We start from the raw sequence: 72,089 nt of genomic DNA, 5'->3' as shown, positions 1-72,089 counted from the left end.
GATGGGTGGCTAAGCTTAGCCGTTTGGAATGCCTGGAGCTGTGTGTGTGTGTGTATACATATATATTCAGATTTATTATATATATGGGATTGATTGGAACTTATAGGCTGCAGTCCAGCTAATCAACAATGGCTATCTGTGTATAGAAAGCCCAAGAATCTAGTAGTAGCTCAATCCCACAAAGCTGGATGTCTCAGCTGGTCTTCTGTATCGGCCAGAATCAGAAAGAAATAGGCTCCAATGCCAATGAAGGAATGGATCTGCTCATAAGGTAAGGGTAAGCAGGCAAAGAGCAAAACCTTCCTTCTATCTATCTATACAAACGAATTCTTAACAAAAATACAACAGAAGTACTCATGTCAACTACAACGCTTGTTTCTGCAACTGGTCGCATGGTCTTTGCTGGTATTTATAGCTACCTTCCTCAACTACCCATTCTGTATTTCCTCCGCCCTCTGCAGGCACCTCAGCAGGTCTTGGCACTTTTTATGTGAGTGACCCATACCTTCATTCCTGATAGGCCTATGTCCTTTGCCACCCTGCCTGGATTAGGATGTTGGAGCTTCCCATTGACTTTCATCACAGGACATGGTAGCATTCCTACACCCTAAAGGATCTCCTGCACTCCAGACATAATCTCTCTTATGTCCATTGTGGAAAGGCAATACAATTTCCTCAAGTTAATCTGGATCAATCACCACTCCTAACATTGTTATCCCTTTTATTCCTTTCTTGACCTGTTGGTTGGTTGGTTGGTTGTTTTCCTCTGTGTAACAGCCCTGGCTGTCCTGGAACTCACACTGTTGACCAGGCTGGCCTTGAACTCACAAAGATCCACCTGCCTCTGCCTCCTAGGCACTTCGATTGCAGGTGTACACCATGATAACTGGCTTAGCCTGTTGGTTTAAGGGGGATCAGAAGCCCAAAGCAGCCAGGGGGAAGTCTGAGTTTCCAGCTCAATGGAATGTTCGTTGTGGCTCCTGGAAGGAGTACTCCACCCTCTGGAACCAAAACTTCTAGGCCAGCAGAACTTAAGGGTCATGGGAATAATAAGCAAAAATTTTCCTAGTGGGTCATTAGTGATAATAGTATATGGAACTATTACCTTTTCCGCCTCTTGACTTCTGTACCCATGGACCCTGGCTATGGGAGAAAACATACCATATATTGATGATTCAAAGAATATACTGTCTTCTGGAGAACTCTACCCCAGCCCTACATGCTGCTGCCATCTAATTGGTGCTGTAACTGTGTCTTCAAAAGGTCATTTCACCTTTCCAAATCATGAGGAACGTGGTAAGACCAGTGGATTCCACAATTGTGGGCCCACTGTCACACTTCTCTGGATGTGAAGGGAGTTCCTTTTTCAGAAGCAAGACTGTGTAGAATGCCGTGAAAGTGGGTAAGGCATTCTGTAGGCCCATGGATGGTGGTTTTGGCAGAATATTACATCAAGGAAAGACAAAATCTTAACAAGAGTAAGTATACTCCAGTAAGAACAAAGTGTTGTCTTTTCCCTGGAGGAAATGGTCCAACATGGTCAACCTACCACCAGGTAGCTGTCTGGTCACCTCAAGAAATGGTGCCATATCTGGGACTCAGCGTTGGTCTCTGCTGTTGGCAGATCTGGCGCTCAAGAAACAGATATAGCCAGGTCAGCCTTGGTAAGTGGAACTCCTTGTCGTCAAGCCCATACATAATTCCCATCTCTGTCACCATGACCACTTTGTTCATGGGTCCATTGGGCAATGATAGAAATGTCTGGGAAAGAGGCTGACTGTCCACAGAACAGGTTGTCCTATCTACTTGATTACTGAACTCCTCCTCAGCTGAAGTCACCTTTGGGTGAGCATTTACACTGGACACAAACAGTCTTCACATCCTTAGCCCATTTGGAGAGGTTTAGTCACATACTCCTGACCCAGAGGTCTTTCTCCCAGTTTTTCCAATCATGCACCTTCCAAGTCCCTGACCATCCAGCCAATCCATTGGTTACAGTCCATGAATCAGTGAACAATTGCTTATCTCGACATTCCTCCTTCTAAGTAAACTGTAATACCATGTAAACTGTCCAGAGTTCTTCCCACTGTGAAGATTTCCCTTCGCCAGTGCTATTCAGGGTTGTCCCAGAAAGGGGTTGAAACGCTGCACTGCTGCAGCTGTCCACTTCTGGGTGGTACCTGCATAATATGCAGAACCATCAATAAACCAGATCCTAGGCTTCTCTTCCTCAGTCAACTGATCATAGGGACCATCCCATAAGGCTATCTAAAGGTGCACGTTTGTCAGCAGACAGCTTTGTAACAGGAGTAGGAACTGTAGGCATTTGAGCAACGTTATGTAATTTGCTTGGGCCTTCAGGGCCTGCTCAGGCCCAATCACATGCATACCACCTCCATTTGATAATAGATTGCTGCTGCTTTATAACTTGGCAGGCACACAACTCTGATGGGCAGCTTAGGTCAAATGGTAACTTGCCTAGAATCAAATGTTCAGTTTCCACTAAGACCCAATAGCAGGCCAAGAGCTATCTTTCTTTTTTTTTTAAGATGTATTTATTTATTATATATAAGTACATTGTAGCTGTCTTCAGACACACCAAAAGAGGGCATCAGTTCCCATTAGAGATGGTTGTGAGCCACCATGTGGTTGCTGAGAATTGAATTCAGGACCTCTGGAAGAGCAGTCAGTGCTCTTAACCACTGAGCCATCTCTCCAGCCCTTTCTCTTTCAAAAGGTGAATAGCTATCTCTGAGGCCTACCAAAGGCTCTAACTAGCATTCTTATCTGCCACTGGCACCTCAAGTACCGTCAGGACTGCTGGATCATATGGTCCGAGTGGTTGAGCCACCTTCACAGGAGCCTGGACCTGTAGAAGAACCTCCTCCTGATGCACACAAAGCTAACAGCTTTCAAGTCACTCGGTAGAAGAGCCGGAGTAATACAGAGTGAAGTAATACATCCAAGTGAAGAAGGTGCTGTCTCCAAAATCCAAACAGGCCCACTCCACGTTCTGCTTCCTTCTTGGTATGGGAGGTCAGGCGCAACAACTTCCCCTTTGTCTTAGAAGGAATATCTGCATGGCCTATACCACTGAGCTCCTAAGAATTTCACTGAAGTCGAAGGTCCATGAATTTTGATTCGATTTATTTCCCACCTTCTGATATGCATGAGTTACCAGTGAGTTCAAGGTGGTTGCTACCTCCTGCTCACTTGGTCCAATAAGCATAATATCATCAACATAATACACTAAAGTGGTATTTTGTGGAAAAGGTCAAGATCTCTTCTAAGTTATGACACAAGGCAGGAGAGTTAATATATCCATGAGATAAAGCTGTAAAGGTATACATACTCCTGGCCTTGCCAACTGAAAGAAAATTGCTTCTGCTGGTCCTTGTACTGAAGAAGGCATTTGCTAGACCAGTAACTGCATATCATGTACCAATAGATGTGTTAATTTGCTCAAGTAAGGACACTACATTACAGCAGATACAAACAAAGTTACTGCCTGGTTGAGTTTTCAATAGTAGACTGTCTTCTGCACTGACCAGATCGGAGAGTTAAAGGGAGATGTGGAGTTGTGGTGGAAACCACCACCCCTGCATCTTTCAAGTCCTTGATGGTGGCACTAATTTCTGCAATATTGGTTTATATTCACTGTTTTCCTTGGCAGAGGCAACCCCAAAGGCTTCCATTTAGTCTTTCCAACCATAATAGTCCTCACTCCACAGGTCATGGAACCAATGAAAGAGTTCTGCCAGTTTCTAAGAATATCTATCCCAACTATACAGTCTGGAACTAGGGAAATAACAGCAGGATGAGTGTGAGGACCAACTGAACCTCCTGAACTGCAAGTAGGACGTCAGCCAAAATTCCGTTAGTCACCTGGCTTCCATCAACCCCTACTTTAACTGCTTCTTGGGATCTCTCAGAATCAATGTCAATTCAGAACCAGTATCCAATAGACTCCAGAAAGTCTGATTGTCTCCTTTCCCCTAGTGTACTGTTATCTATGAACTATAGGCCATAGAGGCCATAGAGGCCATAGAGGCCATAGGTACCTCTGGAGAAGAACTGAAGAAAGGCAATTGAGTGTTGCCACCTGGCCCTTGTTACCTTGGGACCCAATAAAACTCATTGTATTTAATTCATCCAATTGAGAAGCAGCATCTCGAACCCTAAGGTCTGACACAATGAAACAGCAACAACAAAACTCTTCAAATGTGCTGGTGCCCCTCATAAAATGGTGATTTTTGTGCCTTACAGGATTAGTGAAGGGCATTGTCTTCTGGGCCTTCCCATCCTGGAGAATTTGGTTTTACACAGTGTACTAGCACGGCAATTTCCCTGATTCTTAAAAACCCTTCATCAACACTAAGACAAGGGACATCAGGCATCTCCAACTCCTTTTCTGTAGGCCACCTTCTGATGAATACTTCAGCCAACCACTCAAACTTTTGACTGTGACCTTTTTGAACTGTGAGAGCATCACATAGTAAACCTAAAATCTCCACTCAGAGGCCCATGTCAATAAACTCAGCCTGATCTAGTTTTATGTGTATTCACATACATAAAATAAATCTTGAAAGGAAGGAAGGAAGGAAGGAAGGAAGGAAGGAAGGAAGGAAGGAAGGAAGAAAGCCTTTCTTCCCCAAGTTACCTTTGGTCATGGTGTTTATTACAACAATAGAAACAGTAAGTAAGACTACTATTGTCTTAATTCAAAATGTTGAGTCCCTTTAATAATCTAAAGAACAACGTAGAAATTTCCCAGAGGCAGGTGGATCTATGGGGGGAAAAAAGGTCAGGAAGTGGTGACACAAGCCTTTGATCCCAGCAGAGGAAGGTGAACCTTTGAGTCTGGTCTAAATAGTGAATTCCAGGACAGCCAGAGTAACACGGGAAACCCTATCTCCAGGAGGAGGAGGAAGAAGAGGAAGAGGAGTAGGAAGAAGAAAAGGAGGAGGAGGAAGAGGAGAAAGAAGAAGAAAAAAAGGACGAGGAGGAGGAAGAAGAAGAGGAGAAGGAGGAGCAGGAAGTAGTAGTAGTAGTAGTAGTAGTAGTAGTAGTAGTAGCAGTGGTGGTGGTGGTAGTAGTGGTGGTACTAGTAGTAGTGGTGGTGGTAGTAGTAATAGAGGTAGTAGTTGTAGTGGTAGTACTGGTAGTGGTAGTAGTAGTAATGGTAGTAGTAGTAGTGATGGTAGTAGTAGTAATAGTGGTAGTAGTTGTAGTGGTAGTAGTTGTAGTGGTAGTCGTTGTAGTGGTAGTAGTTGTAGTGGTAGTAGTTGTAGTGGTAGTAGTGGTAGTGGTAGTAGTTGTAGTGGTAGTAGTGGTAGTGGTAGTAGTAGTGGTGGTAGTAGTTGTAGTGGTAGTAGTGGTAGTGGTAGTAGTAGTGGTGGTGGTAGTAGTTAGAGAAATGGCTCAGTGGTTACAAGTCCATAACGCACTTGCAGAAGACCTGAGTTCAATTCCCAGAACCCAAATGAGGCCGCTCACAACAGCCTGTAACTCCAGTTCAGGGGGGTCCAATGTCTGTGGCTTCTGCCAGCTCCTGCACGCAAATGCAGACGCAGAAACACATATTTGAAGATGAAAACGAGTCGTTTTTAACATGGATAAGCACAGGCGCCATTGTGTGCCATACCCTTAACTCCCCCATCAGAAATGAACACTAATTCCTTCCAGGGACTGCAGTAGTTAACAGCTGGAAGCTCAGCAATCTTCTGCTTAAATTAAAGCTTCTGAAATGATTCAGAAACGGTCTCTACCTCATTCTGGTAACTTCACTTTCCCAGAAAACTTCCACACCAAGGGATAAATTGACTTTGATAGCTGAATCTCAAGTCATACAAGAAATCAAAAACCGGGTCAAATATTTCTACTTGCCCAACTTTTTAAAGAGTTCCAGAGTTCATTTTCACAGGAGGAAATAGGAAGGGGGGGGGGAAATGACCTTTTAAAATTAGTAATCGGAGTTAGGACATTTTCAGAGAAGGTTCTGAAACCCCAAGGGTGTAAATGGCCCAGGGAATAATAGCAACCTGAGACCCGTGAGCTCTAACCACTTAAGACAGTTGGAAAGCCATGACAGAGAAAGATGAGGATGAAGGCTGACAAGATTCTTGAGGGGGAGGATAGTATAACAGCTTGCATGCCACGGTCCAATCCTGCTTTTCCCCTGATCAATCACCAATAAGTGGTTTTCCCTTCCTGATCTGGAGTAATGACTGGAACCAAATACTTCATTATATCTGTAGGACTTTTGTCTGGAACAATCTATATGGCTATCACAACCATCCTCTTCCCAAAGCAAAATTGGGTGTTAGTGAAATAGTATGAAACTAGCAGATGAAATAAAAGCAAAACTCAGTCATCTATAATCCCCTGGCGCAACTATCTATCCAGTATCCATTCTACCACAGCCATCACTCTCAGCACTATGCATTCATGGACTCTAGTCCTTACAGGAAATACACAAAGGCTTTTTACTGATACACAGCATGAAGTTCAAAGAGCATTTAAAATAAAATACGGCTGGCCCATGCAGGTGTGAAGGCAGAGGTAGGTGGATTTCGGTGAGTTCAAGGATAGCTTGGTCTATATAGTAAGTAGTGACATCCAGGACAGCCAGGGCCATGTAGAGAGAAACTGTCTCAAAACCATTACCTAGGATGACAAATGAACAAACTGGATTCATTATAGTAACTTAGAGGTTGGGAAAGAATAATAGAAATATTAAGAATTTCTATAGGATCAGAGCATGGTGGTGCATGCCTTTAATCCCAGCACTTGGAGGCAGAGGCAACTGGATACCCATGAGTTTAAAGCCAGCCTGGTCTCAGTACCCTCATCTCCATCATATCCCAGTAAGGCACTGATCCAGACACCAGAGTCATAGAAAATGACCAGGGGTGAGAAAGTGGTCAAGCCTCCTTTCTCAGGTCAAACCCTTAGGTAGACAAGGCTTATGAAGGAAAAATGATTCAACTGAGTGTGGGACGAGTAAGAACCACAAAAGAATCACAGCAAGAAAGAAAATAGTGAAGATGAACTTCAGGAGAAAAGTGAGGGACAATCTAGCTAGAAAAAAGGTCAAAAGTCACAAAGAGTCATTATAAACATATGGGGGGAAGGTGGTGGTCTATGTGTAGCTTGGTTGATAAGAGTGCTTGCCCACCACGCAGGAAGCCCTGGGGCTCAATCCATATCACAGCATAAAACCAGGTGTGGTGGGACACATCTGTAACCCAAGCAATAGAGGCAGGTGGACCAGGCTCCTAGCTATCTTTAGTTACATTGTAAAGGCAGGTTCTGCTACATGGCTTTTGTTTCAAAAACAACACCTCAGAATTAAATCCACCTTTTACCGGAAGATATCCATTCCTATATGTTTCTGTTTCTCTGCTTCTGTTTCTCATGTTCTCTCTCTCTCCTTTGTCCCCATAACCACTGCCCTCCTCCCCTCTTGAGTGTACACATGTGTGTCTATGCTGTATGTTCAAATGTTTGTAGGCCCATGTGTGTGTGCAGTGTACGTGAATGTCACCCTAATTAATATGTCCCTTACATATTGAGGCAGAGTCTCTGACTCCAAGCAGAGCTCACAGATTTGGCCTACCTGGCCAGCGAGTTTATTTCAGGGATCTCGTCTCTGCCTCCTAAACCTTGGGATTACAGGCTCATCACCAAACCCACCCAGCACATGTCCGAGAAAGTCCAGAACCCAAACTCATACTTTAACAGCTTGTTCTGCACCCAGTGAGCCATCTCCCCACCCCGTCCATCCCTGTGACTTTCTACCCTGGCCCTGTTTTCCTATCCTCTCACCTGTTTCTCACCAGTTCATCACCCCTGCTCTTCGTATGAATCATTACCTTCCAAGCCCACAACTACCGTCTACCAAATGTCTCTTTGAATGATAACAGGCTCACTTCGCTAAATGAAATGCTGATCTTGTCTGGTTCTTGAGCCTGGCTGACCTAACCTGTCTCTGGCCTGTCAATGTAATTCCAATCAGAACACCTTGAAACCTCAAACTCTCAGAATGCGGTAACATTCATTTGCACCCAGATTTCTACCTTTCTATCTTCTCCTGCCATCTGTCTGTCCTGGTTTCCTCAGAAGTGCTTCCTTCCCATCCCTGGTTAGTGAAGCACTCTTATTTCTATACTCTCCATCCTAAGTTTGCTTGACCCAACCACAAGGTTTTCTAAAAAACAACTTTCATCAGTCCCCTTTCCCCCACTCACTACCTACTCAGGAATGACCATATCATGTTGCACACCTTTTAGCCTAACTCAAATTTCAAGGATATTTTTCTCCATACTACACTGAGGAGGTAACGCACTCTAGATCTGGAATAAGGGTCATTCTTCCTCTCCTCCTTCTTCTCCTTCTCCTTCTCCTTCTCCTTCTCCTTCTCCTCCTTCTCCTCTTCCTCCTCCTCCTCCTCCTCCTCCTCCTCCTCCTCCTCCTTCTTCTTCTTCTTCTTCTTCTTCTTCTTCTTCTTCTTTTTCTTCTTCTTCTTCTTCTTCTTCATCTGCTGCTGCTTCTTCTCTTTTCCTCTTTTCTTTTCTTTTTTTTCTATTTATTTTCTACCTTCTAACTAGGACCTCTTATTTTCTCATCTATCAATTTCCTACCTACATAAAAACATGAGAGAGAGAGAGAAAGAGAGAGAGAGTGTGTGTGTGTGTACACATAGGGCCTGTGAGACGCCTCAGCTGATAAAGGCTCATGTCACCAACCCTGATGATCTGAGCTCAATAGGGACCCATGTGGAAGAAAAATATTTTTAAATGTGTATATATACATGTATATTATACAAATATAGATAAAACTCTCCATATACTATGCTTATACACACATATACACATGCACACACACACACACACACACACACACACACACACACACGAACACACTATTGTTTCATTTAAAATAAATCCTGGCCTTTAATCCCAGCACTAGGGAGGCAGAGACAGGCAGATTGCTCCATTCAAGGCCAGCTAGTGTTGTGGAACACGCAGGGTTTTACTTATGCATGGAAGAAAGCAAACTGTCACATTTTCAAAGGAAATTGCACAGTATACTATTAAACTAAAAAATATGGTTAACCCAACACGACACCCACTTCTACAAATTCATCCTATAGAAAAAAACTCATACAATTATTGAAGGACTATAGGAGCAAAACTTAAAGATAATTCAACTCCTTACAGAGTAAACTATGCTATAGCCAAACTATAGAATACTATCTACCTAGGAAGAAGAACATAGCGCAGTTATGACAGCACAGGCCTGTGCAACAAGCACTTACCAAGTGAAGGTGGGAAGGTCAGATTCTCAAGCTCATCCTCAGCCACACGGCAAATCTGGGCCAGCCTAGGCTATGTGATACATGAGCTCTGTCTCAGGAACAAAAGCAAAAAATGAGACAGTTCCCAAAGAGAAAGACAACTATTATTAAATGCTTTGAAATAGTTCCCAAAGACAATAACTAATTATTACGTGCTTCACAAGGACTTAACCCAAAAAAATCATAAACACATTTAAACCAAAGCATGAGCCAGATGCTGGTGGTGCACGCCTTTAATCCCAGCACTCAGGAGGCAGAGGCAGGCTGATCTCTTGAGTTCGAGGTCAGCCTGATCTACAGAGTAAGTTTCAGGACAGCCAGAGCTACAGAGAGAAATCCTGTCTCAAAAACCAAAGGTGGGGTGAGGGGAAGAAAGAAAAAGAAAAAAAGGGGAAGCATGTTCATGCCACATAGGGAAATTAAAACAGAGCAAACTGCAAAATGCTACATAGCGAACCAAAACACACATGGCTTAAAAGGAAAAGAAGAGGGGGGAAAAGCCTTTATGCCGTGCTTCTGACAGTTCTCAACAGTGGTCGTCCTTGGAACACAGGTAGTAGGAAGCTGAGTACATTTTCTCTCTCTAATGTCCTTTCTCAGAGACAGAAAGACAGACAGACAGAGGCTCAATAGGTCAATTTGGGGAAGGGGGTGCACCCGTTTTGGGTGATTCCATTCCTGGGCTTGTGATCCTGGATTCTATAAGAAAGCAGGCTGAGCAAGCCATGTGAAGCAAGCCAGTAAGCCGCACTCCTCCATGGCTTCTGTTATTTTGTCTTTTTTTTTTTCCCCTTCGGAGCTGAAGACCGAACCCAGGGCCTTGCGCTTGCTAGGCAAGCGCTCTTCCACTGAGCTAAATCCCCAACCCCTCCTCCATGGCTTCTGCAACAACTCCTATCTCCAGGTTCCTGCCCTGTATGAGTTCCTGTCCTGACTTCCTGCACAGATAAACAGTGCTATGGGAGTGTAAGCCGAATAAACCCTTTCCTCCCCATTTTGGTTATGGTGTTTTGTTGAAGTAGTAGAAACCCTAACCAAGACAACCATATTGACATACATACACACATATCCATGTGAGTATGCACACGCAAACACACACACACACACACACACACACACACACACACACAAATCTTTCTTTTTTTCTTTTCAAAATCAAAGCCTGCTATTTTACTGTTTTAGGTAAGTATCGTTCATATTTAACATTAAAGTGTTACTTGTGCTAACATGTGTTACTTAACTTTTTAAATTTCAGTTTGTCTTGGGTTTTGGGGGTTTTTTTGGTTTGTTTATGTTGTTGCTTTTGTTTCGTTTTGTTTTGTTTTGAGACAGAACCTCACTCTGTAGCCTACACTGGCCTAGAACTTACTACGCAGCCCAGACTTTCCTCACACTCATCTCAATCCTCCTGCCTCAGCCTTCCAAGTATTAGGATTACAGCCACCATACCCAGTTTGTTTGAATTTCTAGTATGACAAATACCTGAAGTGACACAACAACACACATAATCAAAAGCTCTCTGACAGCATTAATAATCTTTAAGAGTGCAGAAGGTCAGCCTGGGACCTACTGCCAGAAGTCAAGATTGTAAATTCAAGTCGAGGTCGTAAACTGGCAGGAAACAATCCAAGGATAGCCCAAAGCCACACTTCTCTACTGAGAACCTCATACTCGCATGTAATGCTTTGATCAAATCTCCCCACTATGTCCTTCCTTCCGATTCCTCCTCTGTCTCTCCCAACTTTTCCCATCCAATGTCATGTGCTGTTTTTAAACCTAGAGTCCACTTAGAGCTGCCCTATAAGTGCATGGGTGTAGGACCATCTACAGAAGCCTGAGTAGATATATAGAAACCACATCCCTGAAGAAAACTGACTCTCTCTAATAGCCGTCAGTGGCCAGTTGCTTCAGAGCCAGGGTGGGACTCCATAAACCCCTTCCCAACCCCATGCTAGGACTTAGGCTAGCTCCTCTTAAATACTATTATTCTGTTAAAGGCATATAGTACCAAACTTCCCCTTAAGCTCTTGTCTTTTTACCCACAAAATAGTGCACCTCTCAGCCCTCATCAAAGCTTCTATTTGCAGTAGGTGGTGATTAATAAAGATCCACGGATGCCCACTCTGCAGAGAATAAAAAACGGGCCATGCTCAGCACTAAATGGGACCTCTATGTCATACCCCTTTTTCCCAAGATTTTGGCATCTGGACTCTAACAAAGATTGTATGAGCCAGAGGTAGTGGACCGTCCTTGTGAAAATAGCATTTGCCACTGTACACATGCGCTCACAGGGTTTGTGACCGCATGCACAGGACAAACATTTGTTTTCAAACAAATTAGCTGTGACTATTTGGAGATCAGGAACACTCATAAGGAGTCTGTCCCTCTGATTTCTAAATACTCCGGTCATCAGGTAACACTAAGCCTATATTCCCACATGGCCAGTGCTGAATACGTGCCCTCCCGGGTCAGGCAGAGGGGCTCTGCTCCTCTAAAAGGGTCATACTCATTATGTGCCCTGGCTCTACAAAGGAGATTTCTCTGCCTCATCCTACATACAGGACCCACCCAGCACTTATTATAATTCTATTTCTTATTAAATTCTTTGCAGATTTGACAATTTATAATTTAAAAAAACTACTACAAGTATACACTATAAAATTATATAACTATTCAGAAATACATTAAGTTGATGGCCTGCCCACCTTTAGTCCTGTTCCTTGTGAGGCAGAGGCAGATGGGTCTCCAGGAATACAGTGACACCTATAAATAAATAAATAAATAAATAGATAGATAGATAGATAGATAGATAGATAGATAGATAAATAAATAAATAAATAAATAAATACATTAAATTGCTAACACAATAATTAGATTTGGTTCCTATTTTCAAACACTGTCACGTTTCCATTTTTTTTTATTTCTGTTTTAAAACACCTAAAATTTGCAGTGTCCATTTAAACGCCCTCAACCACTATCTCCAATGGCCCACCACATTAAACTATATGGTATTTCTGTGTTTGAATTGGTTCTCTAATTCATAAATTGCATTCTACCCTGCCTTGACCCTATCCATTTACCCAATATCTGCCAGGGACCTCTGTTGTAACCCAGAACAAATTATTTATTCTCACTCTCATTCAGTCTTATTTTTAGAGGCAGCACAAATTTAAAAAAAAAAAACTTTTGTAAGAATTAAATAAAACACCCAACCAGGCATGGTGGCATCCTACTAGTCAGAAGGCAGAGGCAAGCAGATCTCTGTGAGTTTGAGGCTGGCCTGATCTACAGAGAGTTCCAGGACTGCTAGGGCTACTTAATGAGATCATAAGTCAGGTCTGTTAAAACAGACTTCTTCCCTTGGGATCTTGCCTAATTGTACCAACCTGAAATGCGTGTTCTTAGAAATGTGCTATTAGCCAATAAAAACTTGTATCACATTTTCCTGCCACAATTGGTGACTTATGGGTAGCCACAGAAATGGCATGCCTACAATGTTTTTGTAAAATAAGATTCACGAGAATCTGACAATGTGTAAACAGAGAGGTGTGCCACAGGAGGTAAGCAAAACGGATACATTTGCCTAAAAATAACTTCTAAAACTTCTCGGCTGAACAAAGCCCTGTTCCACAAACCCTAACTTTGTTTCCAACAGATTAAATACCACCGGTGTTAGCCAAGTATAAAAGAATCGGTCCACTTTTGTTTTTTCCTTTTAGTTCGGGGAGGAAGAATGCAGCTGAGTTTGAAAGTTTAAGTTTAGCTGTGTTAGGAGATTAGCAGAAACTCCAGATAGCACATTTACAAGTTGAAAATTGCCCTTTGACCTTAGGCATCATGGAAGAGAGAGAGAGAGACAGAGAGAGGGAGAGAGAGAGAGAGAGAGAGAGAGAGAGAGAGAGAGAGAGAGAGAGAGAGAGAGAGAGAGAAGCTGCTGGACACACACACACACACACAGTAACTTTCACATGTGCAAATTATGACATTAGGTTTCAATGTAAAAGCCAAGTTGCCGTAGTTCAATTTTTCTTATGGAGCATAAATTAAAGTCAATACTTTTCAGGCCCTCATGCTTGTCCTTACAACTACCCCTTTCTTGGGATTACAGCTTGTTAGTCAAAGTCACGCGGCATACTAGGAGCCTAAATCTTTAGAGAGATCAAGACAACCCTGCTGGCAAGCGCAGCCCTCATCCAGCCACCCGACTGCCCGTCCACACTGGTGCCTGCTCTCGCCGCTGTCGCCCAGCTAGCTCTGATTTTTATAAGCTTTGCCAAGAGTCTTGACACAGAAAACTAAACAGAACACAGAACGGGCTCTTACCTTGAGCAGCAGAGGCAGCCTGACCAACTTCCGGCTTGGCTCCCGCGGGTACCGCGGAGCTGCAACTAGGCGGAGCCAGTTTACTGAGTAACCCACTGGGAAGGCGGGCGACCCAAGCTATGCTACCTCATTTCCAAGCCCAGGATGGGCTTTAGGACTACACAGATAACTAAAAGGGTTCTGTATCTAAAAAAAAATAATAAAAATAAAAAGGGTTTTAACTCACTAGTTACGGTTGCACTGAGGAGATTACACTTCCCTTGCTTTTCTCTACAAGCCTATTTGAATACATACCTGTTGCCTGTGACTCTGAAGACAAAGGCACCTGCCCCTGTCTGAGCGAGGTAGCCATATTTTGCAAATAAATAGGATGCCCAGTTCCACTGCAACTTCATTTTGCAGTGTGAGTACTGAAGGATGCAGTACCGGAGGCATGCTGATGGTTTGGTTTGGTTTTTAATAATTGGCAGAATATAGAATTCAAATTTACCGTAAGGATTTACAGGATCACCCCCACCTCCTTTGTTTTTGTTTTTGTTTTCTCTGTGGAGCAGCCCTAACTGTGTCTCCTCCTCCTTCATAGTTCTGGGATTAAAGGCATGCACCACCATTCCCGGCTTTAGTTCCTCTTCCCACCCTACCCTTTTTTCTTCTAATCTACCAGCACTCCACATACTATTTAATCCACTACAAAAAGCTGTGAAGCGCAAGGTTTTGTTTTGTTTTCGAGGGTGGGGTAGGGGTTTGAGACACTGTTTCTCTGTGTATCCTTGGCTGTCCTAGAACTAGCTGTGTAGAGCAGGCTGGTCTCAAACTCACAAGAATTGCTGAGATTAAAGGTCTGCGCTACCAGCGCCCAAAGTGCACAAATTATAAAATGTGAAGAACTCCTTTTTTAATTTCTTTATGTAAAGTACAACTTCGAAACCCGTGTGGTTTGTCGCTTTTCGTTTTCTTTTAAGCCTTTAGTCTGTGTCTTGCATTGTTTTGCAAAAGAAAATGTTCAATGCTAAGGAAAAAAATCTATATCTGAAAAAATGTTAACCATGTCCTTCTCCAGCCTTGACGAACCCGGGAGAACGTGGGGGTGGAGGAGGATCATGAGGCATGTTTTGGCCGGCGGTTACCCATTGCTCAATACCAGTAAATTCTCTAGATCCATTTGAAAGAGGAGAGAAGAGATAGGAAAGAACACCCACTTCTGAACTGTCTAGTAAGAACCAGTAACATTTAACAAACGCCCCACCCACCCCCACACTCCAACCCCACCCCTGCAGCAGCTACCGCCCCAGGAGATTAAAACGAGGCTTTACAGTAAAGAGAGCCCAAATTTTGTTTTCCAGCCTAAAGCAGCTTGGAACATTAAAATTTTTTCAATTAAGTCAACTGATTTTCAGCTCAAAGCCACAGTCTTGGGGTCCAGCTTGTGCCCCTATAAGCCATGTTTAGCCACCCATCCTCCATAAGCCAATTTAAAAAGCCTAACTAAAAAAGAAAATTAAAAAGAGAGATTTATTTAATGTGGTTGACTACATAGGGAAAAGAAAAAAGAAGTCTGATCACACACACACACACACACACACACACTACACACACACACACTACACACACACACACACACACACACACACACACACACACACACGTCTGTCTTCCCAGTTTAAGGGTAGGTTCAAATAGGAAGCAAGAAAATATTCATAAACATAACTAAGCAGTCAGTCAGGTTACAGTGTGATCCCGACCCACCACTGTCTCAGCTCCAGGTATCTCTTGCAAGGTCATCTGAAAAGTTCTGACAAATTCCTCCTCTGGAGGCCCCCAGGGCTTCAACCAGTTCAGCTCCTTACAGGATATTCCTGGAGAGAATTTCAATAATGTGATTGCCAAAAAGAGAGGAACAAGTATCTCCTTAGAATATAGTCACTCCAGCCTGAGAGACGGTCACTCCAAGGTAATGGCTTCGTTTTCTTTGATTGTAATTAGACCATGCCTTGCTCACTTTGCACACTAACAGAAAGCTAAAAAGCCTATAAAAGGAATAATACTTGGAATAACTTACCTCAAAGCACATTTAGGAAGCTGTTGGGTGAACTGAAGGTGAGGCTAGCCCATTCTGAAGACACCCTTCCCACACCTATCTTCCAAGTAAGTCCACAGCGTTATCCCATCCTATCACCCACTGCCAGTCGCTGTCTCTAAAGCCTGTTATCAGTTGCCACAAAAGAGGCCAAGTGATTATTAAAACGCCCAGTGGAGCCTGAACTCTAAGATGCTGAAGGCTACTCAATTGGGGCCACTCACAAACCTCTTTAGAGGTTTACCAACACCTCCTAATCCACCTTCAGGACCCCTTCACAGCTCTTAGTCTGCCTTGATGCCCTCCTTTGGCTATCAGACTACTGAGACAGAGGGCTCCAAGAAACTAGACTTCTCCCAGGAAACTCCTCTGGGGAGAGGAAAAGGCTGGAGAGGTAGGGACTGACAGAGGAGGAACTTGTCCCCAGGAGAGATTTACAACTTGTCCTTGTAGCCTTGCAAGACAGAATGGAAACTGGACAGTGGCAAACAGGACCAAGTCTTGTCTGTGCTGCTTAGTTGTGTGTGTGTATGTGTGTCTGTGTGTCTGTGTGTGTATGTGTGTGTTTGTGTGTATGTGTTAGGAAATATGAAATACTATATCAAATACTATAAAATTTTGTTTATGTCAATGATAAAATCTTATTTCCTCCCACCTTGTAAGAGTTTTATGCAAATATTTCTTATCCTCCATGTTTTTCTTCTTTGTTGTTTAGCTGGGGTTGTTTCTTTCTTTGTTTTTGTTTTTTGCTTTGTTTTGTAGTATGTATCTCTGGCTATCCTGGAACTCTCTATGTAGTGCAGGCTGGGCTTGAACTCTTAGAGATCTGCCTGCCTCTGCCTCTCTAGTGCTCGGTTTAAAGGCGTGCACCACCACTACACCTGGCTGTTCTCTGTTTTTCTTATTCAAGGGTAAAGATGGGGCCTGCAGCCGCACATCTCTGAAGCCCTCAGGCAGGATTCTGGGGGTTGCCCTGCCGCAGTTGTGCATTTGTTTGGGTCTTGTGGCTTGTTGTTTCTCGTTCCTCTTGCTTTGTTTTGTTTTTTGTTGTTGTGTGGTTACTTTCAGGTTTAGGTGTTGTTGATGATGACTTTTTTATTTCTAAATACCAAATTCTGAATTCAGGTTTCTGGAGGACAAAAAGAGATGTATAACAAGTCAGAACAACAGACAAACTGATGACAAGATAGAAAATTACAGAGACGGGAAGAGAAAAGAGGCACCCCAACTGATCTCATCAGCCAAGAGGCGAGAATTCCAGCACACTTAATACCACTTTCAGTGAAACCTGTCCATTGTGGTGGCTAATCTTAGTAGTCAAGTTGACTACATCTGGAACCAACGAGAACCCAAGAAGCTGGGCAAAAGCCTATGAGGGATTTTCTTGGTTGGACGATTTGAGGTAGGAAAACCCACCCAAAATCTAGGTCACACCTTCTGGCTGCAGTCGAAAAAACCAGACATGGAAAAAGGAAGCTTTTGTTTTTTGCTCATTTGCCCTTATACTTGCTGGCAACATCTTTCGTGTTGTTGATACATTGCTTCAGTGGCATTGGATCTACCTCTTCAGGATTCCAACAAAGACTGAAGACCAGCAGCTTTCTGGGAATCCTCCATGACACCAGCACCAGATTGGAACCTTTGAGATGTCCAGTCTACTAGACTGAACAACCACCAAATTCTTGGCCTTTCTGGTGAGGGACAACCATTGTTGAACTGCCCAGACCACAGCCTGTAATCCACTCTAATAAATCATCTATACACATGTGACTTATGTGTATGTATGTATGTATGTATGTATGTATGTATGTATGTACGACAGTGAGAGACACGGACACAGAAAGGCAGAAAGTCATTTTATCAGTTCTGCTCCTACAAAAGACACTGACTAATATATTTATGATATCCAAACATAGAAATGGGAGAAAGGGAAGGGCAAGCTATAACCTTCAAAGGTACCACCCCAGTGTGTCCTCCTCTAGCTAGGTCTCCATCTCCAGAAGTTCCTGCTCAAAACAGTGCTACAACATGAGCTATAGTCAAAGTTACAGGCTCTTAATGCAGTATTTAGTATTCTTTCTTCTAGTACAAATATTTAGGAGAAACGGGCAGAGGAAGATGACATGCAAAAGGAAGTTACAGACCATGGAAAACAGAGAAGGACTACAAACCAGGACTTGTCAGCGGCTAAGAGAAACTGGAACAGAAGAGATGGGATGTGGCTCAGTAAAAACCTTGGTATTCGCTCAATGATCCTGATAACAAACTTCTGGGTTCCAAAACATGAGAATTTAATTTCTACTGGGCCACCTCTATAGTTTCAGTCATTTGGTGAGGAAGGCCCTTCTCCTTGTTTATCAGCTGCCAGAGCCCATTCCCAGCAAACACTCACACTCAGTGGTAGTGGGGATGCCTACTCTTTACCTCTTTCTTGTAGTATAGCTAAGTTTTTTTTTTCACCTCCAAGTCACAACTAATTGATGGATAGTGAATTTTTTCAATGAATAATTGAAAGCACTGGCTTAAGGAAATGGTTAAACATCCACCTCTGTTGCAGCATAACGCACAGTAGCTAACCAAGGAAGCAGCTCAAACATCCATCAACAGACAGATATATAAAATGTTGTGTGTTCTGTTGAAGAATGTTAGCCATCTGTTTTCCTTTTCTCTTTGTCAGTTTCCTCTTATTTGTGTCTGTGTTTGTGGTTGTCACTTGCTCCTCTTGGCCTGGAACTTGCCACATAAACAAGGAAGCTTGTATCAATCCTCCTGCCTCTGCTACATGCGTGATGGGATGGCAGGTATGCACCACCACTTCCAGTCTCTTCAGCCTGACAAAGGAGGAACGTGTGGCATGAGCTACCCGGGGACGGACCGTAAGGACAGGATGCTAAGTAAAATAACTTAGTCATCCAAGTTGGGAAAAGTCCTAACATACCCACGGGATTTTCCTAGTAACTGGGACTAAAAATAGTTCCTTCATGAATCTAAGTAATCCATTCAAGACACTAAGGAAGGAAGAGTGACTATGAGGCCATCCTGGGCTATTCAGCAAGACCCTATAACAAACAAACGGACAAAAATTACTTCTCTGCCAAGTAAAAGATGATGCTTTCTGAAGTCAGTCCCGTTTGGGTTGAAATCCCAGCTTTGCTGATAACTGTCTGATAGCCAAGCATTTAACCTCCTAATCTCCCTCCCTTCATTTGTATAAGAAAAATCATGATCCGTAAGTAGGGTGGCTATAAATATTATTTCATGATGTAATAATCTATCACATTAGAAGCCCAGTGGTCTGGGTTGGAGATTTAGCTCAGTGGTAGAGCGCTTGCCTAGCAAGCGCAAGGCACTGGGTTCGGTCCTCAGCTCCGGGGGAGGAGGGGGAAGGCAGGGGGAGAGATAGGGGGAGAGGAGGGGGGAGGGAGGAGGGGGGGAGGGAGGAGGCGGGGGGGGGGCCAACTCCCGGTGGTCTTGAAAACTGTTTTCTGACACTGTCTTTAATAACTACATTAGAGCATGTACACATATGTAAGCACATTTGTGAGCATATACACCCATGTAAGCTGCCATCCCCACGACAAACAGTCACTAGTACTCTGCATTCTACTCCTGAACCCAAGCATAGCCTCGGAACACTCCCCAGCACATGGCACCTGGAGTCAACGCCAGTGGATGAGAATTTCCGCTCACCAGAAGCAATGCCTGCACCGGGTACTAGATCATTACTTTCAATCCTCATCTAGGAACAAAACGAAAATCAGATGCTAAACACAGGGTCTTGCTTTAATTAGGTAGAAGACAGGTAGGAAGCCCCTTGCTTTGCTTTTCCCCGGCTCAAACTGACTTTGGCTTTCAGTGCAACTGAAGAGCACTGCTGACCATAATGAAAGCATACCAGATACTTCCCAAGCCCTTTGAGTTGTGTAATTTTTCTCTTCTGCCATTTTAATTTAGTGGCAGACGATATTAATGTTTTGTAATTATACACCGCAGGCATGGCACTGCTGATCAAAGTGAGATATGGGAGGGTTGATTCAGCTTAACCAAGAAGATAATAAAGTCTCTGTTGATTATCTATAGATGTGACGCAAATAGAGCCTTGGTAATAATAGTGTCCTGTTTCCAGTCCACTAGGGCTACACTACGCTGAAATGTCTGTCCTGTTATTATTAAATCTGCTATAGCAATTGTACAAAAGAAACAAAGAAGTCATAAAGTAAAAATGAAATTTAATCTAATGGCATTAATCACATTTTTTTCACTTACCCAATTACAGCAATGCAAAAATGGTATGATTTATTGCAGAATTTGCTATGTGGTTCTTGAACTATGTGAGTGAGAGGCCAAACATACTCCATCTTGGGAAGCGCCTCCATTTTAAAGGAAAAAAAAAAAGCCTGGGAACTTGGCTGGCCACAGAACCCAAGTTGCACCCACTTACCGGGAAGGACCCCAGGGTTTGTCCTTGACAAGGATTACTCCCTAGCTACTCCCTAGCAAAGTCAATTAAAGAATAGTCTGATGGTTTCAGCTGTACCTTCAGACCCTTTGTCATTGTATACAATCTTGCTTCAGAGCACCCACCTGTCGGCTTACAATAGACATTCATTTAGACACTTGTCAGGCTGGACACCCTTTCATTTACTTCCATTCCCTATAAAACCTTGACCTGCTGAGGGTTCAAGGCTATTACATCAGACACAACTCCTTGGTGGTCTTTGGGGGTTCGCAAACGCTTCCTGACACAAGAAGGGCCATTTACTTATGAGATGACTCATCTCACCTTGAGAGTCTTAAGTAGATAAAGACATGAAGTAGTCTCCAGTAGTGGAAAAAGACTTCACCCTGTCATAGTAAGAACAAGAGGTAACACGTTTCTCGGTTGAGCAAAGCACAAAACATTACCTAACCAAGGCAACACTTATAACCAAGGCTCTGGCAGCTCATTTAGTCAACTCTCTAATAATCTTTTTCTTTCCTCAATTAAGTAAGCCTTCAAAGTTATGGAATGCATGCTCAACTGATGCTGGGCAGAGGAGTAAGACAAGATACTGGCTCCCAGGAGCCCCAGTTCATCGGACAGACAAAAATGTACACATCAGTGTAAATGATAGCTTCTTTGTTACAGGGACTTCTATATAAAGGCATGAAGCCAAGAAAATCCCAGTGCTTGTGTGTGTGTGAGAAGGAAAACCAAGGAATTTCCCAGTGGTTAGAAAGATGGACATCCTACACGGAAAACATGGGGGTGGGGAGACCATATATCTCCCTGATTCGAGTGAGAATGGTCCTAGAACAGACCGACCTGTTCTTTAACTCCACGAGAGAAAGCAGTTGTTCTACCATTTTGTGTTCTTACCACAGCATAAAGCTTCTCCCCCAAAAGTATCTAAGTGCATAAAACTTAACAGCAGATACCGACATAGGAGTCCTGACAGGACAACAGTATCAAACCAAGGGGAGCAAATCTCTTCTGCACTTAGTCCAAACAACCAGCCAGGAAATGCAGGTTAAGATAAGAGGCTGAATAAGGACATCCAAGAACAGCACGGGTGAGGCACGGCGGTGGGTTTGAAGTGGTAAGCTGGAAAAACTGGGGAACAGGGCGAGAATTCAAGGTACTAACACAGAAGCAAGAACTGAAGCAGAAGCCATGGAGGAGTGCTGCTTAGTGGCTTGCTTCCCATGACTTGCACAGTCTGCTGTCTTGTATAACCCAGGACCACCAGTCCAGGGATTGCACTGCTCACAGTGGGATAGACCCTTCCATATTGATCATTAGCCAAGAAAATGCTCCCACAGACTTCCCCTTGGGCAAATCTAATGGAGCCATTTTCTCAATTCAAGATCCCTCTTCCTGGATAACTCTGGCATGTGTTAACTGGACAAAAACATGATACACTATTACAATGCGATATAACACTATTAAGCAAGAACATATAATTTCTTGTTTATCTCCAGAATCTCATATTGATATCAATATCAATAAAAAAATTCTAACTTGTAAGTCCCACAGTCTTTAAAATTTAAATACTCTGAAAGTTTGGTCTCTTTAAAATATCCAAAGACTCTTTATAAGTTCAGAGTCTCAGGGCTGGAGGCATGGCTCAGAGGCCCTGAGTTCAATTCCCAGCAACCACATGGTAGCTCATAACTATTTATAATGGGATCTGATGCCCTCTTCTGTCATGTAAGCATATATGGAAATAGAACACTCATGTACAATAAACAAGTAAATAGTTCAGAATCTGACACTGTGGACCCTTACAGAATAAAAACAAGCTAAATGCTCTCTTGTTGAAGGAAGAAAGAGTCAGGGCGTGGTCTTAACAAAGTCTAATAGTATAAAAAGTTCAGATTTGGACAACAGGATTCACTCACAATCTTCTGGCTCCGAAGGGCCTGGGCATCACCACTTTTCTGCCCTCCACAGTACAAAGTACGTCTCCTATGCTCAGGCCAGCCCCACCCCACAGCTGCCATTGTCTTTGGTGGTCAAACCACAGTCTTGATACCTCCAATAGAGCCTGCATTGTCCCTGGGCTGCACCCTCAACAATAGCCTCTCCTGAGCTCTCCTCGGGGACTCTGATGCTACTGTACGGTGCCAAGTCTCAGCTTCTCTCCTTGGCCCTTCGATCCTGGAGCTCCCACCCAGTTCTCTCTCACCTCCTTCATCCACAGCTGGGAAAACTAGAAGAAACCAACATCCCAATGTCAATACCATCGCTCTCAAACTTGATCTTGCAAAGTTACCGGAAGGAATTAGATCTCAGAGTAGAATATAGGAAAGAGAATGAGAGAGAGAGGAGAGAGAGAGAGAGAGAGAGAGATAAATGATAGATAGATAGACAGACAGACAGACAGAAAGAAAGAAAGAAAGAAAGAAAGAAAGAAAGAAAGAAAGAAAGAAAGAAAGAAAGATACATAGATAGATAGGCAGGCAGGCAGGCAAGCACACAAATAGATACAGAAGCCCTGTGCTTCTGTACAAGCCTTGTATATCACACCACCACCTCCCTAGTCCCCACATTTGGAAGCCTGATGCAGAGCACTTGACAGGGAATAAAAGAAAGCAGGAAGAATGGTGAGTAGTACCCCAGTAATCAGTCCAGCCAGTTAGACAGGGACGGAATGCTCCCAGTAGAAACCACAAAAGCAACACAAGACTATGACACAGCGACCACATCAGCACATGTGAATCATGGAAGGATGGAGTGGAAGGGTTGCTTAGTCTGACAATTCCAGCTTCATATAGCACGCCTCACCTGGCCTTTATCTTGGATTATAAGTGGTCTCGTTTTACCATTTCCTGGCAAATCCACCTTGACTCATGACACATCAGAAGTCAGAAGGTTTTGCTCTGTATTTTTCTGTTCCACTCCTGGCCCAGGCTTGCCTCTCCTTTCAACACTCACCCTTGCTCCAGTCTCTTACCTCCCATCGGCCAATAGCAGAGCTCACAACTGGTCGCACCAGTTATTTGGGCTTTGAAAAGTTCTACGGTAACTGAGTGCTGGCCTGTCTGTCTCTGGGCCAATGAGCTGCTTCTTTAAGATATTGACTTGAAGGAACGTCAGATTTTCTGTGTGTGTCGTAATTGACTTCATACCAGTTCCTTTACCTTTGTGCCTCAGTGTCCTTCTGGAAACACTTCTCACAAAGGGCAGACACAATGTAGAACTATGTGGAAACCTTTGAAGAGCCTTTGCTATGGCAGAAGGAACCACAACTTGCCAGGAAGATGTGTAAACAATACCTTTAGTCACATTTACTGTGCTTTATAGTATTATATACTATACTTTATAGTATTATATAGTATTATAGTATATACCTAGAGATTTGGGGGCTTTTACATGATTATTATTAAAGTCATTCTAATTTAAAAGAAGAAAAAATATATTAAGGATGACATCCTAAGAACACCAGGTAAATTCTTGATCTGGATTTCTGACACCTTTACCCATCTAAGAGCAAATACAGAACCATCACCATAGCTATCTCTCTTAGTCTTTAGTTACTTTCTGTTGCTGTGATAACAATACAATGGCTAAGGCAGCTTAGAGAAGGAAACCTTGTATTGGGCAGTTCCAGAGGAATAAAAGTCAATCACCCTCACACTAGGGATGATGACAGACTTTGAGACATGGGATACGGGGGGCGGGGCTGGATGGGACAACTCAAAGCACTCTTTCTGTGGATACTCTGCATCCCTCCCCTCATGTAAATCTTACAGGTCACTCACCTTTGGGCCAAGGCCTGTAGTCTCAGGATAGATGATGATCAGCGTGGCAGGCACGTGATCTGGGGAGGTAATCTCTGAGATACTGGATGCCCTCCTTCCGAAGGTCCCAGTAGAAATGTCCCCAGGCAAACTGCTGCTTCATATTAGCCTTGAGATGAGAGAGACAACATGGCCTTCATTATGCAAAGATTGGGTACATTCTTGTCTGTCAGCTTGTCAGTGTTTGGGCATGTGAACACCTGTCTCAGCATTCCATCCTTAACAAGGAATTCGTAGAGAGCAGTTCTGTTAGATAGTGCTGGGCTTTATTTTTCTCTTATTTATTATAGAGCCCTGGTTTGCCAGTAACTTGATCCATAGGCCAGGCTGGCCTTGAACTTGCTGTATTATCTTACCTCTGACTCTCAACTGGTAGAATTTTACATGTGCACCACCATGACGAGCTCAAGAACTCAATATTAAAAACAAAAACAAAAAGCGCAGGGCCTCACTTTGTGATTCTGGCTATTCTGGAACTCAGTGTGTGAAGCAGACTCCTTCATCAGCCTCCAGGAGTGCTGGAATTAAAAGCATGTACCACCACATTCAAAGATACTTAGACAGTCAGATATATTTCTACTCCATTTTGAAGGGTATATTTCAAAACATTTGGCATAGTTGTTTTCAAAGTATTCATCCCAGCAGACAAGAATAAGATCACTACTATAATTTTTGAGCCAAGTTTAAAGCAAGCTTTATTAAATACTGACCAGAATGATGGACACTGGCCAGACCCATACCTGGAATTTCCAGAGAAGAGCTGCTAATTTCATTAGTCAGGTGCTTATAAAAACAAAACTACAAGGCCATGTGCTTCCTTCCTTATCTAATCAGAAGCAAATACCTATCCTGATGTACTTCCTGCCTATGTCCCTCCCACCTACTTGTTACCAAGTACATCCTGTGCAGTTGGAGCAACCAACCTTGTTTTACAGAAGTGAAGACTTGAGGATTATTATCTTACATGAGCAACAGCCTCCAGCATTCCAGGAAGGCATCTGTTCTTAGTCAAATGAAGTTTACAATTTTATCTGTCATTGGGAAGAGGGGTTTACAGGTTAAAGGCATGTTTATTTTATAGATCTCTTAAGAAAAAAATAATTAAAACCTAAAAAGCATAACTTTAGCCCTCACAAAAATACTGCTCCCTAAGCATTTCCAGAGATTTAGAAATAGAACTTCTTAGAATCACTCCACCTTCTGGTTCAAGAAATCTGGGGTGTTCAGCAAACAGTGCTGGTTCAACCGAAGTCAGCATGTAGAAGAATGCAGATCGATCCATGCTTATCACCCTGTACAAAGCTTAAGTCCAAGTGGATCAAGGACATCCACATCAAACCAGATACACTTAAACTAATAGAAGGAAAAGTGGGGAAGAATCTCGAACACATGGGCACTGGAGAAAATTTCCTGAACAAAACACCAATGGCTTATGTTCTAAGACCAAGAATCGACAAATGGGACCTCATAAAACTGCAAAGCTTCTGTAAGGCAAAGGACACTGTGGTTAGGACAAAACGGCAACCAACATATTGGGAAAAGATCTTTACCAATCCTACAACAGATAGAGGCCTTATATCCAAAATATACAAAGAACTCAAGAAGTTAGACCGCAGGGAGACAAATAACCATATTAAAAAATAGGGTTCAAAAAAAAAAAAAACAAAGAATTCACAGCTGAGATTGAGGATTTAGCTCAGTGGTAGAGCGCTTGCCTAGCAAACGCAAGGCCCTGGGTTCGGTCCCCAGCTTGGGGGGGGGTGGGTGGGTTGGGGATTTAGCTCAGTGGTAGAGTGCTTGCCTAGGAAGCGCAAGGCCCTGGGTTCGTCCCCAGCTCCGAAAAAAAAAAAAATTCACAGCTGAGGAATGCCAAATGGCTGAGAAACACCTAAAGAAATGTTCAACATCTTTAGTCATAAGGGAAATGCAAATCAAAACAACCCTGAGATTTCACCTCACACCAGTGAGAATGGCTAAGATCAAAAACTCAGGTGACAGCAAATGCTGGCGAGGATGTGGAGAAAGAGGAACACTCCTCCATTGTTGGTGGGGTTGCAGACTGGTACAACCATTCTGGAAATCAGTCTGGAGGTTCCTCAGAAAACTGAACATTGAACTGCCTGAGGACCCAGCTATACCTCTCTTGGGCATATACCCAAAAGATGCCCCAACATATAACAAAGACACGTGCTCCACTATGTTCATAGCAGCCTTATTTATAATAGCCAGAAGCTGGAAAGAACCCAGATGCCCTTCAACAGAGGAATGGATACAGAAAATGTGGTAAATCTACACGATGGAGTACTACTCAGCTATCAAAAACAATGACTTTATGAAATTCATATGCAAATGGATGAATCTGGAAAATATCATCCTGAGTGAGGTAACCCAATCACAGAAAAACACACATGGTATGCATTCATTGATAAGTGGCTATTAGCCCAAATGCTTGAATTACCCTAAATGCACAGAACACATGAAACTCAAGAAGGATGACCAAAATGCGAACGTTTGTATCTCCTTCTTTAAAAGGAGAACAAGAATACCCTTGGCAGGGAATAGGGAGGCAAAGTTTAGAACAGAGGCAGAAGGAACACCCATTCAGAGCCTGCCCCACATGTGGTCCATACATATACAGCCACCAAACTAGATAAGATGGATGAAGCAAAGACGTGCAGGCTGACAGGAACCGGATGTAGATCTCTCCTGAGAGACACACCCAGAACACAGCAAATACATAGGCAAATGCCAGCAGCAAGCCACTGAACTGAGAACGGGACCCCCGTTGAAGGAATCAGAGAAAGGACTGGTAGAGCTTGAAGGAGCTCAAGACCCCATATGTACAACAATGCCAAGCAACCAGAGCTTCCAGGGACTAAGCCACTACCCAAAGACTATACATGGACTGACTCTGGGCTCCAACCTCATAGGTAGCAATGAATAGACTAGTAAGAGCACCAGTGGAAGGGGAAGCCCTTGGTCCTGCCAAGACTGAACCCCCAGTGAACGTGATTGTTGGGGGGAGGGTGGTAATGGGGGGAGGATGGGGAGGGGAAGCCTATATAGAAGGGGAGGGGAAGGGGTTAGGGGGATGTTGGCCCAGAAACCGGGAAGGGGAATAACAATCGAAATGTAAATAAGAAATACTCACGTTAATAAAGATGGAAAAAAAAAAAGAAATCTGGGGTGTGCTCTATGGAGTCTACCAAGTAGTGATGATACATTATTGCTGACCGTTAATGTAGATTTAAGATTGGTGAAATTGCTTAAGAACTTTGTGAGAGCAACTCTCAGCTTACAGGAATGTTGAGAGCTTGTTTGGGTACTGATTCCCAGGACTCTGGAGTTACTGGCACTTGTGAACCACCATGTTAGTGCTGGGACCCACACTCAGGTCCTGAGAAAGAGTACCAAGTCCTTCTAACCACTGAGCCATCTCTCCAGTCCCATTGTCCATCCCTGTTTTTTGAGATTAGTGTCACTAGCTTTGAGCTCACTTCGTACCTTTGAGTGGCTGGCTGACAAGCTGATCCAGGAATCAACCTGTCTTCACTTCCCCAGTGCTGGAGTTTCAGGTTCACACCACCATCTGCAATTTTTTAAATCAATTACCCATTGAGTTCTCTCAAGCTACCTATAATTATTTTTCCCACTTCTGGATTTTTTCCTGTTCTCTGACACAATCCAAATTTCTGCACTGAATTCACTTCTTCCCAACCTGTAAATCTTAGTGCCCTGAGGCTCACTTCTTACCTAGATTTTATCTCTCCTCTTTTTCGATTGGAATCTCCACTAAAGACTAGCAGATACAAGATACTGCCAAATAAACACTTTACTAGTATGTAGAAGTTAATATAGCCAACACTGAATTCCCTGCCCTTCAATATTGCTCCTCCCTTTCCAACAACTTCCCCATTTCTATAGATAGCCCTATTTCCCAACTCCTTGGGCCAAACCCTAGAATAACCTACTTCTTTTGCACTTTTCTTACTCTTTCCTCAAATTTTGGGCCTTAACGAATCACCCTATCTCTACAGCTTTAAAGTATGCCAAAAATATACATCCCATTAGTTATTTTCATTTGTTTTCTTGAGATTTAGTCTCTCAGGCTGGCCTCTAACTCTCCAACCTTCTGCCTTGTGAGCAGGAATGAGGTAACCACAAACACACAGAGGTAAATCGTTTCTAACCTCCTTCACTTCCACCTCTTTATGCTAAGCCATGAGTATTTTGTCACTCTTCAATAGTTATGCTCCCTGGATTTATCTTCCCTTGCATAATAGTTTGGGTGCATCTTCAAAATCCTTTTCATCTTCCAGTTCTCCGAAATAAAATCAGGTTCTTATCTTTTCATAGAGATTTTTATTTTTAGTTATGTATACATGTCTGTGAGTGTGATTGTGCACACTAGGTACAGTACCCTGAGAGGCAAGAAGCAGACATTAGATCCTCTGGAACTGAAGTTGTAGGCCGTGTGAGCTGTTCAACCTGGGTTCAGGGACCAAACTTGATTCAGCTGCAATAACAGTGTGTACTCTTAAGTCTAGAGCCTTCTCTCCAGCACTTGAAGTTTCTAGCTTGTATATAAAAACCCAGCCACTGCCCCATTCCTTTATCCAGTGGTTTTCAACCTTCCTAATGCTGCCAGTGATATATTTCCTCATGTTGTGGTGATCTCCAATCATAAAGGTACTTTCATTGCTTCTTCATAACTGTAATTTTGTTACTGTTATAAGTCATAATGTGTAGAGGAATTTTAATCCAGCACCGTGGCTGCTTTGGCATGGAATCATATCTAAAGGCCTTCTAAGTCTGTGTGATCCAGCTGAAACAGACAAGCCCTTAGTACAAACCTTTATTCTCAAACAATGAAAGTTTATAGAAGAAAGCAGCCATCTTTGAAAGTGATTTCTAATAAGGGAAATGCAAATCAAAACAACCCTGAGATTTCACCTCACACCAGTGAGAATGGCTAAGATCAAAAACTCAGGGGACAACAGATGCTGGCGAGGATGTGGAGAAAGAGGAACACTCCTCCATTGTTGGTGGGATTGCAAACTGGTACAACCATTCTGGAAATCAGTCTGGAGGATCCTCAGAAAATTGGACATTGAACTGCCTGAGGATCCAGCTATACCTCTCTTGGGCATATACCCAAAAGATGCCCCAACATATAAAAAAGACACGTGCTCCACTATGTTCATTGCAGCCTTATTTATAATAGCCAGAAGCTGGAAAGAACCCAGATGCCCTTCAACAGAGGAATGGATACAGAAAATGTGGTACATCTACACAATGGAATATTACTCAGCTATCAAAAACAACGACTTTATGAAATTCGTAGGCAAATGGCTGGAACTGGAAAATATCATCCTGAATGAGCTAACCCAAACACAGAAAGACATACATGGTATGCACTCACTGATAAGTGGCTATTAGCCCAAATGCTTGAATTACCCTAAATGCCTAGAACAAATGAAACTCAAGACAGATGATCAAAATGTGAATGGTTCACTCCTTCTTTAAAAGGGGAACAAGAATACCCTTGGCAGGGAAGAGAGAGGCAAAGATTAAAACAGAGACTGAAGGAACACCCATTCAGAGTCTGCTCCACATGTGGCCCATGCATATACAGCCATCCAATTAGACAAGATGGATGAAGCAAAGAAGTGCAGACCGACAGGCGCCGGATGTAGATCGCTCCTGAGAGACACAGCCAGAATACAGCAAATACAGAGGCGAATACCAGCAGCAAACCACTGAACTGAGAATAGGACCCCCGTTGAAGGAGTCAGAGAAAGAACTGGAAGAGCTTGAAGGGGCTCGAGACCCCATATGTACAACAATGCCAAGCAACCAGAGCTTCCAGGGACTAAGCCACTACCTAAAGACTATACATGGACTGACCCTGGACTCTGACCTCATAGGTAGCAATGAATATCCTAGAAAGAGCACCAGTGGAAGGGGAAGCCCTGGGTCCTGCTAAGACTGAAGCCCCAGTGAACTAGACTGTTGGGGGGAGGGGGACAATGGGGGGAGGGTGGGGAGGGGAACACCGATAAGAAAGGGGAGGGGGGAGGGGGATATTTGCCCGGAAACTGGGAAAGGGAATAACAATCGAAATGTATATAAGAAATACTCAAGTTAATAAAAAAATTAATAAAGGGATTTTAGGTATCTGTGGTATAAAGTTCTCAAAAATGAAAAATAAAAGAGGAAGATTAAGCAAAAAAAAAAAAAGAAAGTGATTTCTAATTGAGGGGCAGACAAAGTGATGAATCAAAGAAAGATTTGACAGAATGAGTCAGAGTTAGGATATACCCAACTATTACAAGAACAGAGAGGATAGAAGAGGAGAGCAGGAGAGGAGTGGAGAGGAGGAGGAGGAGGAAGAGAGAGAGAGAGAGAGAGAGAGAGAGAGAGAGAGAGAGAGAGCAGCTTTACAGAGACAGGTTTCAGGTGAAGACAGAATGAGCCAGAGAATGAGAAGGAGCTAGAAGACTGGAACAAATTGTCAGAGTTAGTTTGAGGTCAAGCTGAGAAATTCAATGAGAAGCTGAGAGAAACCAGATTGAGTCAATCTACTTGGAGAGGAGTTTGAACCAGCACAGCTGAGTTGAATCAGCCAGCCAGAGTACAGAAAGAACTAGAAAGGATGAGCTTATTCAACAGTAAACCTACCAGACGACAATTGAATCTCATGAATAAAAGTTACTTTTCCAATAATGTAAATAGCTGTGTTTTCATACAGTCTTAGATGACCCTTGTGAAAGGGTCATTTGACCCACAGGTTGAGAACCTCTTCCCCAAGTGTCATTTCTATAAATTCCCTCTTTATTCACTGTTCCCACACATCTGTAGTCTCCCAGACCTCAGGGGGCAGAGTCAAGCAGATCCCTACAGCTCAATAGCCAGATAATCTAGTCTACCAGTGAGGTTCACGCTCCATTAGAGATCCTGTCTCAATAAATAAATTCAAGAACAATATAAAAAGAGAGTTTTGATCCCTGGCTTTCACCTACACAGGTACACACATGAACACACAAGTATGCACAGTCACAAATATACACACAATTATTTTGTGTAGAAATTTGGTGGTTAGCACTGCATTCCTGAGCTCACGAGCACGGTGCTTGCAGAGAATGTATGGGACCTTAGACTCAATTCCTAGTACCAAAGAAAAAAGTTACTTTGTTTATTAGTCTAGTGGTTCTGTTCATTTTTCATATCAGATTAAAATGTAATTCTATGTAGATACAATTTTATGTAGAGTAAAAAATTTCCCCTTGGTACATGTAGTCTTGTAGTCACCACAGTCAGGGCACAAATTATTTCTGCCACCCTAAAAGGATCATTTTTGTTCCTGTATGGCCAAAACTTGTGATACCATATGTGGTGATTTGAATAGGTATGGTCCCCATAGAATCATGTGTTTGAACACTTGACCTATAGGGAGAGGCATTAGGAGGTGTGGCCTTGTTGGAGGAAGTGTGTGACTGTGAGGTGGGCCGGAAAGTCTCCTACCTTAAAGTTACAGTGTAACCATACAGTCCCCTTCAGCTGCTGCGGATCAAGACATAGAATTCTCTCTGCTCCTTTTCTAGTACTATGTCTGCCTGGATGACACCATGCTTCCCACTATAATGTTAATGGACTAAACCTCTGAAACTCTAGCCAGTCACAATTTAGTGCTTTTCCTTGGTCATGGTGTTTCTTCCCAGCAATGAAACCCTAACAAGACAGAAATTGATACCGGGGACTGGGTTATTGCTAATAGGCGCTTTTGTTTGGAGGAATATGGATTTTGAGTCTTTGGATTCGGAAAGCAATGGAATGCTTTAAGCAGGGCTTAATGGACCATACTAGTAAAAACATAGAAAACAGTGTTACTGAGGGTGATTTAAACTTGGGGGGGGGTGCGTGGGAGCGGGGGGGGGGGAGGGTGCTGCTTCAAGAGGTTTTAGAGAAGAATTTTAGTATGTTGCCTACAGATCTTTTTGTGATATTTTGATGGAGGATGTGGCTCTTTTTGCCCTTGTCCAATGGGTCTACCTAGGGCTAAACTGAGGAGATTTAAATTAATAGCGTTGGCAAAGGAAATCTCAAAAACAGCTGAGTATAGACCTTGTGTTGTGTTTCACTCCCATGAAGAGTGTTTTAATGAAATGAAGCAAAGAAAGAAATGCAAAATGTATGGTCCAAGGAGAAAGGGGCACCAGGAAGTTGAATGGAGCTAAATCACAGGTTCATGGAAATAAGTAGATTAAAGATATTAAATGGAATTAAGGTAGTGGTGACCTCAGTGCAAGATTCCACCCATCTAAGTTTCCATCTTGTAGAAAGGAATTAAAGAAATGCTTAACTGTGGGCATGGTAATAGATCACTTTAATCCCAACAGAAGGAGCCTTTAATTCCAGCACTCAAGAGACAGAGGCATGCAGATCTCTGAGTTGAAGGCCAGCGTAGTCTACAGATCAAGTTCCAGTACAGCCAATTTTAGGCAGTGAAGGAAACCATTGAAAACAGAAAGCTGGTAAAGATGAAATTGAATAAGGGGACCATGTTCTAGCCCTAGTAAGTAGCAGAATTTAGCAGCTTCAGCCAAGTATTTCTAGCTTAAGAGTCAAAGATAAAAGAAAGGAATTGTACGATCTCTCTCTGCATGTAAGGAAAGCAGATGAGGTCAGGCATCTGGCAGGGTTGTCCCTGCATGGAGGCCCAGAGAAGCCATTGTGTGAAGCTGAAGCCTGTATTGCTTTGGAGACATACCTGGGAGGAGAGCCGCTAATAAGGAGTGGAACCAATCCAAGAGATAAAAGTGTGTTTCAGTCAACAAAGTGAAAGGAGTTGAAGATCTGAAGAGAATTTTGACATCAGACATGGAGATGTGTGTTGGGGTTCAAGAATTGCCACACAAACCACGAACACATCCAAGGCTTATCAATCAGGCCACAGAGAAGGACTTAGGAGCCTACTTGTGTTACCAGTCTGTTCTTAGGACAGGCTTAGGAAAATCCAAGTTCAGAAGTTCAAAAGGCAAGGGTGGACACAGTACTGCATTTAGGTTAACTAGCCAAAGTATTATCGACTGACTTTGGTTTTAAGTTGGGTAAGAGGGATGAGGAACAGGGGAGTTTCAACCATTGAGATAACAGAGCTTAAGTAATATAACCATAGTGTTAGGACCTTTTAGACGAATCTTTTCATGTCAGTTACGGATAATTACTTCTGGGAAGTGAAGTCTGTGAACCTGAACTTAATTTCACTTTGTGAGCAAAATTGAGACTGAATACAAAATGGTTACAGTTTGTCCAGCTGGCTTTCAGTCTTGCTTTGGTCCAGTATTTCCTCACTCTGCTCTCTTTTGGAGTGGTAATGTATATCCTGTGCCATTGCGTTGGGAGTACGAAATCTGTTTTTCTTATTTTTATTTTATAAGCGATTACGGTTAAAAGATTGCATCAATCTCAGAAGAGATTTTGAACGTTTAAACATTGTTGAGACTGTGATAGGCTGTGGAGACTTTTGAAGTTAGACTAAATGCATTTTGCATTATGTTATGGCTATGGGGGGTGGAGGGGCTTTGAGGTCTCCTATGCTCAAGCTATGCCCAGTATGACACACAGTCCCCTGCTGCTTGGGGATCAAACAAACTCTCAGCTCCTTCTAGAGCATTATATCTGCCTACACACTGCCATGCTTCCCACCATTATGTCTGGCTTCTTTGGTTCTTTTGATGGTGACTTCCAGTTCTCTTAATACTATGCTTTTACTGATATTTTAAAAAACATATGCTGCAGCTGGACCAGTTGGTACACACCTTTAATCTCAGCACTGCAGAGGCAGCAGCAGGTGGATCAGTGTGAGGTCAGTGTGGTCTACAGAGCAAGTTCCAGGACAGTCAATGCTGCCCCAGAAAACTCTCTGTCTCTGTCTCTGTCTCTCTCGTGTGTCTCTCTGTCTCTCTCTTTCTCTGTATGTGTGGTGCGTGCACGCGCGTGCCTGCCTGCCTGCGCACCTGCCTGCCTGCCTGCCTGCCTGCGTGCCTGCCTGCCTGCCTGCCTGCCTGCCTGTCTGTGTCTGTGTCTGTGTCTGTGTCTTGTCTTTGGACTTTTTTAAAGCTCCCAATATCCTCTCTAACTACTGTAAGTATCCATGATTTGCCGAAAAATGATACCTCAGTCTCAAATATTATGCAAACGCAAAGAGTGTTTTATTCTGCAGAAGTCCAGCGTGCTGGGGTCTCACATTACCAAGATAGAGAGACAACCAAGTGAGCTTGCAGGCTTAATTTCAACCACATTGGAATTCCGGGGTAGATGAGCTTTATCTTACTCTAGGGCTTCCCAAAACATTATGGGGCATGAAGTCTAGAGCCTGGGGTTTTTTGTATTAGCAATCGAATTGCCTGGGCCTGCCTGGACTTGCTCAGTTCTTAGGCCTAGTCTTCTTAACTCCAATTTGAAATCTGTCATGGAACCAGCCTCGCCTCCTCACTATTACCTTCTATATGATGTGATCTCTAATCTTAGCCCCACGCTGGTTATTTTTGTGAATGAAAAAGCACATATTCCCCCCAATTACCCAGAGAGCAGTCAGTTGCTTCTATCTATAGCTTAAAGTCTATTCAGTTTCTCACCATCTACTGATTTTCTTCTATATATTGGATTGATTTAGGATGTGTTTTTGAACAGTCTTCCTCCCCTGAGGATTTTCAGTTGCCTCCCCTCATTTTACAGATGCACCATGACATCCATCATAGCCTGCTTCTTACTATCTTTGTTTATAAATTCAATAGATTCTTACCTTTTTGTGAGTTTAACAAGTTTTGTGTGGCAGTTTGAATATGCTTGACCCTGGGAGTAGCACTATTAGAAGATGTGACCTTGTTGGAGTAGGTGTGTCACTGTTGGGGTGAGCTTAAAGACCCTCCTCCTAGCTACCTGAAGTTAGTCTTCTCCCAAGTACCTTCAGACCAAGATGTAGAACTCTCAGCTTCTCCAGCACCATGTCTGTCTGCACACTGCCAAGCTTCCTGCCATGATGATAATGGACTGAACCTCTGAACCTATAAGCTAGTTCCAGTTAGCCATTGTCCTTTATAAGAGTTGTCTTGGTCCTGCTGTCTCTTCACAGCAGTGGAAACCCTAAGACATTTGTTTTTGTATTTTTCTGCTCTATGAATTGTCTTACTTCCTCAGGAATCATTGTTTCATTTTCTTTTGGTTTTTCCCTCTTTGTGCTATAAGCTTCCTGTAACTGTTGCAACTTAAGAATGAAGCTATGGGATCTTCCTGGTTGCTGCCACAGCAGAGAGCTCGTGGGCAGCAACCCGCGAGCGAACTTGAGCCTTGGGATCACAGGTAAGACCAACTTTTCTGCTGCAAGTGACCTGCCTGATGAGCTTGGGACACACGGAGGCAGAATTCCTCTAGGACCAGGCACTCCCTGTGTTTACCGGGAGTCCCACACCCGTGGATCCCGGCCCGCAGCAGCTCTCTGCTCCCAGACCCCGTGGGAGAGAGACCTCACGGCCTGGTCAAGTGGGCACTCCTGAGGCTGCAGAGCGGAAGAGACCACCAACACTGCCCACCCCTGCCCACATCCATGGCCCAAGAGGAAACTGTATAAGGCCTCTGGGTTCCTGTCGGGGAGGGCCCAGGAGTGGCAGGACCCCTGCGCCTGAGACACCGCCAGAACCTGAAGGAACAGACCGGATAAACAGTTCTCTGCACCCAAATCCCGTGGGAGGGAGAGCTAAACCTTCAGAGAGGCAGACACGCCTGGGAAACCAGAAGAGACTGCACTCTGCACACATTACTGATTCCAGAGGAAAACACCAAACGCCATCTGGAACCCTGGTGCACTGAAGCTCCCGGAAACGGCGGCGCAGAGCTTCCTGGTTGCTGCCGCCGCAGAGAGCTCATGGGCAGCACCCCGCAAGCAAACTTGAGCCTCAGGACCACAGGTAAGACCAACTTTTCTGCTGCAAGTGACCTGCCTGGTGAACTCAAGACACAGGCCCACAGGAAGAGCTGAAGACCTATAGAGAGGAAAAACTACACGCCCGAAAGCAGAACACTCTGTCCCCATAACAGGCTGAAAGAAAACAGGAAAACAAGTCTACAGCACTCCTGACACACAGGCTTATAGGACAGTCTAGCAACTGTCAGAAATAGCAGAACAAAGTAACACTAGAGATAATCTGATGGCGAGAGGCAAGCGCAGGAACCCAAGCAACAGAAACCAAGACTACATGGCACAATCGGAGCTCAATTCTCCCATCAAAACAAACATGGAATATCCAAACACACCAGAAAAGCAAGATCTAGTTTCAAAATCATATTTGATCATGATGCTGGAGGACTTCAAGAAAGATGTGAAGAACTCCCTTAGAGAACAAGTAGAAGCCTACAGAGAGGAATCGAAAAAATCCCTGAAAGAATTCCAGGAAATCATAAATAAACAAGTAGAAGCCCATAGAGAGGAGTCACAAAAATCCCTGAAAGAATTCCAGGAAAACACAATCAAACAGTTGAAGGAATTAAAAATGGAAATAGAAGCAATCAAGAAAGAACACATGGAAACAACCCTGGATATAGAAAACCAAAAGAAGAGACAAGGAGCTGTAGATACAAGCTTCACCAACAGAATACAAGAGATGGAAGAGAGAATCTCAGGAGCAGAAGATTCCATAGAAATCATTGACTCAACTGTCAAAGATAATGTAAAGCGGAAAAAGCTACTGGTCCAAAACATACAGGAAATCCAGGACTCAATGAGAAGATCAAACCTAAGGATAATAGGTATAGAAGAGAGTGAAGACTCCCAGCTCAAAGGACCAGTAAATATCTTCAACAAAATCATAGAAGAAAACTTCCCTAACCTAAAAAAAGAGATACCCATAGGCATACAAGAAGCCTACAGAACTCCAAATAGATTGGACCAGAAAAGAAACACCTCCCGTCACATAATAGTCAAAACACCAAACGCACAAAATAAAGAAAGAATATTAAAAGCAGTAAGGGAAAAAGGTCAAGTAACATGTAAGGGCAGACCTATCAGAATCACACCAGACTTTTCGCCAGAAACTATGAAGGCCAGAAGATCCTGGACTGATGTCATACAGACCCTAAGAGAACACAAATGCCAGCCCAGGTTACTGTATCCTGCATAACTCTCAATTAACATAGATGGAGAAACCAAGATATTCCATGACAAAACCAAATTTACACAATATCTTTCTACAAATCCAGCACTACAAAGGATAATAAATGGTAAAGCCCAACATAAGGAGGCAAGCTATACCCTAGAAGAAGCAAGAAACTAATCGTCTTGGCAACAAAACAAAGAGAAGAAAAGCACACAAACATAACCTCACATCCAAATATGAATATAACAGGAAGCAATAATCACTATTCCTTAATATCTCTCAACATCAATGGCCTCAACTCCCCAATAAAAAGACATAGATTAACAAACTGGATACGCAACGAGGACCCTCCATTCTGCTGCCTACAGGAAACACACCTCAGAGACAAAGACAGACACTACCTCAGAGTGAAAGGCTGGAAAACAACTTTCCAAGCAAATGGTCGGAAGAAGCAAGCTGGAGTAGCCATTCTAATATCAAATAAAATCAATTTTCAACTAAAAGTCATCAAAAAAGATAAGGAAGGACACTTCATATTCGTCAAAGGAAAAATCCACCAAGATGAACTCTCAATCCTAAATATCTATGCCCCAAATACAAGGGCACCTACATACGTAAAAGAAACCTTACTAAAGCTCAAAACACACATTGCACCTCACACAATAATAGTAGGAGATTTCAACACCCCACTCTCATCAATGGACAGATCATGGAAACAGAAATTAAACAGAGACGTAGACAGACTAAGAGAAGTCATGAGCCAAATGAACTTAACAGATATTTATAGAACATTCTATCCTAAAGCAAAAGGATATACCTTCTTCTCAGCTCCTCATGGTACTTTCTCCAAAATTGACCATATAATTGGTCAAAAAACGGGCCTCAACAGGTACAGAAAGATAGAAATAATCCCATGCATGCTATCGGACCACCACGGCCTAAAACTGGACTTCAATAACAATAAGGGAAGAATGCCCACATATACGTGGAAATTGAACAATGCTCTACTCAATGATAACCTGGTCAAGGAAGAAATAAAGAAAGAAATTAAAAACTTTTTAGAATTTAATGAAAATGAAGGTACAACATACCCAAACTTATGGGACACAATGAAAGCTGTGCTAAGAGGAAAACTCATAGCGCTGAGTGCCTGCAGAAAGAAACAGGAAAGAGCATATGTCAGCAGCTTGACAGCACACCTAAAAGCTCTAGAACAAAAAGAAGCAAATACACCCAGGAGGAGTAGAAGGCAGGAAATAATCAAACTCAGAGCTGAAATCAACCAAGTAGAAACAAAAAGGACCATAGAAAGAATCAACAGAACCAAAAGTTGGTTCTTTGAGAAAATCAACAAGATAGATAAACTCTTAGCCAGACTAATGAGAGGACACAGAGAGTGTGTCCAAATCAACAAAATCAGAAATGAAAAGGGAGACATAACTACAGATTCAGAGGAAATTCAAAAAATCATCAGATCTTACTATAAAAACCTATATTCAACAAAACTTGAAAATCTGCAGGAAATGGACAATTTCCTAGACAGATACCAGGTATCGAAGTTAAATCAGGAACAGATAAACCAGTTAAACAACCCCATAACTCCTAAGGAAATAGAAGCAGTCATTAAAGGTCTCCCAACCAAAAAGAGCCCAGGTCCAGACAGGTTTAGTGCAGAATTCTATCAGACCTTCATAGAAGACCTCATACCAATATTATCCAAACTATTCCACAAAATTGAAACAGATGGATCACTACCGAATACGTTCTATGAAGCCACAATTACTCTTATACCTAAACCACACAAAGACACAACAAAGAAAGAGAACTTCAGACCAGTTTCCCTTATGAATATCGACGCAAAAATACTCAATAAAATTCTGGCAAACCGAATCCAAGAGCACATCAAAACAATCATCCACCATGATCACGTAGGCTTTATCCCAGGCATGAGGGATGGTTTAATATACAGAAAACCATCAACGTGATCCATTATATAAACAAACTGAAAGAACAAAACCACATGATCATTTCATTAGATGCTGAGAAAGCATTTGACAAAATTCAACACCCCTTCATGATAAAAGTCCTGGAAAGAATAGGAATTCAAGGCCCATACCTAAACATAGTAAAAGCCATATACAGCAAACCAGTTGCTAACATTAAACCAAATGGAGAGAAACTTGAAGCAATCCCACTAAAATCAGGGACTAGACAAGGCTGCCCACTCTCTCCCTACCTATTCAATATAGTTCTTGAAATTCTAGCCAGAGCAATCAAACAACAAAAGGAGGTCAAGGGGATACAGATCGGAAAAGAAGAAGTCAAAATATCACTATTTGCAGATGATATGATAGTATATTTAAGTGATCCCAAAAGTTCCACCAGAGAACTACTAAAGCTGATAAACAACTTCAGCAAAGTGGCTGGGTATAAAATTAACTCAAATAAATCAGTAACCTTCCTCTACACAAAAAAGAAACAAGCCGAGAAAGAAATTAGGGAAACGACACCCTTCATAATAGACCCAAATAATATAAAGTACCTCGGTGTGACTTTAACCAAGCAAGTAAAAGATTTGTACAATAAAAACTTCAAGACTCTGAAGAAAGAAATTGAAGAAGACCTCAGAAGATGGAAAAGTCTCCCATGCTCATGGATTGGCAGGATTAATATAGTAAAAATGGCCATTTTACCAAAAGCGATCTACAGATTCAACGCAATCCCCATCAAAATACCAACCCAATTCTTCAAAGAGTTAGACAGAATAATTTGCAAATTCATCTGGAATGACAAAAAACCCAGGATAGCTAAAACTATCCTCAACAATAAAAGGACTTCAGGGGGAATCACTATCCCTGAACTCAAGCAGTATTACAGAGCAATAGTGATAAAAACTGCATGGTATTGGTACAGAAACAGACAGATAGACCAATGGAACAGAATTGAAGACCCAGAAATGAACCCACACACCTATGGGCACTTGATTTTTGACAAAGGAGCCAAAACCATCGAATGGAAAAAAGATAGCATTTTCAGCAAATGGTGCTGGTTCAACTGGAGGTCAGCATGTAGAAGAATGCAGATCGATTCATGCTTATCACCCTGTACAAAGCTTAAGTCCAAGTGGATCAAGGACCTCCACATCAAACCAGACACACTCAAACTAATAGAAGAAAAACTAGGGAAGCATCTGGAACACATGGGCACTGGAAAAAATTTCCTGAACAAAACACCAATGGCTTATGCTCTAAGATCAAGAATCGACAAATGGGATCTCATAAAACTGCAAAGCTTCTGTAAGGCAAAGGACACTGTGGTTAGGACAAAATGGCAACCAACAGATTGGGAAAAGATCTTTACCAATCCTACAACAGATAGAGGCCTTATATCCAAAATATACAAAGAACTCAAGAAGTTAGACCGCAGGGAGACAAATAACTCTATTAAAAAATGGGGTTCAGAGCTAAACAAAGAATTCACAGCTGAGGAATGCTGAATGGCTGAGAAACACCTAAAGAAATGCTCAACATCTTTAGTCATAAGGGAAATGCAAATCAAAACAACCCTGAGATTTCACCTCACACCAGTGAGAATGGCTAAGATCAAAAACTCAGGTGACAGCAGATGCTGGCGAGGATGCGGAGAAAGAGGAACACTCCTCCATTGTTGGTGGGATTGCAGACTGGTACAACCATTCTGGAAATCAGTCTGGAGGTTCCTCAGAAAATTGGACATTGAACTGCCTGAGGATCCAGCTATACCTCTCTTGGGCATATACCCAAAAGATGCCCCAACATATAAAAAAGACACGTGTCCACTATGTTCATAGCAGCCTTATTTATAATAGCCAGAAGCTGGAAAGAACCCAGATGCCCTTCAACAGAGGAATGGATACAGAAAATGTGGTACATCTACACAATGGAATATTACTCAGCTATCAAAAACAACGGCTTTATCAAATTCGTAGGCAAATGGTTGGAACTGGAAAATATCATCCTGAGTGAGCTAACCCAATCACAGAAAGACATACATGGTATGCACTCACTGATAAGTGGCTATTAGCCCAAATGCTTGAATTACCCTAGATGCCTAGAACAAATGAAACTCAAGACGGATGATCAAAATGTGAATGCTTCGGGCTGGAGAGATGGCTCAGTGGTTAAGAGCCCCGACTGTTCTTCCAGAGGTCCTGAGTTCAATTCCCAGCAACCACATGGTGGCTCACAACCATCTGTAAAGAGATCTGATGCCCTTTTCTGGTGTGTCTGAAGACAGCTACAGTGTACTTATATATAATAAATGAATAAATCTTTAAAAAAAAATGTGAATGCTTCACTCCTTCTTTAAAAGGGGAACAAGAATACCCTTGGCAGGGAATAGAGAGGCAAAGATTAAAACAAAGACAGAAGGAACACCCATTCAGAGCCTGCCCTACATGTGGCCCATACATATACAGCCACCCAGTTAGACAAGGTGGATGAAGCAAAGTGCAGACTGACAGGCGCTGGATGTAGATCTCTCCTGAGAGACACAGCCAGAATACAGCAAATACAGAGGCAAATGCCAGCGCAAACCACTGAACTGAGAATAGGACCCCCGTTGAAGGAATCAGAGAAAGAACTGGAAGAGCTTGAAGGGGCTCGAGACCCCATATGTACAACAATGCCAAGCAACCAGAGCTTCCAGGGACTAAGCCACTACCTAAAGACTATATATGGACTGACCCTGGACTCTGACCTCATAGGTAGCAATGAATATCCTAGTAAGAGCACCAGTGGAAGGGGAAGCCCTGGGTCCTGCTAAGACTGAACCCCCAGTGAACTAGACTGTTGGGGGGAGGGTGGCAATGGGGGGATGGTGGGGAGGGGAACACCCATAATGAAGGGGGGGGATGTTTGCCCGGAAACTGGGAAAGGGAATAAGGGAATAACACTGGAAATGTATATAAGAAATACTCAAGTTAATAAAAAAAAGGGGGGGGGGAACCACCTCTGTGGTTATGTGATACACACACGAAATAAAATAAAAGGAGTGGAAAAAAAAAGAATGAAGCTATGGAAAAGTCTAATATGTCATATTGTGATAGAACAGTTTGTCATTAAACCAGCTTTACCTTGAGTAGATAACTGTTTTTTGTTTTTTAAATCAGCCCAGCCCTCCTACTAGCTTCCAGATACCAAAAAGTCAAATATTTTTGTTTTGTTTTGTTTTGTTTCCACAAAAACAGCAGGGGAACTTTAAGCATTGCTAAAGGCACAAAGTAGACAAAGGAACTTTAAGTGCAGTGACTAGGACAGGCTGACAGATGCGAGCCAAACCTGGGTGAGCCCTAAAGGAAGTTCTAGATGAATTCCAAGCTGCCGTCTAGTCCTGGACGTGAGGCATATAATAGAGGAGACGTTCTCACTGGCATCCAAGCCTAGAGTCACCCATCAATGCTGGGATCCTTAGGCCACCTGTGGGACCCACAGACATGTGAGAGGGGTCAAGGTCTCAGAGTAGCCCCAAGGAGGACAAGCTACAGCTTCTGTCATTTTTATTATCACGTTGAACAGTTCTGCACATGAATTCACACAACACCCTTGCTAGCTTACAGACCACCTCTTTGGTTGAACTCAAACACGCTTTATAAGCTGAGTAGTGGTGATGGCACATGCCTTTAATCCCAGGGGAAAGTAGGGAAGCAGAGACGGGCAGATCTCTGTGTGTTCAAGGTCAGCCTAGTCTACAGAGTGGGTGCCAGGACAGCCGGGGCTGCACCCAGAGCAACCCTATCTTGAAACAAAACAAACAAACAAAATGCTTCACAGCTAAGGTTGTTTCATCGATGTGGGGAAGGGTGGGACCTTTATACACAGCTCAGCTTCTAAACCTGAGCTGAACTGATACCCTTCCGACTGTCAGGAGAAAGAGGACACTGGGGCTAGGGTGTCCCTCAGTTGGTAGAGTGCTATCTGGCATGCACAGCATAAACCCGGTCCTCGAAGCAAGAGGACCAGTTGCACAGTTCAAGACAAGCCTCAGACAAATGAGACCATGTCTCATAAAACAAATGGAAGAGTAAAATTAAATTCTAAAAGCTAAAAGAGCTTGGTGATGACCTCTTATAGACTCGGGGATAAATTAAAAGGTATTTTAGAATAGATGCAAAATTTTATTAACATTTAATATCAATACATATATGAACAAGCGTGTCTCACTGCACACGTGAAGGTCAAAGGACAACTTGCTGGGCTTAATTCCTTTCGTGATGTAGCCTTAGGTCATAGGCTTGATGGTAAGTTTCTTCACCTACAGAGTCATCTGCCACATGTTCTTTACTGGAAGCTAATTCATAATTAACTAAATCATTCAGAGCGAATCTCCTTACATTTATCAGAATGATCTGACAGAAGCATGCTATTGAAATAACCAACTGGCTCTCCAATGTACGTCATTTGGTAAGATTTTTTGAGGCTCCTGGTTTTATCTGCAATTAAACAGATTGTCTGTGGCACTCCCGTCCCCAGCTTTTTGCCACTGTGATATTATCACCCAGGTGCTCCATAAGAACATCGCCTCTGGGACGCTGCTGAGGTCTGTGATGATGTCTGAGGTCTCAGCTTCAGGTTTAGCCTAGCCAACTGCCTAACTGGATTTCAGCCTGTCTAAATTTAGTTGCTAAATTGCAGATGCAGGCCCCTGAGGTCTCTGTCAAGGAGCCAGGATACCTCCTGACAGAGAACCCGCCTTAAAGGAGCCAGCAGTGTCAGAGTCTTGAGAGGAGGGAGGAACAGTTCTAAGCCAAATGGTTATTTGTTGATTGTATTGATTTTCAAAATTTAACTGAGCCGGTAAATTTTCAGTCAGCTTAACACAGGTAGGGTCATCTGGGAAGAGGCACCCTCAACTCCTATTGCCTCCATCAGGCTGTCCTGTGCACATATCCGTGGGGTATTTCATTGGTTAATAATTGATGTCGGAGGACTCAGATCATTATGGGCAGTGGTCTTGGGGTATATAAGAAAGCAGGCTGAGAGTTAGGCAAGGGGACACATGCCTTTAATCCCAGCACTGGGGGGGTAAAGAGAGGTAGTTCTAGGCCAACCTGATGTACAGAATGAGGTCTAACACAGCGAGGGTGACACAGAGAAACCTGTCTCGAAACAAACAAACAAACAAAGAAGAGGAGGAGGAGCAGGGAGGAAGGGAAGGAGAGAGGGAGGGAGGGAGGGAGGGAAGCAGGCTGAGTGAGCCATGAGGAGCAGACTTCTAAGCAGTGCTCCTTCTGATCACTTTGGGAAGTTTCCCTGGTTTCTGCTTCAGTTCCTGTTTCCGCTCTTGCCCTGACTTCTCTTTACAACAGACTGTGTGTAATCAGAACATGTAAGTCAAACAAGTCCTGTCTCCCTCTAGCTGCTTTTGGTCTTGGTGTTTATCACAGCACCAGAGCAAACAAGAATACATACTGTCAGGATGTGTGATGCAGTCCCGTGGACAGGGAAGTCATGAAGAAAACCATAGGGGGGTTCTCTGTTGATAGTAAAGGCCCTCATATACCTGCCAGTAGAAACTAGCACATGTTTCCTCCTTAACAAGATCTGGGCACATTTTCATGCAGCCCTCTGGTTTTTACGTCTCTGAGAGGTCAAAATCTAGGCGTCCAGGGCTAGGATCTCAACTGGAGAGTGATCTGCTTCCGAGTTTATAAGGTTTAGTGAAATAGGACCGCGCATGTCCTGCTACACCAATGGCGCCGTTTCTTGCAGTCTGACATCCATCACCACACTCAGCTCCTTTTCGCTGTACCTCATAGTGTGGCTACTTATTCACGTATGCAAGCTCAGAAAGCGACTGAGACAGCCTGGACATTATAAATACACCACAGAACGAAATCATAGACATAGCAAGCCATCCTGTCTGCTGTCCTAATGGTGAACCAGTCCTAGGTGCCTTCCACATTCAAGGTAAGGAGAAATGGGATTACAGGAGCCATGAATATCAGGGGTCAGGAAGGACAGCGCGTTCTCTGGAGGCTTCCATGCCTCAAGCTGGTTTTCAAAAGCTCTAAAAGGCAGGGATTTAGTGTGCATTTAGTCCCGCTTCAGGCTAGCACACCACCAAGGGGAAAATGCATTTAACAGTGGACATATGTGACCCTGAGAGCACAGGGAACCTAGAGGGATTTAGGGGATAAGCAAGGTTTAAATTCTTTGTATTTGACCTACTCTTTCTTTGGGTATAGGGAAGTCCAAGATTGCCTTATAAGGAAACCCAAGATGGAAGGCAAATGCAAACGTCCACACGGTGGCAGCAGACACCAGGATACTGGGTTTCGAATGCCCGCCTCCAAGTGAGAGCAAGTTCTTCCTTTTATGGCAGCTCAGTTTCGCTTCTGATCCTTGAATGGCGAGGCGGGTGCTTGCGGCGATTTTATTCCTCCATTCCCCTAAACCACAGTCCCTAATGTGTTGCCAATAAGACAAAGGGCTGTATTCTGCACAACTCCCCAGAGCGACAGAGAAGGTCCTGGGGAGGAGCAGAGAAGCCCCCTGAAACACGGACTCAAGAAGACGTCTACATGTTTGCACGTATTTTTTTTTTTTTCATACTTTATTCTCATCCCCCATTTGTATCTGGAATCGTCCGTCGGTCCGTCGTCCCTCCCCACGGCACTTCTCTACACCCCTCCGAACCTGCTGTCACATGCAGATACTCTGCCATTTCCTTTCAAAAAAAATAGCATTTACACATACATATTCTAAACAAGATATGGATCAAATACAGATTAAGTCGTAACAAGTTAAGATAACCTATGCATAGATTTTTTTCACCATATCTCCCCCTGTCCTCAAGGATCATCAGCTAATATTGGTCCATTGGGGCAGTGGGAGCAGAGGCAGCAAACTTGGGGTTCACAGTCCTCTGCATATGGACAATGAATGATCAATTCAGTACCAGGGGCAGGGAGTCATATCAACATTACTTAAGGTGAGTCAATGCTTATATAATTTAGAGGACTGGGAACAGGAACATCTAGAAAACAGGGAAACAATACCTTAATGGATAGCACCATGTTCAAGCACAACCCCATTCACGATATACTGTAGAACTGCCAGACTGTTTAGCCTCATACCGCTCAGTAATGCAAAAAGTATACGCATTGGATATGTAATAAGTATATATCCCAAACGGCCTGATATGCAAGTCCATGTTACTTACATACTTGTCCGTGGTTGCTAAAATTACTGAGAGTGAAGTTCATGGAAGTCAAAAACGTTGTCATAGTGAAACCTTAATCCACATACCATATGAGCAACAAAAAGTAAAACTTCGTGAATGCATTGTGGATAAAACAAAAACGAAAAAAGAAGACGTCTACAATCCGACAGCCCACATGTCTAAGTCACGAGTGTATCACAGATGGCGTGGTGTAAGGTCCGTCTTGCTCAGAGTTGCTCCAGAATTAGTGCCCTCAGTGAAGAAGCTTCCGGAACTTGCTGACTTCTACCGTGAGAGAGAAAGGCATCATCTATGCAGCAGGAAATAAAGCCTCATTAGACATCAAGCTTCAGGACCCTTGAGCGTGGTTTACAACTGTAAGGCCTCACAACTGTAAGGTATATAATATGTGGCATTTTGTTATAACGGCTTGAACAGAGCCAAAGGAAATTGCAGTGACACGTTTTTATGAAACTATCTCTTGCATCAAAAATAAGTTAATTTTCCAGATCTTACCACCGTGATAATAAGACGCCTTGAGTGTTCAAGATGACATACTTATCCAGCTGTCCTGCTCTATGCTCGGCCGCTTAGGTTTAAGTGGCCTTTGGGAGAACAGTGTAACCAACCTCATTATGCCTTCAATTGTGCATGCAATCAGCTTTTTCTTTTCTTTTTTTTTTTCCAGAGCTAGGGACCGAACCCAGAGCCTTGCGCTTGCTAGGCAAGCACTCTATCACTGAGCTAAATCCCCAACCCCATGCAATCAGCTTTTACAGCCTAAGTTAAGGGATAGCTTTAACCTATGTAAAAGTTTTTACTTATTTTATTTTGTGCACATGAATATTTTGCTTGCATGCATGTATGTGCACTATGTGCCCATGTCAACCCACAGAGAGTGTCAGATCCCATGAAACTGAAGTCGCAGATGGTTATTACCTGCCGTATGGGTTACTGGGAACTAAACCCAGGTCCTCTGCAAGAACAAGTGTTCTTAACTGGAGTATCGCTCCAGCCCTACATAGCTTTAATCTTAAATTACAGACTCTTCCAGGCCCCTGATCCAACATTATATGTGTATGTATGCATGCATGTATCTATGCATGTATGTCTATGTATGTATATATGTACGTATACATGCATTATGCATGTATGTGTTATGGTAATCGCTTGCTGAAAGTAAAGAGTAAGTCGAAAGCGACGTTAAAAAATGTCCACCATAAATGTTGCAAACAGCATGGAGAAAGCTTGATAGACGTGTGTTTGTAGTTCCGAGGGTTTCTGGGTCAGTCGTGTCAGTAACATGACCTCTTCCCCTGTAAAACTCTGTCAAAGATTTGCATAGAGAAGCCTTCCTCCCTTTCACATGCCATGTGTTCTGCACCGTTCAATAAACACAGAGCAAAGCCCTTTGTTAGGGACAAACAACAGCCTGCAGACCAGTAACCACAAACTGCAGACAGACTGAAGTTGCAGGGAGAGAAGAGAAGAATTTAAATTTGGATGCACTCTTTGTCACATCCAAGGGAAGTGACTGGTTTTCATTTCTTAATGTGACACAGATGCTGTTGGTTCCCTCTGAGGTTATCTTTAATGTCTTAGCTGGTGAAGGAATTGGGGTGAAGCAGAAGGGTTTGAAGGAGTCTGCCACATGAATTCTGAAAATAGGAAATCTGAGGTGACTAGATTATTAGGATCCTTTCAGACTCAGAATCCCAGAGCTTAGTCAGATTAGAGCTAGCCAGGAGAAGAGAAGCAGAATATTCAATGAAGTGTCTCTTTGGGTTTCTGTGTGGCCAGTTCCTAAGACATTTTCCTCAGGTTGGTTACAACCAATGACAGCAGAGCTGGAAATACTTAAAGTTTCGTTTGTTGGTTTGTTTGTTTTTTACTTATTTGTCTATGTCAGGGTCTTTTTTTTTTTTTTTTTAACCCAAGCTGGCCTCAGACTCACTATGCCTCTCAGGAGCCTCCTGTTTTCATCGTCCACGTACTGGGATTATAGGTTTATACTACCACACATGCAGTACTGGCGATTGAACCTTGGACCTTTTAACTGTTAGAAAAGCATTCTACCAACTGAGTGCCAGGATCGGCCCCAAAAGATCTCATCAGTTTATGACAAACTCAGAGGATTTTTCTATAGCAGTAATATATTATGTGCATTTGACTCACATTCAGGTTAACTTACTTAACTGAGCCTAAAACAGGCCAAGAATTTTTTTTCAAGTGGTAGTCACAATTTTCCATGGAATATGTAGCTTTTTAAAAATGCATTAAAAAGCTTGACGAGATGGCTTAGTAGTTAAGAGCACTAGTTGTTCTTCCAAAGGTCCTAAGATTCCCAGCAACCACATAACCATCTGTAATGGCATTGCGGTAAAAAATAAAAAAGGGTTTCTTTTATCCCACGCTAGCCAGCACCGTAGGGCCACACGGCATCTGCAGGATATTTTCATCTCAGTCAGCAAAGCATCTCACCCCCTAAGCTCCATCCCATCTCACACTGCTAATGGCTACTCTCTGAGCCTGGCAACAATCTCACTACCCATCTAGTTCCCAAGGCAGGTCACTGCCACACCAGTTTCATACAGAGACTGCCTATCTCATGGCTTTCTTACTATGGACTCTGTCCAGATTCTAACATCCACCCTCTAATAGTTATGGTAGAAACTCCCAACTACCCATTAAAATCAAGACTCAACAAACTGCCACCCAACAATCAGATTTATATGTTAAATTCTCAATCCACAGTACATCCACATAGTAAATTCATGACCAGTTGATAAGGATATAAACCGGCCACCTAGATAAGATAACTTTGCCTACAGAAATCCATCCCACCAACCTTGGCAATTCAAGACCATCCAAATCTGGGTCATCTTTCTCTGTCTTCATCTTGATTCTTCCTTCTCATTCTCTCCCTCCTTACAAAAGCTTTGTCCCGACTTATGTTTTTTATTTTTTTGTTTTGTTTTTTTTTTCTTATTTGATTTTTTTATATTAACTTGAGTATTTCTTATATACATTTCGAGTGTTATTCCCTTTCCCGGTTTCCGGGCAAACATCCCCCTCCCCCCTCCCCTTCCTTATGGGTGTTCCCCTCCCCACCCTCCCCCCATTGCCGCCCTCCCCCCAACAGTCTAGTTCACTGGGGCTTCAGTCTTAGCAGGACCCAGGGCTTCCCCTTCCACTGGTGCTCTTACTAGGATATTCATTGCTATCTATGAGGTCAGAGTCCAGGGTCAGTCCATGTATAGTCTTTAGGTAGTGGCTTAGTCCCTGGAAGCTCTGGTTGCTTGACATTGTTGTACATATGGGGTCTCGAGCCCCTTCAAGCTCTTCCAGTTCTTTCTCTGATTCCTTCAACGGGGGTCCTATTCTCAGTTCAGTGGTTTGCTCCTGGCATTTGCCTCTGTATTTGCTGTATTCTGGCTGTGTCTCTCAGGAGCGATCTACATCCAGCTCCTGTCCATCTGCACTTCTTTGCTTCATCCATCTTGTCTAATTGGATGGCTGTATATGTATGGGCCACATGTGGGGCAGGCTCTGAATGGGTGTTCCTTCAGTCTCTGTTTTAATCTTTGCCTCTCTCTTCCCTGCCAAGGGTATTCTTGTTCCCCTTTTAAAGAAGGAGTGAAGCATTCACATTTTGATCATCCGTCTTGAGTTTCATTTGTTCTAGGCATCTAGGGTAATTCAAGCATTTGGGCTAATAGCCACTTATCAATGAGTGCATACCATGTATGTCTTTCTGTGATTGGGTTAGCTCACTCAGGATGATATTTTCCAGTTCCAACCATTTGCCTACGAATTTGATAAAGCCGTTGTTTTTGATAGCTGAGTAATATTCCATTGTGTAGATGTACCACATTTTCTGTATCCATTCCTCTGTTGAAGGGCATCTGGGTTCTTTCCAGCTTCTGGCTATTATAAATAAGGCAGCTATGAACATAGTGGAGCACGTGTCTTTTTTATATGTTGGGGCATCTTTTGGGTATATGCCCAAGAGAGGTATAGCTGGATCCTCAGGCAGTTCAATGTCCAATTTTCTGAGGAACCTCCAGACTGATTTCCAGAATGGTTGTACCAGTCTGCAACCCCACCAACAATGGAGGAGTGTTCCTCTTTCTCCACATCCTCGCCAGCATTTGCTGTCACCTGAGTTTTTGATCTTAGCCATTCTCACTGGTGTGAGGTGAAATCTCAGGGTTGTTTTGATTTGCATTTCCCTTATGACTAAAGATGTTAAACATTTCTTTAGGTGTTTCTCAGCCATTCGGCATTCCTCAGCTGTGAATTCTTTGTTTAGCTCTGAACCCCATTTTTTAATAGGGTTATTTGTCTCCCTGCGGTCTAACTTCTTGAGTTCTTTGTATATTTTGGATATAAGGCCTCTATCTGTTGTAGGATTGGTAAAGATCTTTTCCCAATCTGTTGGTTGCCATTTTGTCCTAACCACAGTGTCCTTTGCCTTACAGAAGCTTTGCAGTTTTATGAGATCCCATTTGTCGATTCTTGATCTTAGAGCATAAGCCATTGGTGTTTTGTTCAGGAAATTTTTTCCAGTGCCCATGTGTTCCAGATGCTTCCCTAGTTTTTCTTCTATTAGTTTGAGTGTGTCTGGTTTGATGTGGAGGTCCTTGATCCACTTGGACTTAAGCTTTGTACAGGGTGATAAGCATGGATCGATCTGCATTCTTCTACATGTTGACCTCCAGTTGAACCAGCACCATTTGCTGAAAATGCTATCTTTTTTCCATTGGATGGTTTTGGCTCCTTTGTCAAAAATCAAGTGCCCATAGGTGTGTGTGTTCATTTCTCGGTCTTCAATTCTATTCCATTTGTCTATCTGTCTGTCTCTGTACCAATACCATGCAGTTTTTATCACTATTGCTCTGTAATACTGCTTGAGTTCAGGGATAGTGATTCCCCCTGAAGTCCTTTTATTGTTGAGGATAGCTTTAGCTATCCTGGGTTTTTTGTTACTCCAGATGAATTTGCAAATTGTTCTGTCTAACTCTTTGAAGAATTGGATTGGTATTTTGATGGGGATTGCATTGAATCTGTAGATCGCTTTTGGTAAAATGGCCATTTTTACTATATTAATCCTGCCAATCCATGAGCATGGGAGATCTTTCCATCTTCTGAGGTCTTCTTCAATTTCTTTCTTCAGAGTCTTGAAGTTCTTATTGTACAAATCTTTTACTTGCTTGGTTAAAGTCACACCGAGGTACTTTATATTCTTTGGGTCTATTATGAAGGGTGTCATTTCCCTAATTTTTTTCTCGGCTTGTTTCTCTTTTGTGTAGAGTCAGGCTACTGATTTATTTGAGTTAATTTTATACCCAGCCACTTTGCTGAAGTTGTTTATCAGCTTTAGTAGTTCTCTGGTGGAACTTTTGGGATCACTTAAATATACTATCATATCATCTGCAAATAGTGATATTTTGACTTCTTCTTTTCCGATCTGTATCCCCTTGACCTCCTTTTGTTGTCTGATTGCTCTGGCTAGAACTTCAAGAACTATATTGAATAGGTAGGGAGAGAGTGGGCAGCCTTGTCTAGTCCCTGATTTTAGTGGGATTACTTCCAGTTTCTCTCCATTTGGTTTAATGTTGGCAACTGGTTTGCTGTATATGGCTTTTACTATGTTTAGGTATGGGCCTTGAATTCCTATTCTTTCCAGGACTTTTATCATGAAGGGGTGTTGAATTTTGTCAAATGCTTTCTCAGCATCAAATGAAATGATCATGTGGTTTTGTTCTTTCAGTTTGTTTATATAATGGATCACGTTGGTGGTTTTCCGTATATTAAACCATCCCTGCATGCCTGGGATGAAGCCTACTTGATCATGGTGGATGATTATTTTGATGTACTCTTGGATTCGGTTTGCCAGAATTTTATTGAGTATTTTTGCGTCGATATTCATAAGGGAAATTGGTCTGAAGTTCTCTTTCTTTGTTGGGTCTTTGTGTGGTTTAGGTATAAGAGTAATTGTGGCTTCATAGAAGGGATTCGGTAGTGATCCATCTGTTTCAATTTTGTGGAATAGTTTGGATAATATTGGTATGAGGTCTTCTATGAAGGTCTAATAGAATTCTGAACTAAACCCGTCTGGACCTGGGCTCTTTTTGGTTGGGAGACCTTTAATGACTGCTTCTATTTCCTTAGGAGTTATGGGGTTGTTTAACTGGTTTATCTGTTCCTGATTTAACTTCGATACCTGGTATCTGTCTAGGAAATTGTCCATTTCCTGCAGATTTTCAAGTTTTGTTGAATATAGGCTTTTATAGTAAGATCTGATGATTTTTTTGAATTTCCTCTGAATCTGTAGTTATGTCTCCCTTTTCCTTTCTGATTTTGTTAATTTGGACACACTCTCTGTGTCCTCTCGTTAGTCTGGCTAAGGGTTTATCTATCTTGTTGATTTTCTCAAAGAACCAACTTTTGGTTCTGTTGATTCTTTCTATGGTCCTTTTTGTTTCTACTTGGTTGATTTCAGCTCTGAGTTTGATTATTTCCTGCCTTCTACTCCTCCTGGGTGTATTTGCTTCTTTTTGTTCTAGAGCTTTTAGGTGTGCTGTCAAGCTGCTGACATATGCTCTTTCCTGTTTCTTTCTGCAGGCACTCAGTGCTATGAGTTTTCCTCTTAGCACAGCTTTCATTGTGTCCCATAAGTTTGGGTATGTTGTACCTTCATTTTCATTAAATTCTAAAAAGTTTTTAATTTCTTTCTTTATTTCTTCCTTGACCAGGTTATCATTGAGTAGAGCATTGTTCAATTTCCACGTATATGTGGGCATTCTTCCCTTATTGTTATTGAAGTCCAGTTTTAGGCCGTGGTGGTCTGATAGCACGCATGGGATTATTTCTATCTTTCTGTACCTGTTGAGGCCCGTTTTTTGACCAATTATATGGTCAATTTTGGAGAAAGTACCATGAGGAGCTGAGAAGAAGGTGTATCCTTTTGCTTTAGGATAGAATGTTCTATAAATATCTGTTAAGTTCATTTGGCTCATGACTTCTCTTAGTCTGTCTACGTCTCTGTTTAATTTCTGTTTCCATGATCTGTCCATTGATGAGAGTGGGGTGTTGAAATCTCCTACTATTATTGTGTGAGGTGCAATTTGTGTTTTGAGCTTTAGTAAGGTTTCTTTTAGGTATGTAGGTGCCCTTGTATTTGGGGCATAGATATTTAGGATTGAGAGTTCATCTTGGTGGATTTTTCCTTTGACGAATATGAAGTGTCCTTCCTTATCTTTTTTGATGACTTTTAGTTGAAAATTGATTTTATTTGATATTAGAATGGCTACTCCAGCTTGCTTCTTCCGACCATTTGCTTGGAAAGTTATTTTCCAGCCTTTCACTCTGAGGTAGTGTCTGTCTTTGTCTCTGAGGTATGTTTCCTGTAGGCAGCAGAATGCAGGGTCCTCGTTGCGTATCCAGTTTGTTAATCTATGTCTTTTTATTGGGGAGTTGAGGCCATTGATGTTGAGAGATATTAAGGAATAGTGATTATTGCTTCCTGTTATATTCATATTTGGATGAGAGGTTATGTTTGTGTGCTTTTCTTCTCTTTGTTTTGTTGCCAAGACGATTAGTTTCTTGCTTCTTCTAGGGTATGGCTTGCCTCCTTATGTTGGGCTTTACCATTTATTATCCTTTGTAGTGCTGGATTTGTAGAAAGATATTGTGTAAATTTGGTTTTGTCATGGAATATCTTGGTTTCTCCATCTATGTTAATTGAGAGTTTTGCAGGATACAGTAACCTGGGCTAGCATTTGTATTCTCTTTGGGTCTGTATGACATCAGTCCAGGATCTTCTGGCCTTCATAGTTTCTGGCGAAAAGTCTGGTGTGATTCTGATAGGTCTGCCCTTACATGTTACTTGACCTTTTTCCCTTACTGCTTTTAATATTCTTTCTTTATTTTGTGCGTTTGGTGTTTTGACTATTATGTGACGGGAGGTGTTTCTTTTCTGGTCCAATCTATTTGGAGTTCTGTAGGCTTCTTGTATGCCTATGGGTATCTCTTTTTTTAGGTTAGGGAAGTTTTCTTCTATGATTTTGTTGAAGATATTTACTGGTCCTTTGAGCTGGGAGTCTTCACTCTCTTCTATACCTATTATCCTTAGGTTTGATCTTCTCATTGAGTCCTGGATTTCCTGTATGTTTTGGACCAGTAGCTTTTTCCGCTTTACATTATCTTTGACAGTTGAGTCAATGATTTCTATGGAATCTTCTGCTCCTGAGATTCTCTCTTCCATCTCTTGTATTCTGTTGGTGAAGCTTGTATCTACAGCTCCTTGTCTCTTCTTTTGGTTTTCTATATCCAGGGTTGTTTCCATGTGTTCTTTCTTGATTGCTTCTATTTCCATTTTTAATTCCTTCAACTGTTTGATTGTGTTTTCCTGGAATTCTTTCAGGGATTTTTGTGACTCCTCTCTATGGGCTTCTACTTGTTTATTTATGATTTCCTGGAATTCTTTCAGGGATTTTTTCGATTCCTCTCTGTAGGCTTCTACTTGTTCTCTAAGGGAGTTCTTCACATCTTTCTTGAAGTCCTCCAGCATCATGATCAAATATGATTTTGAAACTAGATCTTGCTTTTCTGGTGTGTTTGGATATTCCATGTTTGTTTTGATGGGAGAATTGGGCTCCGATGGTGCCATGTAGTCTTGGTTTCTGTTGCTTGGGTTCCTGCGCTTGCCTCTAGCCATCAGATTATCTCTAGTGTTACTTTGTTCTGCTATTTCTGACAGTTGCTAGACTGTCCTATAAGCCTGTGTGTCAGGAGTGCTGTAGACCTGTTTTCCTGTTTTCTTTCAGCCTGTTATGGGGATAGAGTGTTCTGCTTTCGGGCGTGTAGTTTTTCCTCTCTATAGGTCTTCAGCTGTTCCTGTGGGCCTGTGTCTTGAGTTCACCAGGCAGGTCACTTGCAGCAGAAAAGTTGGTCTTACCTGTGGTCCCGAGGCTCAAGTTTGCTCGCGGGGTGCTGCCCACGAGCTCTCTGCAGCGGCAGCAACCAGGAAGATCTGCGCCGCTGTTTCCGGGAGCTTCAGTGCACCAGGGTTCCAGATGGCATTTGGTGTTTTCCTCTGGAATCAGTAATGTGTGCAGAGTGCAGTCTCTTCTGGTTTCCCAGGCGTGTCTGCCTCTCTGAAGGTTTAGCTCTCCCTCCCACGGGATTTGGGTGCAGAGAACTGTTTATCCGGTCTGTTCCTTCAGGTTCCGGCGGTGTCTCAGGCGCAGGGGTCCTGCCACTCCTGGGCCGTCCCCCACGGGAACCCAGAGGCCTTATACAGTTTCCTCTTGGGTCAGGGATGTGGGCAGTGGTGGGCAGTGTTGGTGGTCTCTTCTGCTCTGCAGCCTCAGGAGTGCCCACCTGACCAGGCGGTGAGGTCTCTCTCCCACGGGGTCTGGGAGCAGAGAGTTGCTGCGGGCCCGGATCCGCGGGTGTGGGACTCCCGGTAAACACAGGGAGTGCCCGGTCCTAGAGGAATTCTGCCTCTGTGTGTCCCGAGTTCACCAGGCAGGTCTCTTGCAGCAGAAAAGTTGGTCTTACCTGTGGTCCCGAGGCTCAAGTTTGCTCTCGGGGTGCTGCCCACGAGCTCTCTGCGGCGGCAGCAACCAGGAAGATCTTGTTTTGTTTTTTAATGTCCAATCATGGCCTTGACCTAACTTGTGCCAGTCCTCACCTACATATAGACATCAATCTACATAACGGCAATCTCATGAATTCCAGTTTCTCTCTTCTGGTGGGCAGATGTAATGCAGACAAAGCACCCATATGCATAAATAAGTATATCTCTTTAAAAATACCTTAAAAGTCAACACAAACATATAGGATGATATTCACTGTGGGGTCTAAGTAGCTGTTGACTACAATAATTGTTCAATGAGATTATTGTAAACCTGTCATTCATCATTATAGGAGAATGACAGAAAATAAAAAGTGATCCCTTTAGATCACCTTCCAGTCAAGGCCAGAGATCAATAAAAAACAGAAAATGAATAGAAAACAAATTTACTATAAGACAGGGTGCAATACAAAAACAAGGTAGGATGGAAGAGAGTCGTGAACGAGGGCTTATGAGAAAAGTGTGCCTTGAAGTACATGTTGAACATGGGTATGAACACATTGCAGGATATTTGATCATACTGTCAACCCTGAGATTGTGTTGTTTACTCAATAAACCCTGTTTTTGTGGTGCGGCTCAGCCCTTAACATACACCTTTAATCCCAAACTATGATGGTAGAGTTAGTTTGTAGAAGGAAGCAGCCCTGTTTCAAAGTAGTGACTAGTTGAGTGGCAGATAAAGTGATGAATCAGAGAAAGATTTGATAGAACAGGCTATGTCCAACTCTCACAAGAAGAGAGAGGAAAGAGGGAGCAGTGCAGAGAGAGGGGTAAGGGGAGAGGAAGAGAGAGGAGGCAGTTTTTCCGGAGTTTTACAGAGACAGGTTGCACAAATAAAACAAGCTAGACACAGGTGAAGACAGAACAATCAAGGGAATGAGAAGGAACCAGAAGACTGGAACAGATTGACAGAGATAATTTGAGGTCAAGCAGAGCAATTCAGCTGGAAGCTGAGAGCAGTCAGATTGAATCAGTCAGCTTGGAGAGAGAACAGTTGAGTTGAACCAGCTAATCAGAGCTCAGAAAGAATGAGAAAGGGTGAGCTTATTCAGCAGTATGTCTCAGATGCTGAAAAACATTCTAGGCCTAGATTAGACTTTACAGAGACTAGAAGCTTCCAGGACTAAGCTTAGGTTATCACGCAGAGGTTATAAGCCCCTGAGACAATTACATCAGGCAAATAAAAGTCAGAGTCACAGGTAGCCATGCTATCTTCAAATCCCCCTTTCCAAATACATTTTAATCAAATGTATGCTTTAATGACTCCAGCATGTTTCTTGGTAACCATTCTGTTCCCGGAGACCACCTTTCTGCTGCTGAACTGGAAACTGGTCATTTCCTAGACTCTTCAATAGAGCTCACAGAGACTTCATTCCGTTGATTCCTTGGGTTAAATTCCTTCCAGAAATGTCTAGACCCAAAATATACATTGGCTTCTTTTTCTGATCCAAACTCCAGTGGACACATGGCAACTCTCCTCCAAATTCAATCATTATGCTACCGTGACAGCTCCAAGGGGACCTCCTGGTTCTGAAGTTCAGACAGCAGCAACCATCTGTATCTGATAAACAATACACACCCCTCCTGCTTACAGGCTAAGCAGTTTCTTCTATTAGCTCTCCTACAGTAAGCTCACCTTTGACTGTAGCAACAAACACACATGCATGCATGCATGCACGCACAAAAACACAAGAGAATTTGGCACTCCTCCCAAGGAAAATGATGCTCTCCAATGACCTGGTCTTGACAAAACCCTGAACTCTTTTGGGCTTCTCCAAACCAATGGCAAGCAGGTATGAGGCCTACTCATTCTTTCTTTTCATTATACCAAATTTGCCCAAGAGACCAACCAGATGAGTCTTATGGGGCAGTGGTCCATGCCAGGAAATTTGGTAAGGTTGAGTAGGTTCAGAGATCCCAGTACCCAGGTACCCATCTGAGGATGGTAGACATCTCCCTGCTCCCTACCAAGATTCCTGACCGGGAACATGTGACCCACAAAGGGACATGAACAATGGCCATGTAGCCCAGATCAGAGTTCTCCATGCTAATGAGGTGTCTAAGTCCCTTGGGGTTTAACCAATAAGCTTCCCTTCCAGACATTCCTTTCAGTGAATGGCATTTAATCTCTGCTCCACCCTGAGGAGGTGATAGGCACCCATTTTCCACAATGAACAGTCAATAAACAGTGTGGACAACCATGAACTGCCTCTTTCATCAAGAACTGCCACGGGAAACATGGAGGAAGCGTTTGCCTATAAAGCCTAAGTCTCCCTCAGAAGGCCCCTCAGCATTCCTGGACTCCTCACTAAACTAAGCTAGGGTTCCCTTCCCCCAACCCCAGGCTCATCCTCCGCCCACTGGCCCCCTTCATTCCTGACTCTGGCTTCCAGCTGTGACTGGATGCCCAGGAATCAGGGAACCCTAACTTGGGCCTCCACCAGTGTCATTTCTCACCAAGGTGAGGCCCTCAACTCCAGTTGCATTCTCCCATACCCAGAGCTGTGCACTGGCACTTCCCACAAGCCCAGCACTAGATGAGGTGGCATAGGTTAAATGCAGTCTAGTGTCTCCCATTTCACCAGGCCAAGTTATATTCCCACACCCCAGTGGCGAGGCCTAATGCAGGACCACAGCTCTGCTAGAGAGATTTGATAGATTCCCACCATGGGATGTGTCTGGGAGAAGAAATGAGACAAAAGCAATGGGTCTGGAGTAGGGTCCAGCTTTAACAGATCCCTTTTCAGCAAGCATGACACCAGGGCAGTGAGACTGCATACTCAGGTACAACTACTACTGGTACAGCAGCTGCTGTGGAAAACTTAAGATAGGACTTAACCCACATATAGACTGTAAACATAGATGAGAAACACAGAGACATACACACTGACACACTGAGTGGGGGAAGTATAGATAAACACATAGATAGATAGATAGATAGATAGATAGATAGATAGATAGATAGATGATATAGATAGATAGATGATAGAAGATGGATAGATGATATAGATTCATTCATAGACATACATATGTACATACATACATACACACAGTTACATTGATACATAGACACATAGATACATAGATATAGATACATAGATAGGTATTGAGGTATACTCCCATCTTGAGTGAGACTTTTAAACAAGACAGTACAAAGCATGCTGATCAACCACCCACACCCACACTTGCTCAGAAGTGCTGACAGGATTCCCAGAAGAATAAAAGGAGGCCTTTCAGGGAAACAGCAGGCTTGCTGCCAATGGTAACGTGTAGATTGCAGGGCTGTGTGCTATAGAGCACTAAGGACAGATATTTTCACCAAAGCTTTAAGATCATTCAACTTCGATGTATTCTTAAAACTTAAATTTTTAGTGCTGGAGATTGAATCTAGGACCTTGCACAAGGTTTCCCTCTCTCCCTCTCTCCCTCTCCCTCTCTCTCCTCCTTCCCCTCTCCCTCCTCCCCTCGTGTGTGTGTGTGTGTGTGTGTGTGTGTGTGTGTGTGTGTATCTGTTGTGTGTATACCTCTCTCTCTAATATCAGGGTTTTTAAAGGAGGTTTCACAACTAAAAATAACTGGGTTAACACGGTGTTCTTCCCCATGCACAGGCAGCCTCTGTCCACCTAATACAGCTGTCTGTTGAAGTCTGCCAACAGGACATTTAAAAATAGATGGCTAGTCTCCCCAGTAAGGGTGTTGCATGACTGATTTATATGTGTTCCCTACTTATTTGTCTATATTAATTATCTCTAAATACCCTTGCTTGTATTCCCTTAAATAAAAATTGAAAAAGTATATGTCCTTCACATTCTTCAGGATGGCCACTTACTATTTTTAATACATTTAGATGATTGAAAAGTTTATCTGTCCATGGGTCACTATTATGTTATAACATAAATGAGTCAGGATTTAGGTGTTCCTGCTTTCCAGTCATATTTTTAGTACCAAAAACAAATCTTTGTCCTTACAGTGGAGATGAGAAGAAAAGCATTGCTAGAAGTTTCCACCCTATACTTCCTACCTCCCCTCTCCTCTGGATCCACTTCCTTTTTGTTTTTCACTAGAAAAGAACAGATCTCTATAAAGTCTATAAAGGTCTACAAAGTTCTAGGTCAGCCAGAACTGTGTTGTAAGGTCCTGTTACAAAACCAAAAATGCCACGAAATTAAAGTATCTGTAACAAGAGAAAAAAATCACATAATTGTTTTATATTTCTATGAAAGGTGTCCTGAGGCAGGGCTATCTGATGGAGACTCACTCCCATCTACTATACAGGAAATAGCATTCACTGTGGTGCTCTGACCTTACACATGTGACAGCACTCTTACAGCTTGAACTAACTTGGCTGGGTTTTTGTGCCAGCTAGAGGAGGCAACCAGAAGCTAATTGGTTACCTAGAGACAGAAAACACAGGACCCCATAGTTTCTGGAAAACAGAGAAACAAAGTCATCAGTCTCACAGGAAGCTGAACTCAGCTGCAATTTCTCCCACCGCTTGCAGGGCCATTCCTGGTTCCAGATGACACATTGGTTCAAATAGCTAAGGATTAGCCGCTGGGATCACTTAGAGAGGGGAACTGCTTGTAGTACAAAATCTCACATGACATTCAGTGGATGGCATTGTTTCCAGAATCTTCCTGGAATAAGGTCTCCAATATCAATGAGAATAGAAGAGAGGAGATGTCATCAGAAGACAGAAGCCAAGTCAGCTTCTGAAAAGCCTTTAAACCCCCTACATAACAAAGCAGGGAGTCCACTTTGCATTTTTATTTTATACCTTTACAACCACAACATGGGCAGGCAAGCAGGATTGGCCGGCAGCAGAAGCTTCCGGCTGTCGGCAGGTAGTATTGTTTTAGCTGGTTTTCCAGGTCATTCTCTTCTAGGTAGAACATGATGCTTGACAAATGGGCAGAACGAGCAGGGCCTTAAGTAAGTCAACCAACCAATCAGTATCTAATAATTGGTCTTTTCTACCTGGTTCTACTTCAGTATGTCTGCTAATGTGTTCAAAGTGCCTTTCCTCTTACCGGTTGCTTCACGCATCCTCTGTGGTCTGAAGAGACAATGAAGAAACAAGCGATATGGTTTCAGAACGAAGGAGTCTTAGGAAACAGGCCACGATGTTGGCGTTTATCAACCAAAATGGCTTACGTTTAGTTCGCACACATATTTCTGAATGAGATTTTGGAGATCAAAGCACAAACGATGCAGAAACACTTAAATTCCAAGACGGCAGTGGGTTCCGCCAGCATTTCTTTCTTAAACCCCATTTGTAAGAAAGATGATAAAAGTAGGGAAGAGAAGCTTCGGTGGAAGGAGGGGACCTGTTCCACAGGGTTATGCTCTGTCCTCTACATGTGCCGGATACCATGACCCCTACACATTAGAAATATTAATAAATGAGAAAATTTAAATACCAAAGCAAAGTGGTAATTTTTTATTTTATTTTTTTAAAGATTTATTTATTCTATGTATGTGAGTACACTGTTGCCTTCTTCAGACACACCAGATGAGGACATCGGATATCATTGCAGAGGGTGGTGAGCCACCATGTGGTTGCTGGGATTTGAACTCAGGACCTCAGGAATAGCAGTCAGTGCTCTTAACCACTGAGCCATCTCTCCAGCCCCCAAAAGTGGCAGTTTTTAAGGAGATTGTTTTCCCTTGCCCAGCACAGCGATACATGTCTACAATAGCAACAGTTCGAGCGCTGGGCCAAAGGAGTGCAAGTTCAACACCAGTCTGAACCAAGCAGGAATTTTCACATGAGCCTGGGCTAAATCCTTCTCTCCAAACACAAAAAAGGAAGGAGAGTGGGGAAAGTTTTTCTTTAAAAGTGGTTTGCATTTATAAAACAAAACAAGAAAGCCCAAGGTTGAAACACAGGAAGCATAGCAACTGCTGGGAGGATATTTCTAAGGTTCGGAATTCCCATGATGTTGTAAAACATCAAAGAACAAAAATTAAATTGTGACTGACACAGCCACAAACAGGCTCACGTAGAAAATAGAACCTACCAAAAAACCCACCACATTGAAATTAGGGACAGCACCACATTCTCTGATGGAATTCGGCAGAACCTTGACACACAGGTGCTGTTGAGGGAAGTTCCATGGCCCAGAAAGAACCTTCAGGATGGTCAGAGGGCAAGGGTCTCCCCAGAAAGCCAAAGTGAGGCTTTGTTCCCACAAACAAAATGTATCTGGACAGTGGCCTAAGTTAGCCAGAAGGAAGATGGCTGAAGAGGATGAGGAAGGAGGATCTCCATTACAAGGCCAACCTGGGCTACACTTTTGATGCCAGCTGGGAGGCTGCTGCAGGGAGATAGCCACAAGTCAGACAGTGTGGCCCCACATAGTGATTTCCTTAGATCTAGCATGAGAACGTGTCTCCCAAACAAAGCAAAACGGAAGCCTTTGAAGAGAAATGTAAAAGCTATGAGGAATTTAAAACAAAAGTGCATATCACCGAGGCAAAATAAGAGAGGGACAGCTGTTTTAAAAATGACACATTTTAGAATTAAAAACAAACAAGCAAACAAACAAAACCCCCTCAGCCTGTAAAATGGTCAGCAGAGGTCAGGAAAGTAGAAAGTTAAGGTCCCTAAGAATGAAAATAGGGGTTCAGCAAGATGAGTCATCAGGTAAAGTTCACACTACCAAACCTGGCAACCTGAATTTCATACCCAGGACCCACATGGAAGAAAAGAACTAAGTTGTGCAAATTGTCCTCTGACCTCCACACACATGCTGTGGCACACAAACACATACATACATACATACATACATACATACATACATACATACATACATACATTCATGTAATTTTTAAAAAATGAAGTATAAAGAAATATAAGCTGAAGGCATAAAGGCCTGCCTAGTGCCAGTCACACAGGACTGTTACAAATCCTCTGAAGATGTTGTTAAAATAGACTTTGACTCAGCAGGTGGACCATCAGGCCTGGAATTCTACGTTCTTATCTCTGTGTGAAGGTGGCAGGTCACCTGGAACTGGGGTTATAGATTGTTGTAAGCTGCCATGTAGATCCTAGGAACTGAACCCAGGACTCTGGAAGAATGGCCAGTGTTCTTAACCACCAAGCCATCTCTCCCGCCCTGGGATTATGCAAACTTCCAAGTGGTGTCAGTGCTGCTGGGCCCAGGATGACACAGAAGGAGTAGCAAAAACCTGATAACTCCCAACTTATTGCATCACCCTGGGAACCCACATGGAAATTCTCTGCATTCAACTATGAACTGTATAGGCTCTACCAAGGTTAGGAAGGTGGGGGGCAGGGGAGATAATTAAACCTCCACGTGTGAGTCATTAAGCTAGTTGTTGCTTTTCTCTAATCTCCATAAACGTAACTCTGCCATGAGAATACTTGTGCTATTTCCTAGATAGCCCAGTGTGTGCTCAACTGGTGACGTGCCATGAGAATACCCATGGGATTATCATAAAATGCAGTGGCACATGTTTATACACATTTAACATGGAAACTTCACAGTGGTAAGTCAGCGGGCTTACATGTGTAATAGTGCTTAAGTCTCAGATAAACCACAGACTTTGTAATTTGAACCATTGTACCCAGATGCCAAAAGATGCATTTCTTGCTCTCTGCCCTCTTGTGCTCTGTCCATCATGGAGGACTAAAGACATTTGATCAGCATACTGAGCCCAGCCAATAAGAGCCTGGAATACGTTAAGGAATCTAGAACCACCCAATTTCACCCCCTCCTGCATCAAGCATCATGCCTGGGTGACATCCACAGCCTATTAAGCAGAAAGTCTTCTTTCTAGACTTTACATCTATGTTCTCACTTGGAAATTGAGTAACCATGTCAGTCCTAAATTGTATTTCAATTCTGCAACTAAGTTTCAAGAGTAGCAAAGAACCCGAGACAATGTGACTTCTGATCCCCTAGTATTATACCCAGTCCTTGTAGCCCCTTCCCAACCTCTTCCCTCTAAATGCTGTTTGCATCTGTGATCTAATGCCAAGCCTGAGAACAAAGATGGCCACATTTGTCTAAGTGATGAAACCTAAGGCTGGCATCATCATGTCAGATGGAATTCTTGCCTGCGTGTGCCAGCCTTGGTGAGACCCGTACTGTCTCTGACACTATGCTGTTTAAGTTCACAAAAAAATTAATCAGCCTGATCATTACCCTTCAGGTCTACGTATTTCCAGAATACCTTTATGACCATGCCAGGAGTTTAAGAAATCTGATTTCTAGTTCTCCACCACTCGTGACTAGCCACTTTGTAGTCTATACCTCATTTTTCTTCGTGTAACATGAGTTGAAAAAATCTTGTCCCTTTTACAAGACTGTAGTGATAATTAAACCATAAATATTACAACACTCGGGAAATCTCTAAAGTACTGAGTATCAAATAGTGACACTAAGATCACAGGTTTAATTTAGCATTGAATAAACTACTTTAAATAGCAACATCTTCCAGCCCAGAGAAATGAAATAACTGTTAGCACCCTATTATATTTCTTGATCCCCAAGAACTAAGGGAATTACTTGATATCTAATAAGGGCACCAAATAAAATGTAACAAATGTGTGGGTCTAGAGAGGGCTGGCTTAATGGCTAAGAGCATATACTGCTCTTTCAGAGGATTCAAGTGCAGTTCTCAACATTCACATCAGGCTCACAACTGCCTGTAACCTCAGCCTCGGGAATCTGATGTCTTCTTCTTGTATCTCTGGGCAACTGCATTCAGGGGCACATAAGCACACACGCATAATTAAAAATAAAACAAATTTTCTTAAAAAACTCTAACAAGCTTGTATATGCAAGTTTTCCCTCTTGTAGGCGCCAGTACTGCTGACCAGGTTTCCTTGAGGGAAAGCAAATTCTGTACTGTCTGCACTTGGACTCTTCCTGTGTTTGATATGATAGATCAACTAGGTTGTTATAATGTATAAGGTAATTAAATTCACTGAGGAACCATCCAGTAAATAGACAATAATTAAACTGTCAAGGAAATGGCCAGCCCAGAGATGATACAATTTATGGGAAGTTTAAAATATGAAAAGGATAGTTTACTTGTTTAAAATTTAGAACATAGATATAAAAATTATAAAGTGCCCCCACAATACTCATGAGCTGAAAGATTTAATATTTTTCACAGGATCTAAGAAATTCCATTGATCTGTTTACAATAACTCAGATGAAGACATGCACACAGGATACCCAGGGGGCTAGGACTAAAACGTTGCATTTTATTTGTTTTAGCTTTTGAGAAACATGTCACTGTGGTCAGTGAACAGTGAACATGATGGACTGGCATTCATCAGGTAGCTCAGGGTGGCCTCAAAATCAAAATCCTCCTGCCTCAGCCTTCAAGGTCCTGGGATTACATATATAGACCAACACACCTGTCTCTAGGATTATTGTCTTGAGAGTAGTGAACAGAGACCCTGTTCAGTCTCTAATGAGAAAAGGGATAGCCGTGAAAAGCATCTTGAAGCTTCCCACACTGCCTGATCCGTGGTGGAGGATTTGCAGCTCACAGGAGAGCTATGTGAAAGAAGACACAGTGCCTACACCAGACTAAGGGTCAGACCTTCCATCCAAGGCTCCAGGATTTCTGTAACTTCTACAGGAAAGGGGACTTGGTGGGAGGACTCTCATATCCAAGAAATCTTCTCTGTGCCTTCTTTTCCTGATGAGTGGGAACACGTCTTTTTTTTAAATTTTTTGAGCTACTATCCCTTAATTAGATTGTTCAAACTGCTCTTCCCCGCAAATCTTTCTGAATGTAGTATTGTCACTTCTGTGCATCATGGGAATCCCTTTGGTTTTTGAAAGGGGTACGGTCTCTGTGCATTCCGCTCCTGGTCCTGATTTTCTGTGTTTTTTTTGTTTGTTTGTTTGTTTGTTTTTTTGTTTTTTTTTTTGGTTCTTTTTTTCGGAGCTGGGGACCGAACCCAGGGCCTTGCGCTTCCTAGGTAAGCGCTCTACCACTGAGCTAAATCCCCAGCCCCCTGATTTTCTGTTTTTGCATCCTATATTTGGAGTCATCGTGCTGGGCTAGGTGTGGTGGTATACATCTTTAATATCAGCACTCATTCAGGAGGTAAGAACTCAGAAGGCCAACCCCATCTAGTAGGGACAGGAGAGCTGGGGCTAAAGAGTGAGACCCTGTCTCAAAGGAAAAATCATTGTGTTGATACAAAATGAAGGCCATCAGAGTGGCTTGTCTATTCAGCTAGTGCGTGGGTGGGTTCTGGGATTGTTTTTCTGACATGTACTCTAGTGTTCTCCTTATGCCATTCTTCCTTTTACACAGCACAGAATTAGACACAACAAAGTTCCCTGGCCCAGTGAGTTTAATGCTAATGTAAAGATCTAACACAAGGAGGGCAGGGCTGGAGAAATAGTTCAGCAATTAAGAGCATTTGTTCCTGCAGAGGCCCTGGGTTTGGTTCTCAGAACTTACATGACATTTTGAAACCACCCATAACTCCATTTCTAAAACATTTCGATACCCTCTTCTGACTTTTGTGGATTCTTGGTATACACATGCTACATATACATACATACAACCAAACCATTGACACATTAAAAAATAAATCAATAATTTAGAGACATAACCAAAAAGAAGTATAGTGTGCCTCAAATTTTCATTGCGTTTTAGATTTTATTTTATTTTTTCTCCAGAATATGTTTTCTATTTTATTTATTGTCTGAATTTCTCATATATGTATACAATATATCTTGATCATATCTTCCCCTCCATCTCTCCTAAGAACCCCCCAATACACGCAAACCTCATTTCATGTCCTCTGTCTACAATGTTTTTTAATTTTTAGATTTATTTTGTGTGTGAGTGTTTCGCTTGTGTGTATATATATATATATATATATATATATATATATATATATATATGTGCACTGTATGCATGTATGGGAGGTCAGAAGAGGTCATTAGATACCCAAAAACTGGAGTTATAGATGGTTGTGAGCCACCATGTGCATGGTAGGAACCAACCCAGGTCCTCTGCAAGAATAACAAATGCTCTTAACTGCTAGGCAATATCTCTAATCCTGTACTTGTTTATTTTTAGCCCACTGAGCTCAATTAGTGCTGCCCATATGTATATGTGTGTGAGGTCATCCACTAGGGCATGGTAAGCCTATAGTGACCACACTCCTAAGGAGAAGTGACCCTCCCTTAGCAGTCACCAAGTGCCAATAACTCTTCAACTGGGGTGGGGCTTTGGGGCCCTTTCCTCTCCATGCTAGAATTTTTAACCAATTTGATCTTACGCAGGTTTTATATAGTTTCTATAGGTGGTATGAATTTACATGGGCAACAGCATATCACATCCAGAGTACAAATTCCCAAGCACTCCTCCCCTTCCTCCAGCTCTTACCTTCGTTCTGTCTCCTCATTTCCTCTGAGCTTTTTGGGGGAGGTTGATACAGATGTGCTGTCTACTTCTGAGCGCTCTCAGTCAGTCATCCCCAGCGCTTTCAACAGGAATGCGTCTCTGCTTTAACTACCTCGCACTGGAAAAAGAAACTTCTCTGAACCAAGTCTGGGAGCAGCGCAAATCTATGAATATAAACACAAATTTTAGAATGCCACTTCTCAACATGACCATTTGGAAAAGTAACCTCAGTAGACTCTCCCCTAGGACCTGACTTCCAGAGCCGGGCTTTTGATCAGCTTACAGTACCAGGCATAAAAGCCCCCCTGAGGGGGCGCTCATACCCAATTGCAGGAGCATATGATGACCCCCCCCCCACTAACCATCTTCCCTCTACTGCATCAATGGACTCATCTGACCTGCAGCTTGGTATTGCAGCATGCAGGGTTCAGTGCTGAGTCAGACCATTGATGACTTTTCTCTCTCGGCAGCCCACACAGCACCTTGAAGTACTAAGAAAGCTAGCCATCAGGGAGCGTTCAAGAGTGATTTTTCTGTGTCCTGCAACCAAAGTTTGTGATGTCTTCAGCAATAGGGTCTTAGCATTTTAGTTAGGGCGGGCAACCAAGGGCAGTGGTTAGAGTCTTTATTGAAATTTTGTTTTTGCAATGTCAAAGAATTAATTGGCTTGAGAAAGGAAAGATGGATCAATATGGGCCCTAGGGAATATTATAAGTAGATGTGGCATGATTAACAAAACATGCTCAAAGTCTACATTTTACACTGGTTCAGTATGTAATGTGTATTTCATACATTAGTCACCAACTTAGAACCTCATACTTGTAAAAAAGCAAACAAACATAACTTCATTGTTTGGAACTCTACAATCCTCCCAACAACGCATTAAAAACGTATTAGTATCTTTTTAATGTAATCAATGAGCAATAATGTACCTGAATAGGACATGTGACCCATGCTCATGGAGTTAACTTTTCCTTGTGCTGATTGACCTAACTTAATGTTTTGCTGATTTTTTTTTCTCTGTCGCATTGAACATCCACCAACCCTTAGCCACTGTGTAAGCAGGAAAGTGCCTCTCACAGGCACAGTAAATTGAGAAGAGGGCTTTTTATAAACCTCTGGAAGGTTAAAATAGATTGGCCTTTGTGGTTACACCACTGACCTTTTCCCAGTTTGCTTGACTGGTAGCGAACTAACCCTGACAAATGCTCTGTGAGTTAACTTACTCTGACCATCAAATCACGTAGCAGGTGTACCACTAACAGATTATACTTGATCTAATTTTATTTTCGTATTATATAGTATGTGGCAAGCTGCATAAAACAAATGCCTATGTTGAGTAGTACCTTTAGTTCTAGTTCTGGCTTTACATCCTGTTTTCCTATCCACTGGTAGTTAGTTTATCAACTCACCCATTAAGGTTTGGATAATTCAGGACTCTGTATTGCTCTGAGGGGAGAGAGCGACTGATAATTCCATGGTGGAAAGGGAAAGTACAGTCCTCCCTTACAATCAGTCCTAAATCTTTCAACAGTCTGGAGCTTACTTTGGCATTATTCATAGAATTCGATTTCATATTTATATTTCCCAGTAGTTAAGTATGAAACACACCGAGTTTGATGCGTGACTCTGTGGGATAGAGAGGGGAGGAAGGGCCAAAGCCAGTACAGCCAATGCTGTTTGATTCATTCCCAAGAGGTTAGGTGCTTGCTACACAGTAGCCTCTATTACAGGTAAGTAGACCCATGAGAAGAGAGACTTTGTCCTTTCAAGCTCACTCTGCCTAAGAGACAGATGCCTAAGTCAGGAAACCTGATGTACAATTCGGCCACGGTGGCAGTTCCCATCCTTCTAACCTGGGACAGAATCCGCAGGATTAGTTATTAAAATTATCTCCAAGTCATTTCTGTGAAAATTCATTTAAAACCAACCAAAATGATTTAGAAAGGTGCTACTTTGGAACACATAGTAAATGTTTATGGTTAACACTGTGCTAACCATAACTTTACCAGGAGTTGGACAGAGGGAAACTGGGAAATTCCCATTTACTGAGTAGGCCCTTTGGTTCTGTTGTGTGTTGCAAACAGTGCAACGTCACATCAGTGGAGCAAACAGATGGAGGAAGTGGGTCCAAAGGAAGGGTCCCCTAATAGTTAAGAAGATAAATCAGAGGTCAGTTGCAGGAAGGGCTAGCTTTTCATCTCTGGCATACAATTTAAGAAGCCATGTCTTAGTCCTTTCCTGATGCTGGGTTAAAACAGCCTATCAAAAACATCTTGGTCGAAAAAAGTTCCCAATTACAGTCGATCAAAACTGGGAAATCAAGGCTGCAGGAACTTAAATGATTGAGTCACATTCACAGTCAAAAGCAGAGAAAGAATGAAAGAATTCACTTTCTCCTTTTTTTATACAGTCCAGGACCCAACCCCAGAGAGTGGTGGGAGCACTCTTAAGCTGGGTCTTCCTACATCAATTTGCATAATCAGTGCGCACGCGCAACCTACTTTAGACATTTACTAAGATTTCTTTCCCGAGTGACTCTAGATTTTACCAAGTTAACAGTTTCAAGCTAACCATCACAATCTACCATGCCAGGCAACAGGGAGCTGACTCCAGCATAGGCATACGAACAGAGAAGGCATAGGTACACAGAGAGCCCGTAGGTATATAGAGAGCTCTACAGTGAAGTCAGGGAGGCTGCTATCAGAGAGGCTGAGGCACACGCTGCGGGATCAACTTACACTCTACTGAGGCCAAGAAAGAACAAGGGAGTTATCGGCTGTAGACATCAGTAGCTTGTGCTAACTGCACAGCCAGAAGCGTGGCTGGACAGGCCTCTTCCTATGATGCAAACCCCGGAACAGAGACCAGCACAGCCATGTTCATAGGAGGCTGCTCTCTGTGTGCTAGACACCTTTCCAGAGGGAAGCGGGCAGGAGAGCATGGAAAGAGAAGAACGATTCCTTCAAAGAGGCAGAGATAAAGAGATCATGTAAGCATGATGGGAATTAGCTTCAACGCAGATAAAGCCCAAACAGTTGTCCTTTCTGGATCTGTAGTTGGGGAAAAGGCAACCAGAATTTCTGTGTGTTCATGCACAAGCACAAGCCCCAGGCATCTGCCTATTTCTGTCTCCTTAACACTGGAGCATGTATCACTGTGGTCCTCATGAGTACCTGCAAGCATTTTACCAACTTAGGGATGATTTTAAGAATGAAATAGACATCGCAGGGCTGCAAAAATGGCCCAGTGGTAACAGTGCTTGTGGCACAGGCATAAAGACCTGAGTTCAAATCCCCAGCACCCTCATTAAAAGATGGGTGAAGGGTTGGGGATTTAGCTCAGTGGTAGAGCGCTTGCCTAGCAAGCACAAGGCCCTGGGTTCGGTTCCCAGCTCCGAAAAAAAGAAAAAATGAAGAAAAAAGATGGGTGAAGTTAGCCAGTGAGGTCAGCTTGGAATCCCAAGGCTGGGGGCAGGGGGAGGCAGAGACGGAAAGCCTTCAGGGCCAGCTCCAATTTCAGCAAGAGACCCCGTCTCAAGGGAATAAGTTAGTGATAGAAAAGAACACCAAATGTCCTCTGGTCTCCATGTGCACATGCATTCATACCCATACACCACAGAAATACACAGCTTCCCCCACATAAACACAAATTTAAAGAATAGCAGATTCGTTTATACCTGAGCAGTGTAAATACTTTTATAATGTTGCTGTCCTGATAATACCCGTTCCAAAGGCTCTTGCAGGAATGGATAAAGTTGAACAGACAGCTTGGGCAGAACACAGCACACAGGAAAGAAGCTGGAAGACTACCAGACCTACCCACGGGAGGAGGCAAGGCAGACAGACTTCCTGAAGGGGAAATCTTGAGTTGTCTGTCACGAAAATCCAGAATGTCCTTAGACTCGAGAAAGCAATCTCACTTTTGACACAGAGTGAACATACAAAGTCAGATCATCCTCTCTCAATGGGTGAAGTCTTTACTCATAGCAGGTCATGGGGATCCTACCAGTGCCTCAGATAAAGGGTTTACTGAACCAGAATCACCAGGAATGCTGTTGAAGTCACACTTGTCCCCTTGTTCACTAGGTGAACTGAAACAGGTTACTTGACCTTGGGGACTTTGATTCTTCATCTCGCAACCAAGAATGACAACACTGTATGTTTGGAGAATTTAGTCCATTCATAGAATGGACTCAGAAGAGTACCTAGTACCTCCTTCCTGCTCTTTAAATAGTAGCTGTCATTAAGTATATTATTTTTCAAAACGTTTCATGTATTTTAGTTTTGTGAACCTTAGAAGACCACTAACAGTTTAGGAGCCAGGCTCAACGAGGTGACACAACTTTCTCAGTGTTTGAGGACACTGTTTTTTTTCCTAACTGCTTTGCATACAGACCTTCCCTAAACATCATCCCAGCTCCTCTTTGCCATTTACTTCCTCCTCCTGCAAGGCAGAGTGACTCCTCTGATTGGTGCATTTTTGAAGGATAATGGTGAACCTGGCTCACCTCTGTCCAGTCCTTTGGGAGTCAGCATGCAGCAAGCGTGACTCCACCAGCTGGGCTGTGCCCGGTCAGTCAGTTGGCCACAGTTTAGCGTTAGTTTCAGCAAGGTCTTTTGACTAACAAATCTGAAA

General features: G+C 42.8%; 1 protein-coding gene and 2 long non-coding RNA genes across 6 annotated transcripts in view; 1 reads left to right on the top strand and 2 right to left on the bottom strand.

The window, feature by feature from the left end:
• Frrs1 (ferric-chelate reductase 1) overlaps positions 1-15,833 on the bottom strand; it is a 60,591-nt gene extending 44,758 nt beyond the window's left edge. Inside the window, exons 1-4 of one of the 3 annotated variants that reach the window (XM_039103831.2) lie at positions 15,741-15,833; positions 15,428-15,537; positions 12,064-12,121; positions 9,320-9,407 (exon numbers count right to left, since the gene is read on the bottom strand). The gene's annotated coding sequence lies outside the window, so the exon portion shown is untranslated. 3 annotated transcript variants of the gene reach the window in all.
• LOC102548573 (uncharacterized) lies at positions 15,568-17,528 on the top strand. The gene is made up of 2 exons (XR_351973.3): positions 15,568-16,152; positions 16,884-17,528. It is a non-coding gene; the product is annotated as an uncharacterized LOC102548573 (long non-coding RNA).
• A 27,726-nt stretch (positions 17,529-45,254) lies between these two features.
• Positions 45,255-71,338, bottom strand: LOC120100926 (uncharacterized). Of its 2 annotated transcripts, none has more exons than XR_005501230.2 (3): positions 71,131-71,338; positions 67,434-67,615; positions 45,255-46,706 (listed from the first exon to the last, which is right to left on the bottom strand). It is a non-coding gene; the product is annotated as an uncharacterized LOC120100926 (long non-coding RNA). The 2 variants fall into 2 exon arrangements; XR_005501228.2 differs by lacking the exon at positions 45,255-46,706 and adding an exon at positions 55,454-61,418 and having other exon boundaries at positions 71,131-71,335.
• Between the last annotated feature and the right edge of the window lie 751 nt (positions 71,339-72,089).

This window comes from Rattus norvegicus, chromosome 2, assembly GCF_036323735.1.
Source record: "Rattus norvegicus strain BN/NHsdMcwi chromosome 2, GRCr8, whole genome shotgun sequence".
Lineage (NCBI taxonomy): Eukaryota > Metazoa > Chordata > Mammalia > Rodentia > Muridae > Rattus > Rattus norvegicus.
The sequence above is the reverse complement of the archived record's forward strand: the minus strand, read 5'-3'. Positions and strand labels throughout refer to the sequence as shown.